This window comes from Sorex fumeus, unplaced genomic scaffold (assembly GCF_029834395.1).
Source record: "Sorex fumeus unplaced genomic scaffold, SorFum_2.1 ptg000015l, whole genome shotgun sequence".
In the NCBI taxonomy this organism is placed as follows: domain Eukaryota; kingdom Metazoa; phylum Chordata; class Mammalia; order Eulipotyphla; family Soricidae; genus Sorex; species Sorex fumeus.
Window position 1 is genome coordinate 24,701,569 of NW_026606072.1, and position 72,089 is coordinate 24,773,657.

Genomic DNA, 72,089 nt, shown 5'->3' on the forward strand with positions numbered 1-72,089 from the left:
TTACTCCTTTACTTTGTTATTAAGCAGATTGGCGACCGTGTTTTATATTATTTCTGCCAAAATGATCTATTTGTATCACTTTTATTCTAGCCTGTAGAAGAAACTCTCCAGCCATTTGTTGAGGCAGGAAAAGCTTTAATTTAAAAACTGTACATATTTTAAATGACCTAACTGAAACCTGTACTATAGGAGGGACCATAATAGAGCACCGAGTAAATTCTGCCACTGTACAATGTATTAATATGGTTTAGAAATTATAGAAATGTTTTAGGCTTATTGTCCACATTTTTGTAGCAGAATGATGACCAAGGAACCAAGGTTAAGAATCTGCCGTCATCATTACTGCAGCTTTTTCTCAATAAAAGCAATAACTAGACATGGAAATCTACTACAGGAAACAAATATAGTTTTCTCCACCCCATCAGTTACAGCAGGAAATAGCCAGTGGTAGAAGGAACATGATGTTTGCTCATTTCTAAATTTTAAATTTCACATAGGGCATTTTAATCAGCAGAACATTTTTATATCTAGAATGCTAATGACAAGGAAATGAAATGTGGAGCTTTCCAAGACATTTAACACAAAGAAGGTGACTAAAAAAAAGGTTTAAAAATAGATACCAGATGCCTTTTGATTATATTTAATGCAAATGTCACTTTAAACTTAAATTTTATTTCACATTTTTTCTTGAGGAAACATTGGTTTAAAAGACTGTACACATTTACATGTTTTAAAAGTACTGTGTCATTCTGATCAAAATGACCAAAACCTTAGACAGAGACAAAATTCTGAAAGCAGCAAGATCGAAGAAAGAAATCTCTTACAAAGGAGCACCCTTAAAATTCACAGCTGATTTTTCTGATGAAACCCTCATGGCCCGAAAACAGTGGTGGGACATAGTAAAAAAACTCAATGAAATAAATGCCTCCCCCAAAATACTTTTCCCAGCAAGACTCTCATTCATAATAGAAGGAACAACACACAGTTTCACAGACAAACAACAGCTCAGGAACTTCATAGACTCAAAACCATGGTTACAAGAACAACTAAATGGGCTACTTTAAGGCAAGAAAGGCCCCTCAAATACACCAAATTTTAACAGAACAATGGGACAAAATCCCATAACAATAATCTCTCTCAATGTCAATGGGCTAAATGCACCAATTAAAAGACATAGAGTGGCAGGATGGATTAGAAAATTGAACCCAACATTCTGCTGCCTACAGGAAACGCATCTCAATAGTCAAAGCAAACACAGACTCAGAGTCAAAGGCTGGAAAACAATCCTACAGGCAAACAGCTCCCATAAAAAAGCTGGGGTAGCCATCCTTATATCTGACCACATCGATTTCAGAGTGAGAAAGGTCATAAGAGACAGTGAAGGCCATTTCTTATTGATCAAAGGATCTGTACAACAGGAAGAACTTACAATAATAAGTGTATATGCACCTAATGAGAGACCAGCAAAGTACTTAAAACAACTACTCATAGATTTGGAAAAAGACATCAATAGCAACACAATACTAGTGGGAGACTTCAACACTGCTTTGTCACCTCTTGATAGATCAACCAGACTCAAGCTTAGCAAGGACATACTTCATTTGAGGGAAACAATGGAAGAACGGGACTTAGTAGATATATACAGGACACTTCATCCACAAAAAGCTGAATACACATTCTTCTCAAGCGTTCATGGAACATTCTCCAAGATAGACCACATGCTGAGCCACAAAACATGCCTCCATAAAATTAAGAAGGTAGAGATTGTATCAACAATCTTCTCAGACCATAAGGCGCTGAAATTAGAAGTAAATCACACACAAAAACAGAAAACTAAATCAAACACCTGAAAATTAAACAGTGCACTATTGAACAACGAGTGGATTAGACAGGAAATCAAAGAGGAAATCAAAAGATTCCTAGAAACGAATGAAAATGAGAACACGAGTTACCAAAACTTATGGGACACAGCAAAGGCTGTGTTAAGAGGAAAGTTTATAGCTCTACAAGCATTCCTCAGGAAGGAGGAGCGAGCACACATAAGTAACCTAACCTCACAGCTTAAGAGCTTGGAGAAGGACCAAAAAAAGGAGCACAACCCGAACAGGAGAAAGGAAATAATAAAACTCAGAGCAGAGATTAACGAGATGGAAAACCAAAAAACAATCCGAAAGATCAATGAAACCAAAAGCTGGTTCTTTGAGAAAATTAACAAGATCGATAAGCCTCTAGCGAAACTCACAAAGAAAGGGAGAGAGAAAACCCTAATAAACCGAATCAGAAATGAAAAGGGGGTCATTACAACAGAAACCACAGAAATTCAGAGGATCCTCAGGGAGTACTTTGAGGAGCTTTATGCCACGGAACATCAAAACCTCGAGGAAATGGATAAATTCCTAGACTCCTACAGACTCCCAAGGCTGAACCAAGAAGACCTGGAATACCTGAACAGACCTATCACCATCAAGGAAATTGAAATGGTAATAAAAAGTCTCCCCAAGCACAAAAGTCCTGGCCCGGATGGATTCACTAGTGAATTCTTCCAAATCTTTAAAGAGGACATACTCCCAATGCTCTTTAAGCTTTTCCACGAAATTGAAATATCAAAAACACTTCCGAACAGTTTGTAAGAAGCAAATATCACACTGATACCAAAAGCAGACAGAGATACCACAAAGAAAGAGAATTACAGGCCGATATCCCTGATGAACACAGATGCAAAGATCCTCAACAAACTACTAGCAAATAGAATCCAACTACTCATCAAAAAGATCATACACCATGACCAAGTAGGATTCATCCCAGGGATGCAAGGATGGTTTAACATTCGGAAATCAATCAACATAATCCACCATATCAACAAAAGAAAAGATAAAAAGCATATGATCATATCAATAGATGCAGAGAAAGCATTTGATAAGATCCAGCACCCCTTTATGATGAAAACCCTAGCCAAAATGGGTATAGAGGGGACCTTCCTCAACATAATTAAAGCCATCTACCACAAGCCTACAGCAAGCATCATCCTCAATGGGGGAAAACTGAGAGCCTTCCCTCTAAGATCAGGGACGAGACAGGGATGCCCACTCTCTCCACTGCTGTTCAATATAGTACTGGAAGTACTTGCAATAGCGATTAGGCAGGAAAAAGATATTAAGGGCATTCAGGTAGGAAAGGAAGAAATCAAGCTCTCACTATTCGCAGATGATATGATACTCTACTTAGAGAACCCAATAACTTCCACCAAAAAACTCCTAGAAACAATGGACTCGTATAGTAAAGTTGCAGGTTATAAAATCAATACCCAGAAGTCCATGGCTTTCCTATACGCAAACAGTGAGAGAGAAGAAAGCAACATGAAAAAAACAATCCCGTTCACAATTGTGCCCCAGAAAATCAAGTACCTAGGAATCAGCTTAACTAAGGAAGTAAAGGACCTGTACAAAGAAAACTACAAAACGCTACTTCAGGAAATAAAAGAGGACATGAGGAAATGGAAAGATATCCCCTGCTCATGGGTCGGGAGACTTAACATTGTCAAAATGGCAATACTACCGAAAGCATTGTATAAATTCAATGCAATCCCTATAAGGATACCCATGACATTCTTCAAAGAAATGGAGCAAACACTCCTGAAACTTATATGGAACAATAAGCCCCCACGAAAAGCTAAAGCAATTCTTGGGAAAAAGAAAATGGGAGGAATCAACCTCCCGAACTTCAAACTGTACTGCAAAGCAGTAATAATTAAAACAGCATGGTACTGGAACAAAGGCAGAACTGCAGACCAATGGAACAGGGTTGAATACACTGACATCTCCCCTCAATCATATGCTCATCTAATCTTTGATAAAGGTGCAAGTAATGTGAAGTGGAGTAAGGAAAGCCTCTTCAATAAATTGTGTTGGCATCACTGGACGGCTACATGCAAAAAAATAGGCTCAGAACTCTGCCTAACACCATGTACAAAAGTAAGATCAAAATGGATTAAAGACCTCAACATCAGACCAGAAACCATAAGGTATATTGAAGATAAAGTTGGCAAAACCCTCCATGACATTGAAGCTAATGGTATCTTCAAAGATGCCACGCCACTGGCCGAGCAAGTGAAAACAGAGATAGATAAATGGGACTATCTTAAACTAAGAAGCTTCTGCACCTCCAAAGAAACAGTGACCAAAATACAAAGACAGTCTACAGAATGGGAAAGGATATTCGCCGAATACACATCTGATAAGGGGTTGATATCCAGGATATACAAAATACTGGTTAAACTCCACAAGAAGAAAACATCCAACCCCATCCAAAAATGGGGCAATGAAATGAACAGAAACTTTCTCAAAGAAGAAATCCGAATGGCAAAAAAGCACATGAGAAAATGCTCTACATCATTAATCATCAGGGAGATGCAGATCAAAACCACAATGAGATACCATCTCACACCTCAGAGACTGGCCCACATTCAAAAGAACAAAAGCAACCGATGCTGGCGTGGATGTGGCGAGAAAGGGACACTCCTTCACTGTTGGTGGGAATGTCCACTGGTTCAGCCCTTCTGGAAAACAGTATCGATGATTCTTAAAAAATTAGAAATTGTGCTCCCATTTGACCCAGCAATACCACTCCTGGGAATATATCCCAGAGAGGCAAAAATGTATAGTCGAAGTGACATCTGCACTTGTTTGTTCATTGCAGCACTCTTTACAATAGCCAGAAACTGGAAGAAACCTGAATGCCCAAGAACAGATGACTGGTTAAAGAAACTTTGGTACATCTACACAATGGAGTACTATGTAGCTGTTAGAAAAGATGAAGTCATGAAATTTACATACAAGTGGTACAATATGGAAAGTATCATGCTAAGCGAAATGAGTCAGAAAGAGAGGGATAGACATAGAAAGATTGCATTCATCTGGGGGATATAAAGTAACAAAGTATGAGATTAATACCCAAGAATAGCTGAGATCAGCACCAGGAGGATTACTCCATAACTTAGAGGCCAGCCGGGTATCCTAGAGGAAAGGGCAGTTCAGATAGAGAAGGGAGCACCAAATACAGGATGTTTGGAGGATCCTCCCAGGAGGGGAGATGCATGTCGAAAGTAGACTATGGACTGAACATGTTTGCCACTCAATGCCTCTTTTGCAGACCACAACACCCAAAAGGAGAGAGAGAACACAGGGGATTGCCCTGCCACAGAGACAGGGGGGATGGGGGGATGGTGGTGGGAGGGATATTATCCATGGTGGTGGAAAATGGACACTGGTGGAGGGATGGGTATCTGATCATTGTATAATTGAAACCAAAGCACAAAAAATTGTAAATCTACAACTGTAAAAAAAAATTAAAATAAAATAAAGGGGAAAAAAAAAAGTACTGTGTCATCATCACCTAGCACCAAAGTACCAATACCTCTTCACAAGAGTTTACCATAACCTTTCCATTCTTCCAGTCCAACCTTGGTAAGCTCAGTTCTGTTGTCAGAATCTGAGGGTTTGTTTTCATTGGACTTTTTATGCTCACTTGCTTTGTTCCTTTGCATATGTGAGTGAGATCATCATCTTTTCCTTATGACTAATTTCAATTAGTCTGAAATAATTTCTTTAGTTCTACTGATGTGGCAGAAAAGTCAATTTTTAATCTTCTCTAATAGCTGAGCTGCTTTCCACTGTGTATATCTTCCATAACTGCTTTATCTACTCATCTGTCATTGGGCACTGGGTCATTTCCAAATTCTTCCTAATGCATCTAACATTGCCATGAACATAGGAATTAATGTCTGTACCTCTTAATATTAGTTTTTACCAAGGTTTCATTTCAAATATTTATTATATTTTTAAATTTCCAAGATTTTTTCCATTAAATTATTTAATGTGATAAGATGTCCTATTCAAGTATATGTGAAACAAAAATCAATTATTAAAAACAGTCACAGTTTTGAAAGTCTATTAACCAGCTTTTTAAAATTTTACTAACAGTAATAAGTGATTTTCATTTTGATGATCCTACACACAGTACAGCTTCTAACATAGTGAACAATCTATAAACCAATATGAAAAGCACATGCTTTTATATACCCAAGGTTTTTCATTATTAATCTTATTTTAAATCAATGACCTTAGAATAATAGAGAAGTTACTTTAAAATGTAAAAATTTATAAATATCCATTCTTTTGGATCGTGCATGCTATATTCATACTTGATTTAGCTTCTCCAAAAATTTACATCTTTCCCTCAGCCTTCCTCCAGGGGCTGTTGCCTGTAGAGTGCCCTGGCAATGCCTGAGGGTACAGGAAAAGCACACTTCCCTCCCCAGGAAGACTGTTTCCATTGGAACCTACAAGGTGAGCTGATAGGAAAAAAAAACCTTATATTTGAACTCCAAAATATTTTAAAGTTAATATGGTAAATGAAGCCATAGACCCATTAAAAACAAGTTTGTATTGGCTTTAAAAAAACCTGATCATAAAGTTTTTAGTAAAAGGCAGAAGCCCCATAATGACTAGAACAATAATGTCACAGAATAAAATATAATAATTATATTATCTGTATCAGGGCTTACTAGTACTTACAGTAATAAAGATTGGTTTACATAGAGAAAAATAGATTAATAGAACAGAATAGCTAAACAGACAAACACAAATATTCTCAACTGATTTTAGATAAAAGCATAAAAATAACATAAAGGGCGGTGCACAGTATTTTCAGCCGAAAGGACAGAAGGAACTGGTCATACATCAGCAAAATAAAAAATCTTCAGCTAAACCTCACACCTTGTTCAAAATGTATTATACGAAAACACAAATTTTCACACTCTTAAAACCATGTAACTTAAACTACAATTTAAAAAATTTAAGCATCTCTTTGCAGGGTCCCTCCTCCTTACATCACTTTTCTTTAAGTGAAAAAAAAAACCAAAATGTTTCAGATACTGAAAGATAAAATGTTAACCTATAAAACTTTTAGAAAACAAATGTTGGGGGATATTTTTAAGATAAAGAACAAGGCAGATTTAGGAAAACTATATGGGCATTCCTCAAAAAGCTAAAAATTGAGCTTCTATCTGACCCAGCAATACCACTTCTGGGAATATACCCTGGGGGCCCAAAAACACACAGCAGAAACACCATCTGCACTCCTGTGTTCTTTGCAGCACTATTCACAATAGCCAGAATCTGTAAACAACCCAAGCGCCTGAGAACAAATGACTGGTTAAAGAAACTGTGATACATCTACAAAATGAAATACTATGCAGCTGTTAGGAAAAATTAAGTTATGAAATTTGCTTATAAATGGATGAACATGGAAAATATCATGCTGAGTGAAATGAGTCATAAAGAGAGGGATAGATAAAGAGGAATTGGGCTCATTTGTTGGGTATAAAAAAGAAAACCATAATATGAGACCAATTGGCATAGAGAAGGGATCACCATGACAAAGATAGTTGGAAATGATCACTCTGGATAGGAATTGCTTGCTGAAACTGGTAAAGGAACAAACAGGATGAAATCTCAGTGTCTGTATTGCAAACCACAATGCCCCAAAGGGAGGAAGACAGAGACAGAGACAGACAGGCAGGCAGACAGACAGAGAGACAGACAGACAGAGAGACAGAGAAGAAAAGTGCCTGCCATAGAGATAAGTGTGGGGAAGGGTGGTAGGAAGGAAACTGGGAGACAATGGTGGTGGGAAATGTAACTAGTGGAGTGATGGTGTTGAAACACTGCATGACTGAAACTGACCACAATCAGCTTTGTAACTCTGTATCTCATGGTGACTCAATTAAAAAAATAAAAAAAAAAACTCAGAAAAACATGAATAAAAGAGAACAAGGCAGAAGTTTTACACTTGACACCAAAATGGAGACAGTACTTACAAATGTAATAGGACTACAGTGATTGGCAAGAAAAATTGTATATTTACAAAATATTGATAGTGTTTATAGCATAGTTTATAGTATATATAGACTAGTATTCAATGAGTATGTATACATCATATACATATGTAGATCCATCATATATACTTCAGCAATATTTATACACACATATATATACATATAAATATACAAACTATTGACATCTAATTAAGTTAAAATTTTTTTAAATCTTTTTTTTTTGTTTCTCTTGTAACCAACCTATAAATTGTACTTTCTAAGATGGTCTTCTGTGTTCTCAAGTCCCTCATATTACATAGAACATAACAGGAAATCAACTTTTTTAATTTATAAGAAATACAAACTTGGGTCAAAATAGGTGCCTTCAGATACTGCCCCTATCCTAAAGAGCTGTACATCTGGGAAAGTTGTCTTTTTTAAAATAAACTATTTTTATTTATTTTACTATTTTGGGCGGGAGGCTTGTTTGGGGGCCACACTGGTGATGCTCAGGAGTTACTCCTGGCTTTGTACTCAGGACTCACTATTGTTAGTGCTCAGAGGAACAAATGGAATGCCTGGGAGGGAACCTGGGTCAGCCACATGCAAGGCAAGTGCCCCACTCTCTATACTATTGCCTGGGCCCCCACATGAAAATTAACTTTTACCTTTCCCAAACTTAATGTCCCTCTTAATCAAAATATTTTTTGTTTTTTATTTTGTGGCCACACCCAGTTATGTTTCTCAGGGTTTTACTTCTGGCTCTGAATACAGAAATCAGTCCTGATGGTGCTCAGGGAGTCAAATGTGGTGCTGGGAATTGAGCCTGGAGTAGGTGTTTGCAAGGCAGGCTCCCTATCTGCTGCGCTGTTTCATTGGCTCCAGTGTCCCCAATTGTATGACAATGTAATATCACCTTAATTAAGTAGTTTGAAAGTTTAATAAGTTGATAGTAAAAATCAGCCCCTTCTTCAGCACATAGTCCTCAACAAATATCAGTCACTTTGACGTTACTATACTATTTAAATTTTCTTCCAAAAGATTCGCTTCCACTTCTGCACCCCCAAAGAAACAGTGACCAAAATACAAAGACAGTCTACAGAATGGGAAAGGATATTCGCCGAATACACATCTGACAAGGGGTTGATATCCAGGATATACAAAATACTGGTTAAACTCCACAAGAAGAAAACATCCAACCCCATCCAAAAATGGGGCAATGAAATGAACAGAAACTTTCTCAAAGAAGAAATCCGAATGGCAAAAAAGCACATGAGAAAATGCTCTACATCATTAATCATCAGGGAGATGCAGATCAAAACCACAATGAGATACCATCTCACACCTCAGAGACTGGCCCACATTCAAAAGAACAAAAGCAACCGATGCTGGCGTGGATGTGGCGAGAAAGGGACACTCCTTCACTGTTGGTGGGAATGTCCACTGGTTCAGCCCTTCTGGAAAACAGTATGGACGATTCTCAAAAAATTAGAAATTGAGCTCCCATTTGACCCAGCAATACCACTCCTGGGAATATATCCCAGAAAGGCAAAAATGTATAGTCGAAGTGACATCTGCACTTGTTTGTTCATTGCAGCACTCTTTACAATAGCCAGAAACTGGAAGAAACCTGAATGCCCAAGAACAGATGACTGGTTAAAGAAACTTTGGTACATCTACACAATGGAGTACTATGTAGCTGTTAGAAAAGATGAAGTCATGAAATTTACATACAAGTGGTACAATATGGAAAGTATCATGCTAAGCGAAATGAGTCAGAAAGAGAGGGATAGACATAGAAAGATTGCATTCATCTGGGGGATATAAAGTAACAAAGTATGAGATTAATACCCAAGAATAGCTGAGATCAGCACCAGGATGATTACTCCATAACTTAGAGGCCAGCCGGGTATCCTAGAGGAAAGGGCAGTTCAGATAGAAAAGGGAGCACCAAATAAAGGATGTTTGGAGGATCCTCCCAGGAGGGGAAATGCATGTCGAAAGTAGACTATGGACTGAACATGTTTGCCACTCAATGCCTCTTTTGCAGACCACAACATCCAAAAGGAGAGAGAGAACACAGGGGATTGCCCTGCCACAGAGACAGGGGGGATGGGGGGATGGGGGTGGGAGGGATATTATCCATGGTGGTGGAAAATGGGCACTGGTGGAGGGATGGGTATCTGATCATTGTATAATTGAAACCAAAGCACAAAAAATTATATATTTACAACTGTAAAAAAATAAAATAAAATAAAGGGGGAAAAAAAAGATTCGCTTCCATAGTTGTAACTTTATAATAATAACTAGTTATCAAGGATGACATCACCATTTTCTAGTCTACCTTAAATGACACAGGTTAAAGGTGCCAGATATTCCTCCTCCCATGCTTCCTTACAGTGACCAATGACTAAGCACTGACTAGTGAATTGAAAGAAAACTGCAAGAGAAATTTGTGGGAAATTATCTGCCTGACAAATGCAAGGAACAATATTTTCTTCCTCCTTTTCAACAATGCTTAGTAAGATGGTCACTTGATGGTCGCTAGAATCGGCATCATCGACACACTTAGAATGGCAAGAGAAGATAGACACCCAAGTGTTCTTTGAAACCTATACTTTGCTGGGCCAATCCTTCTTATTCCTTTTAGCTTAGTAAAAGACATATTTTGGGGCCAAGGCAGTGGACCACAACTGGCAGTGCTCAGGATTTACTTCTATCTTTGTGCTTAGGAGTAAAATAAATACTTTTATGTTTTTTAAAGTCACTATGGTATTATAATCTTTTCAACAAAAAAAGCTCCAGTTTCCTAGGTAGTTTAAAATTGATGTTTCCCAAACACATAAAAGCCTAAGGCAGATGGTATATAATAAAATCCGTTGGTTAGGGACCAATGTCTGTTATGCAGTAGTATAACTACTCCAGATGAGGGACTAGAGAAAGCAACATAGACAGCTAATCTGCAGAAGTTCCTTTTTTTTCTGTCTTGCAAAGATGTGGAATAAAGACGATGGAAACATGTGGGAGCAGCACTGCTAATGACCAAGCTTGTCTGAGTAGAGAAATAAGAATGCTTCTAGGGAAAAACTAGTTGCAAGAGCCATTTCTCTATGCTAAGGAAGAGTTAGATTTTTTTAAAGCTATAAAAGTGGATATACAAAAAACTTAATAAAATTACTATAAGAGAGGTAAATTTCTTACATTTGAAATTCTGAAATTGGAAAGTCTGAAATTCTCTAACTCACAGCTTTCTTAAAAAAGGTAAAGGTAAAGGCCCTCCCGTTGATCATCGATTTGCTCAAGTGGGCACAGTAACGTCTCCATTGGAGACTTTGTTGTTACTGTGTTTGGCATATCGAATACATCACGGGGAGCTTGCCAGGCTCTGCCCTGCGGGCGAGATACTCTCAGTAGCTTGCCGGGCTCTCCGAGAGGGGCGGAGGAATTGAACTCGGGTTGGCCATGTTGGCTGCGTGCAAGGCAAGCGCCCTACCGCTGTGCTATCGCTCCAGCCCTTCAGCACTCAGCTTTTTTATTTCTCACTAAAATAATTATTTGTGTCATATCCTGAAATAACATAATTTTGGGTAATTTTTTTTGGTAGTTTAAGGATGGAACTCAAAGCCTCAGACTTTCAAGACTGGTTTTCCACTTAGCCGTACTGACCCCTGCCACTACTCCAGGAATAGCATATTTTTAAATGAGAAAGATTACTTCCAACTAATTTTTAGAACCATAGAGAACTTGAAACAAAGAGATCTTGAATCACATGGGAATTTTTATTTACAGAAATCAAAGAAAAAATTTGAAAGTTATAGAGTCTATGTTATCCAAGAGTAAGAGAGGTAATACAGTGGGCAAAGCACTTTCTTTTACAGCTAACTAGATTCCACCCTGGGAACCCTATATGGTCCCCAAAGTCTCATCAAGTCTGAGTAATCTTTGAGCGCAGAGTCAAGAGTATGCTGACTAGTTCAGCCCTTTTGGAAAACAGTATGTACGTTTCTCAAAAAATTATAAATTGAGCTCCCATTTGACTCAGCAATACCACTCCTGGGAATATATCCCAGAGAGGTAAAAATGTATAATCGAAGTGACATCTGCACTTGTTTGTTCACTGCAACACTCTTTACAATAGCCAGAAACTGGAAGAAACCTGAATGCCCAAGAACAGATGACTGGTTAAAGAAACTTTGGTACATCTACACAATGGAGTACTATGTAGCTGTTAGAAAAGATGAAGTCATGAAATTTACATACAAGTGGTACAACATGGAAAGTATCATGCTAAGCGAAATGAGTCAGAAAGAGAGGGATAGACATAGAAAGATTGCATTCATCTGGGGGATATAAAGTAACAAAGTATGAGATTAATACCCAAGAATAGCTGAGATCAGCACCAGGACAATTACTCCATAACTTAGAGGCCAGCCGGGTATCCTAGAGGAAAGGGCAGTTCAGATAGAGAAGGGAGCACCAAATAAAGGATGTTTGGAGGATCTTCCCAGGAGGGGAGATGCATGTCGAAAGTAGACTATGGACTGAACATGTTTGCCACTCAATGCCTCTTTTGCAGACCACAACACCCAAAAGGAGAGAGAGAACACAGGGGATTGCCCTGCCACAGAGACGGGGGGATGGGGGGATGGGGGTGGGAGGGATATTATCCATGGTGGTGGAAAATGGGCACTGGTGGAGGGGTGGGTATCTGATCATTGTATAATTGAAACCAAAGCACAAAAATTTGTAAATCTACAACTGTACCTCATGGTGTTTCACTAATAAAAATAAAAAATAAAAAAAAATTAAAAAAGAGTAAGCACTCAGCACCACAGGGTATGGCTTTCTTCCCCCTACTCCTGAATAGTGTTAGTCATTTGTATTTACTGTTTCTACTCTAAATCAGGAAAGGTTTATATTCATGTTTGATTTTTTAAAATTTTATCAGGCCCTCTCGAATTAGATAGAATTTTCCTTTTATTCTGTGACTGGTAAATGGAGACACAAACTTTTAGAAATTAAATAATATAGCACTATAGCACTGTCTCCCGTTGTTCATTGATTTGCTCGAGTGGGCCCAGTAACACTGTGAGACTTGTTGTTACTGTGTTTGGCATATTGAATACATCACGGGTAGCTTGCCAGACTTTCCTGTGCGGGTGAGATACTCTTGGTAGCTTGCCAAGCTCTTTGAGAGGGGCAGAGGAATCGAACTCAGGTAAATCATTTGTTTAAATTATTTTTTAAAAATAATATTTTTCTTCTTATTATGAATTTGTTTATATACAAGTCCCCAGACTGAGAAAATATCTATGACCCAATAAGCAAGAACGCTTCAGTCATAACCATAATTATGACTGGTTATAATTATTAAGGTTACTGAATTTTATATATCAGTATAATTTTATACACCACTTTCATGTTGGTTAAAACTAATAAGGCAGACCTCCTTTTACTGAACAGAGATAGAGCCACCACATTTAAATGGCATTTCTAAATTTATGTCATCAACAAGTTGCAGAAACAGTTCGAATCTAGGAAGACTTTCTAACCTCAATTACTTTTTCTTCTTTAAAGAAGGAGAAACATAAAATGCATACTCCTACGTGAAAAAGAAAATAAAAAAGAAGAAACTTGAAGTGGTCTTTGAACTAAGAACCTGTGTCTGTCTTTCTTGTCTTCTCTTTTTAATGATGACAATAATGAAGATTGTGTCAATGATTGTGAGGATGACAATGATGATGGAGATAGTGATGGTGGGAACATGCATTGAACACTAGGCATTCCTTTAAGTGTCAAACTGGTTATTAATTAGTGTGAACTCTAAGGATTTCCTCGTTCTAAGAAACATGTTATTCATCAATCCTTTTTGAATATTTGGCTCTTTCTTTTGTTATTTCTAAAGAATAAGACCAACATTTTGTTCAAATAGTCATGACAATTAGTGATACTGTATCTTTTCTAGATCAAGGCATCTTTTCCTGATAAAACTGAAAGAGAGATATTAGTACTTTTTGTTGTATTCATTTATTTGGAAAATTTAGGCTGCTTTTTATCTAACTTGCAGAACTGGAAAATAATTCAAATGTCAATTATTTTAATGTAATAAGTTCTATGACCTTTTAACTTTTTCTGATGTGTTTCAGAGAAAGTTATTTCCAGTTCCTTATACTTGACTGCTAATGAGTTTATTCCTCTGTAAAAATGAACTACTCTTATGAAGCTGTGAAATTTTTGAAAACCAATGCTACCCAATGATTTTGGAACTTAGAAAAGTATTGCTCTGCTAAAACATTATAGTTCTTAAAATCTGTGAAGCCTGAAATAATAGTTCTAAGAAAATCTGGAACCATCACAATAATACCATTGTGAAGCAACAATTTAAAGCGAATGAGACCAATTAAGTATACCACTCCAAATGGCCTGAGGTTCCAAAAGAAGGAGAGTTTTCAGTAAAAATTCCATGAAATTTGGAAATAGTTTGCCTGAAGGAAGTCTATTAGTACTAATTGTTTTTGAAATACAAAAGTCTCTAGATTTAATTTTTTGTTGGTTTCTTTAGTTTCCTACATGCTTTCTCAATTCAAGTAAATACAGGTTTATATATGCATTCCTTCTATAAAAGAAGTCATGACCTTGTCTCCAGTTGTTAATATTAATCTCAAAAGCAGTGAAGTTGGACTATTAGCATTTGTCAGTTATCACTACAGAAAATTTTAGGTCATATGTCACAGTTCTGAAAGTAAATTAAAATTTAAGCATAAAAATAAATCAGAATGCTACTAAGTGATTATTACATATCCATTTTATTGCCTGTAGAAATAGCTAATCAAAATGTTCCCGTATTCTTAGCTATGAGCCTGAAAATTCTAAAACTTGTTCTCAGTATGTGGTAAAGAGTTGCATGTTGCTAAAACGATTGCCACAGGCTTTGAACTCAATTTCAGCAAGATATAAAACCCTGAGCCCAAGATATCATTAAATTTGCAATGAAGTAGCTATCTACAGGATATATATCTTTCTCTACGATTTTCATATTCTCTATATGTGGTGATTTTCACATCAAAGTAGGAATAAATCAATGAGACTAAGACATTTCCAATCTTATAAACTTGAATGCATTTTAAATATCCTGTTGCTAGTCATTCACATAAATTAATTTATCATTTAAATTTGTTAGTTATGACTGACACTGCAATTAGCAAGATTTTAGGTGTTTCCTAAGCAGGATCTTGGTTTTGTGTTGGCATTGGAAAGACACATGCATGAAAAGTACAATTAAAATTATTGCATATTCAGTACCTCAATAAAAATAGTTTTTAAAGAAAAATTTTAGGCACGTCCATGTTACTGGTAGAATCTTGACAGTAATTCTGTTAATGTTCAGTTGCATTTTTTGAATTTCTGACCACCTAGATTTCTTAAATACAAATAAGCTAATACACAATGGTTATAATATTGTCGACAGGGAAAATCATTTAAAACTGTATCTTAGTTTTAATCAAATGAGACTGAGTAACAAGATATAGGTTCCAAGCTGGTATACTACCTTCTGGTTTCTTCCCTTTCACTTTGATGCATGTTGCTATTGTGAAGTGGGGAGGAGAGAGGTTCGCCTACTGCTTCCCTCTCTACCCACCTCAGTCACTTGGTGCTGTGCATGGGGAAATCAAGAACTAATGAAAGTCTACTCTAAGCGCAGGAAAGATGCGCTCAGGTCTCCCTGCACCTGGAGGCAGTTGTCAAATCACACCTGGGCTTCACTTGTTCTACCAGTTGGGAAGTCATCCCTGCCATCCTATTAGCAGGAGTCATGGAACCTAGGCTAAAGCAAGGAATTACTCTTTCCAGGAAAGTCAGTCCCAAACTTTTATTCAGGCTTTCTCGGTCTGTCACCTTCCCCAGCAGATGTAAATGTCAGGAGGAGACAAGTAGTGGAGCAAAAAATAAAAAAGTATTTTATATATATATATACATATGTATGAATACATATATAATATTTAGAGTTTAGAGAGTGGAGGTGGAGGAAGGAGAGAGAGAAAGAGAGAGAGAAATGCATTAAAGAGAGAACAAGGGCTTCTCCAGAACTAAATGCTAAGAGTGCACACCTCAAGTAGAGATGTCGGCTACATCTCCCCTAGGAAGGAGAAGCACCTTTGCAGAGTAAGTTTTACAGGTTTTCTCCCAAACTGCTCTGTTGATGAGTCTGTTACTGTGATGTTGTCAAGAAGAAGAGTGAGCTTGGACTTTTGCTGGTACATCTTTATGTCCTTTTCCAACCCTTTGTTATGATCCTTCCTCCCTCAGCAGCAGCTTCTTTGTGTGCAGGGCGGCAGGGAGGTCAATCCACCAGTCCACCTTCTCTGAGCCTGTGTGGGCACCAGTTAATCTTTAAATAGGCTTAAGTTCCTGTATCAACAAAATGAATGTAACTATAATGCTTTTTGCTACTAAGGGACTAGTGACAGAATAACTTATTTAAGTCTTAGTGCTTCTGATAATGGCAGAGCCTGACAAGCTCTCTGTGGAGTATTCGATGTGCCAAAAACAGTAACAAGTCTCACAGTGGAGACATTACTGGTGCCCGCTCGAGCAAATCGATGAACAACGGAAGACAGTGCTATAGTGCTGCAGTGCAACTTCTGATGACTCATTGCTACCTCGCCTCCTTCATGGACCTGCCTACTTCAACCCATTGAATGGTTCTGGGAATATTGCTCGGATAATGCTAACAGAGCAATGTTAAGCAGACATTTTAGATTTCAAGTAGTCATGCAGTGACTACTTTTAAAGTGAGGATAATGGATTTAGCAAGAGAATTGCTGAGATCATTATATCTGGGATCTGAATGTTAAGTGTGTAGGTAGAGCAAATTTCAAGTATAATTATCTTTACTTCCACCACAATTTGCCTAGACAGGATATTTAGCATATAAACAATTAATACTCTTGTACATATCTCCATTTAAAAATGACTCTAAATTATGCTATTTTCTTTTATTTATTTTTAGATGTTAATTTTATCTGATATTGACATTTGTGGCACTTCCTATCATTAACAATGTCTATTTTTTTGAAAAATGAATTTTTAAAAAGTTAAGTAGCTTACTGGGGTATGGTGTCTCCAGCAGGTCAATCAGTACCTGTGAGGTAAGTGCATCAGCAGCCTGATGGTGCCTTCAGATTTCTAGATACCCTAAAATTGCTGTTGTGCCTTTGGCCAGACCCCAACAACTTGGAGCCAAGTTTACCAAGAAAGTAAATAGCCAAAAGTTAGGCATGTGGGAGACACACCCACAAAACACCTCTGGCTCAGCTATATAATTGGAGGCAAGGCCTCTCTGGTTCCTCATCAAATTGCTTACCAACCATGATCCCAGGGACTAAGAAACAAATCTCAGAACCCAGCGGCATTTGGCAGAAATGCATCCGGTCCCACAATAGAATAACGGCGCCTGGCCACCCCGCATGGGGGAAGGGTGCTGTCCCTCCACCTGCTCTCCCCGGCGGCTTGGTGGCAGCCATCCTTCAGTGGCCATTGGACAGTCAGGTTTGGGCCCGCAGTAATGAGACATGCAGGGTCTCATGGGATGGGGGTGGAGCTGGCCCTTTCCTTCCCACCCCAACGAGACCCCGAATCACTGCCCACAATTGGCGTCTGTGGCTCCTGATCAAGGAGACTCAGGAACAAATATCAGAACCCAGCAGGTTTTGGTAGAAATCCCTCCAGATTTAATTGCTAAAATTTTGGAATTTCAAAATTGCACAGCCACTACTGTGGCTGCACGACATCATATGTGGTTCATAACCAGCAATAGAAAACAAATTGTCTATGGTTGCCTTTTCAGCAGATCTGAGTGTTGGGGTAAAATCCCAAAAAATAATGGTGGGTCTGGTGTCGAAATATTGAATGTAATCAAAGTAGATAGAGAGTAATATGGAAATCATCTGCCCCACAGGTAGGGGGGGGTTGTGGGATGGGGGGTACACTGGGATTTTTGGTGGTGGAAAATGGGCACCCGTGAAGGAACAGGTGTTTCATCATTGTATGACTGAGACTTAAATTCGAAAGCTTTGTAACTTCTCTCACGGTGATTCAATAAATAAATTTATAAACAAAAAAAATTAAGTAGCTTATACTTCTTAGTCTGACTTATAATCCATTGGGGAAAAAGTTAGCTGTAAATTGCTTGCAAATTAGTTATGATATTCTCCAAAGGTATTTTAGACGGAAAAGATATTCTTTTTCTAAAAATTCAAAAATGTTGATTTTCTAATTTTGAGAAAAATTTTTGTTTATTGTTACTATATTATACATAATATAGATGTTATTCAAACTACAATGTGTAATTCAACAGACTTGGCACTATATGGTGCATAAAATACTGGTACTATATGATATATAAAAATAATGTTCATTTGGATATTGAATATGAAATAACACATCTGAATATTGTTATTATTTGACAGATAGTAACTAGATACATTTAGAATGTTTGAATCAAAAGAAAGGGAACAATTCTGTTTCATACATTCATTAATGAATTATTGAATATGATACTTAAAGGGATAGATGTTTCAAAATAAGACTTCAGAATAATATAACCAAAATTAAAATTTGGCAAATAATTAATGAAGTATACTTAACCAGATAACTTTGGTGACTTTCTATAATTCACTTCTAGTAGCATTTTGGGTCAGTTATTAGCCGTTTTAATTTCTTTATATTTGTTGTTTATTTATGTTGAAACCACTTTGATTAGTTATGGTATAGGTGGTAAAAACATGTTTTGATTACATTTCCAATACCTACCTGTCAGCGGGCAGGGCGTTTGCCTTACAAGCGGCCAACATGGCCTACCCGAGTTCGGTTCCTCCGCCCCTCTTGGAGAGCCCGGCAAGCTACCGAGAGTATCTCGCCCGCAGGGCAGAGCCTGGCAAGCTCCCCGTGACGTATTCGATATGCCAGACACAGTAACAACAAAGTCTCCAATGGAGACGTTACTGCGCCCGCTCGAGCAAATCGACGATCAACGGGAGGGCCTTTACCTTTTACCTTTACCTGTCAGCATAAAGTGAAGTCACCCCTAATTGTAGCACAAGTTAGAAACCCTTCATTTTTTTTACACACACACACACACACACACACACACACACACACACACACATATGGACCTGTACTTTTCTACTAAAATAGTATTTTTACTTTTTCATTTATTTCTCTATTCATACATGATTACTGAATGGTTTGTTACTTAACCTAGATTTTATAAAAACCTATATACGAAATATGAGTGATGAGCAAACTAGTACATAACAAGGGAATAGAATATGTGTCCATAACAAAGCATCACTCACTCTCAGCTTCCAAGTACTTGTAGTCATGAGCCCATATAAGACTGTCATTCTTTCTCTTCTTCCTCTCCTTCTCCTTTCTCTTCTTCATTACCCTTATCCAGAAGTTCAAATTTTATGTCTAAAAACCTCATTTTAAAAATGACCTATGCAAAGAGAATAATAAATAAAACATACAATAGTAGATATTGACAGAAAGACACCAGTCCAATTTATCATCACATTACAATGAGAAAAATGAACCTTCATAAAATTACTGCACACGTTGCAGCAATGCAGGAGTTCAAACTGAATTTCCAATATTTACTAAGGTCACGCTGCAGTTTTCTAAATCTTTATCTCTATTATTTTAGTTGCCACACATGTGAGTGTATCACATTTCTCATTAATATAAAGTAATTTGAAATAATCTAGTAGTTTTCTCTTTAAATCAATATCTGATATTCATGTACTATATCTTACAATGTAATTAAATCAACATCTTTTTCAATCTAGATAACCTATCCACTAGGAAAAAGCAGCTTCTTATTGAATAAGCATTAAGCCAGAATTTTTTTTTTTTACATCACAAGAAATCTACTCAAAGACTACAAGGGAAAAAAAAATTCTTACCCATTTATAAAACCAAGTAGATAAGACCCATTATATGTATATTCTCAAAATAACCATCTTCATATAAAAGAGCTGGGTAACATCATTTGTACACTGATGCTAAATCTACCTGATAATAAGGACTATCTGTAGTATTTAATTGGCTTTACTCAAGGAAACTAAACTTTTTGTGGAAAGATCATTTTATTACCACCAAAGTTAGACTCCAATCTCTCACAGAAACTAAAATGTTATGTTCCTTGATCACTGAATTTCAAAGAGATGGTCCTTAAGAAACACATTTCTGTATCAGAGCTAGGAAGAAGCATATTTAGATTTTTAAGTGATTTGCATAATTTTCAGAGATTGAATATGAATTTACAAGTTTTATGAAGTAAATGCTCTAAGCAAAGGGAGAAGAGGATTTTTTTTCTTACTTTCAATGAGGATAATAAAGCCAATTTTAATTTGTATCTGCCCTTGCAAACTGCATAAAATGGTGTTACAATTTCAGGTTTAATTGAATCACTCTGCCATCTGTAGTGATTTAATTCTTTAAATATATATATATGTAGATAATTTTCAGTTTTATTTTTATAACTGGAAAAATTTAATTCTTTCACCAGAGGTGGATGTATATCTTTACTTCCACATCAAAGCTAGAAACTCAAGTACTAAAAATATCTCATTTTAATGTAAATTAAATATCGGGCAGCATTGTGCTTTTGAAATAATGTTACTCTCCTCAATAAGAAGATATTCTCCTCATGATCTAAATACTTATTTTGTACAGTATCACCAGATTTTTCTCATTCAGTGGTTTTAGCTCTTATTTAATCTGTTTGTCTCCTTTGCAAATCTAAGCATTTTCCAATGGTACATTTCTCTTAAATTATTACTTGATTGAGAGGTCTAGACATAATTCATGTCTCTTCTATATAAAGTGTCAAACACAAAACTTTTTGTTGTTGATATGTGCAAGTTCTACTTTGTTGATCTCTTTATACAAGTACAAAGAAGTGGCTTGAAAGAAATATAATTTTCAATACTATATTCTCATTTTAACTCCTTTTTAATTCCCTCTATTTTTTATTGAGTCACTGTGAGATAAAGAGTTACAAAGTTGACCATGGTCAGTTTCAGTAATGCAGCGTTCCAACACCCATCCCTCACCAGTCCACATTTCCCACCACCACTGTCCCCCGTTTCCCTCTTTATGGCAGACGTTTTCCTTCTATCTCTCTCTATTTCTCTTTCTCTCTCTATCTCTGTGTCACTGTCTCCATCTCTCTGTCTCTCTGTCTCTGTCTCTGTGTCTCTCTGTGTCTCTCTGTGTCTCTGTGTCTCTCTCTCTTTCTCTCTCTCGCCCCTTTCCACCTTTGGGACATTATAGCTTGCAAAAATAAACAACTAACTAAAACGTTGTGGTATATTGTTGGCTAACTGGCTGTCAACAGTGACTCTCATCTCTATACATTATAGCTACTTATTCCTTTAAGAGTTGAATACTGGTTCCTTTCTTTCGAATTTGGACTTGCTCTATCACCTGCTTTCACCCATTGGATACAGGAAATGATTCTGTGACTGTTCTGTACCTAAATATTAACATATCTGTTAGCTTCTTCTTATATTCTATTGAATTCCAGCTGCTATGAAAAGTTGGCTACTAAGATTTAACATAAGCCTGAGAAGTGAGAGACTGTGTCATTTGAGATCACAAAAACATGGGTAAAAACTGATACTACATCAGCTGGGTCCAAGAGATGCGATTGAAACAGACAGATCAAGCTGCCATGAATTACAAAACATTGCCATTAGATACACCTACAATGAGATTGTAAACATAATAGAGGCCATCTTAAACTATATATTTACACCATGTTAAATATATAGGAGCCCTGGTTCAATTCCTGGTCCGAAGATTTTTAAGTAGCAAAATAGTTTCATATTTTCTCAATAGGGTCCTCCCCAGGAGCTATGACACTGGAGTTACAAAAATTATTTATGAAATGTATGCAGTTTGTCATGCTGGAAAAAAATGTTTTATAGTGAATTGCAAATTAGCCATTTGTATTTCTGACATCCTTATTTGAATCTACAATTATATCAAACAACATTTGAATATTGTATCTTGTCTCTGACCAAGAGAGAAATAAAAGGGAATTTGACAAAGCAGATGGCCAAAGGGAATATTACTTCAAGTATGATGAGAAATTTAAAATAATTTTAATGATACTGACCTATTCTGTCAATTTATTTATGAAAGGGTTTGAATTTACTCTTTTGTCTATTAATATTTTCCTTTGCTGTGATCCTGAAATTTATTTTCCTTTAAAAAATCTAATACTATCAACAATCAAAAATTTCAGCTTTTCTTAAAATTTCACATTTCCTTATTCTTCCAAATGCAATATAAGTTTACATTTTCCCCTTCTGGTTTAGTTCTGATATAATATCTTCTATTCACCATCATCCTGTTGTTTGTCGATTGCCGCGAGCAGGCACCAGTAACGTCTCCTTCACCCTAGCCCTGAGATTTTAAAAAATGCCATATTCAAGGCTCTTTCAGGGTTAGGAGAATGTGACCCATCATTGTTACTGGTATTTGGCATATTAGGTACACCACAGAGAGTTTGCCAGACTCTGTCGTGTGGGCAAGTTACATTTGGTAGCCTGCCATGTTGTCCAAAGTAAGAATGAGATAATAAGATGTTGCACCCCCGCATTCACTTTGGGGAGCTGCGTTTTATAGTCTCTGGGTCTTGGCCATTGATGGTTGTGACCCCTGCCTACCGGAAGATGAAGGATCTGGGTGGAGGATGCTCAGCCCCGATCTGAGCAGGCTTGGAGATCTCAGCCCCAGGACCCGCATGCCTTTGTTCCTCTGTCGGTACCTTCATGCATGTGGAGAGGAGTCTCAGCTTGGTTATGACTGGTTCTGGAGGTCTTCAGCTGCCGGGGATCTGCTCGAGGCAGGGAGGGGAACTCAACCTGCACCGCTCCAAGGGACCCTGGCGAGGACAGCCAGAAGCGGGAGCCAGAGACTTGGCGCTGTTTTCTTTTGGGAGCTGGGTTTTATAGTCTCTGGGTCTTGGCCATTGATGGGATTACAGGGCCCTGGGGGGCAGTTATTAACCTTCAGTATTCCTAGGGTGCTTCTTTAATCTAGGTTATGACCTGAAGAAAAGAGTTTCAGGTTTCGAATTCTAATATACTGCAGAGAAAAAGGGAATAGAGAGGAATATGTAAATATAAGAGGCATCTATTTTAAGGAAGAAACCAATGACATTATGGTTTAACTAAAGAATTTTAAAATGAAAACACTGCCAAACTTACAATGGCCAAATAGCTCTAGCGAATGACAAAAGGTTGAGTATGTTCACTTAAGAAGAAAAATTAAAGGCTGATTTCCTGCGTGCCATTTTAGGAGAGGTGCACTGGTAGGTTTGAAATTTCCAGTCCAATCTGCAAAAAAAGATTAAAAAAATGGCCAGAGCAATAGTACAAATTGGTTCAGAGCTTGTTTTGCACCCCGCTGATCCATGTCCCTGCCACCGTGCCATATACAGTTCCCTGAGCCTCACCAGGAGTAATATCAGGGTTCAAAGCCAGGAATGTGTGCAACCCAAATCCCACCCCTTAAAAAAATATTTAGCAAACAAAATTTATTCCTCATATCTGACCCCTGATTGTTTCTCTCATTGAATAACTGAATAACAACTCTATCATAACTTGGTAGAGAATATTATGAGAAGTCAGTAGCAACCCTCTTTTTCTACAGTATTTTATTCACTTAATGGTTCTAACCATTCTTAAAGACTGGACTATGGGGCTGGAGCAATAGCACAGTGGGTAGGGTGTTTGCCTTGCAAGTGGCCAACCCAGGTTTGATTTCCAGCATCCCACATGGTCCCCCGAGCACCGCCAGGAGTAATTCCTGAGTGCATGAGCCAGGACTAATCCCTGTGCATTGTTGGGTGTGACCCAAAAAGAAAAAAAAACTACATTCTTCTTTCATTTAAAGATCTATACCTTTAGTTTTCCTTCTGCTATCATTGCCATGGGCATTAACACCCTCTGCCTGGCATCTATACCTTGTACCCTTCTGTATCTAGCACTGATTAATTAGAAAATAATTTCTAAAACTATGAATCAAGACTGGACAAACTGGGAAAATGACTCAAGCATTGCAGTATAAGCAAAATCCTGATTTCATTATCTTATCCTTGATACCCACAAGCACCACAGGATGTTGCCCTGGTGAACCAAAAACAAACTGAGCAGAGCACCAAACAATTGAGAAACGGTACTGGGTCTTGAAACCAAACATCAGCTTGTACCAGGAGTATACCCTGGCCCTCCACTTTCAGCATTATTGCATGCATCCCCTATATTAAAAAATTTAAAACTACATATGAGTAACATCTCCAATGAAAATCCCAATGAAGATATTTCACAGCACGAAATGGCACTGTCAGTTTTGCCATTCTCCCGTAACTAGCATTTTAGGATAAGAATGTTTCTTGTTTATCAAGTTAAAGTGAAAATAATAGTTCTTTGAACTACTACTCCCTCCATCCACAGCATAAAAATAAAAATAAAAGCAGGCCATATTGCTACATCATCTTGCTTTTATGGCAATGACTTATAGTAGATGAACAGATTATTAATGCTTTTGGGTCACATCTCTATTTTTCATTATAAGAACTTTTGATTGTGTAAGATATACATAGACTTACTACTTCTTACATCTCTTTTGTAACTTATCACTATATTCCATTTTATTAGTCAACCAAAGCATGCAGTTCTAACCATTCTTAAAGACTGGACTAGGGGGCTGTAGAGATAGTACATTGGGTAAGGCAGTTGCCTTGCACATTGTCAAGTGGTGATTCCCTAGTACATGATGTGGTCCCTCAATCCCTACCAGGAGTGATCCCTGTATGCAGAGACAGTAGTAAGCCCTGAGCGAAGCTGACTGTGCACTTCCTCCCCCAAAAAATAAAAAATAAAGAAAAACCGTTATTATGGAAAATAAGATGTCTAAAGGCCATGTTAAATATAAGGATATAGTCTAGTTTCATGAGTTCTTCCATTGGGTAATATATATGTATGTATATATGTTTATATATATATATACACACACACACACACACATGCACGCACACATGAATGGCAGTAACAAAAGACTCTGAAGAAATCTTGCGGCTAGAGAAATAGTAAGCAGAGTATCCTGCCCCTGCACCTGGCTGTCCTCACCAGGACCCCTTAGAGGGGAATGGGTTGAGTTTCCCTTTCTGCCCCAGCAGAGCCCTGGCAGCTGAAGACCTCCGGAACCCAGCCACAGCCATGCTCAGACCACTCTCCACACACTAGGACGAGTCTCATGCATGAAGGAACTGGCAGAGGAACCCAGGTGTGCCGACCCAGGGCTGAGATCTCCAAGCCTGCTCCAATCAGGACTGGACTTCCTCCACCCAGATCCCCCATCTTCCAGTAGCTAGGCAGTTATACCCACCAACTGCCCCCGCATATGCAGCTGACCCAGGTTGGATATTCTACACCACGTATGATCTCATCAGCACTGCCATGAGTGACCCTGATCTTAGAGTCAGGAATAAGCTCTGACACCACCTCATGTGGCCCAGAAAGTAAAGGGGGGGAGTGAAATTGAAACCAATTATAATAGGTGTCAGTAATTCTAAATCATTCTACGATTTTAGACTATTTTGCAGAAATGGAGAAGCATGTTTCAAAGCGTCCCTTCAAGCTTTCTGCGCTGCCCAGCAAGGGATTCATACGGCATTGTTCACAATTCCTATTGTAACTTAAAGGGAAATTCCACAATGTCCAGAGCCCTCAATGTCCTGCAGATGAAGGAAGAAGGATGGCCTCAAATTCCTTGTAGCAGGCACCCACTTAGGTGGCACCAACCTGGACTTCCAGATGGAGCAGTACATCTACAAAAGGAAAAGTGATGGCATCTACATCATAAATTTGAAGAGAATCTGGGAGAAGCTTCAGCTGGCAGCTCATGCCATTGTTGCCATTGAAAACCCAGCTGATGTCAGTGTGATCTCATCCAGGAACACTGTGCTGTGCTGAAGTTCGCTGCTGCCAGGGGTGCCACTCCAACCGCTGGCCGCTTCACTCATGGAACTTTCACCAACCAAATCCAGGCGGTTTTCTGGGAGCTGAGACTTCTGGTCCCAGGGCTGACCACCAGGCCCTCACAGAGGTGTCTTACGTTGAACCTGCCTACCATTGCTCTGTGTAACACAGACTCTCTTCTGATCTATGTGGACATTATCATCCCTTGCAACAACAAGGGAGCTTCACTTTGTGGGTCTCATGTGGTGGATGCTAGCCCAGGAGGTTCTGTGCATGTGAGGCACCATCTCCCGGGAAGACCCATGGGAGGTCATGCCTGATATCTACTTCTACAGAGATCCTGAGGAGATTGAAAAGGAAGAACAGGCTGCTGCTGAGAAGGCCGTGACTAAGGAGGAATTCCAGGGTGAATGGACTGCCTCAGTTCCAGAGTTTCCCACGACTCAGCCTGAGGTTGCAGACTGGTCTGAAGGGGTGCAAGGTGCCCTCTGTGCTCATTCAGCAGTTCTCTACTGAAGTTTGGAGTGCTCAGCCTGCCACAGAAGACTGGTCTGCAACTCTCACTGCTCAGGCCACTGAATGGGTTGGAACCACCGCCAAGTGGTCTTAAGCTGTTCTTCTAGACTCAAATGGAAAATGAGAAAAAAAAGGATGATGGAAAATAAATGAGTTTCTAAAGTGAAACAAAGAAACAAACACACAAAAAAGTGTCCCTTCAAAATATTCTTGGGGTGGCATAAAAACAAAAAACATACATTATGTTTTTTTCTGCTACATAATTTTTAAAAATTATAGAAGGATTATTTATAATGTAAAAAAGACAACTTTTAATTAGAACTGCCTGGAACTAATTTTCATGTGTTCTAAAAGATAAAAGACAGAAATTTTAAAATGCAGCTAGGTGAATTGTCTGAAACATTATGTGATGACTTCTGTAAAGTTTTTGTGTAAAAAATTAATTCCTGGAAAAATTAACCTAATTGAGAATATGGTGTTTCTCAAGTACACTGTCACTGTCACTGTCCTCCCATTGTTCATTGATTTGCTCAAGCGGGCCCAGTAACATTGTGAGACTTATTGTTACTGTGTTTGGCATAGCAAATACATCAGGGGAAGCTTGCCAGGCTTTACTGTGCAGGAGAGACACTCTCGGTAGGTTTCTGCACTCTCCGAGAGGGGCAGAGGAATCAAAGGCAGAGGAAGGCAAATGGCCTACCAGCTGTGCTATCGCTCCAACCCTCTCATGAACAATAAAATTTATATGAATGATATAGTGTTTGCTCGAGCGGGCCCAGTAATGTCTCCATTGGAGACTTTGTTGTTACTGTGTCTGGCATATCGAATACTCTCGGTAGCTTGCTGGGCTCTCCCAGAGGGGCAGAGGAATCGAACTCGGGTTGGCCATGTTGGCTGCGTGCAAGGCAGACGCCCTACCGAGAGTATTCGATATGCCAAACACAGTAACAACAAAGTCTCCAATGGAGACGTTACTGGGCCCGCTCGAGCAAATTGATGATCAACGGGAGGGGGGGGATATAGTGTTGTTTTACTCTTAACCACTACAAATATGTCACTCAACTTGAGTAAATACATAGAATTCTGGAATCTATTTACTACTATCAGCTATTTCTCTGATTATTACTTTACTTATATTTTCACAAACATATGATTATAATTTATTCTATATACATTTGATTTTGTGAAAAATTCTATGCGACCGCACTTTCATTCAAAGATGAGTGAGGGAATGAGAAAAAAAGAAAAATTAAAAGGGGAAAAAAATAAAAAATTCAGGGGAAAATTTGTGGATATTAACTAAAGATAATAAGTTAATTAAATAATTGAGCATTGGGGCAATTACAATATTTCAACATCACATATAATAAAGCCACTACAATTTTTTTTAAGTTTCTAGCGGCTTCTGTCATACTGTTCATCAAGATATTCAGTAACTTTCAAATTCACATACAAAAAGTAGTCAAAATTAAACAGGTAGCAATCACATTTTTCTCATATGTTTTTAGCATTAAGCAGGAAAATATTAATATAATAGCACTGCAGCACTGTCCATAAATATAATATCAAATATTATTCTAGACATAGTAACTGCATTTTTAATATCAAGCAATGAAAATCATTGGTTGTACAACATCTTCAAAGATTTCTTTGATATTTCTCCTTTATGAAACACCATTGTGATGGAATTTTAAGGATACTCCCAGGAGAGGAGATGCAGGCTGAAAGTAGACTATGGACTGAACATGTTTGCCACTCAATGCCTCTTTTGCTGACCACGACACCCAAAAAAAGAGAGAGAACAGGGGGGAATGCCCTGCCACAGTGGCAGGGTGGGATGGGGGGAATGGGGGGAATATTATCCATGGTGGTGGGAAATGGGCACTGGTGGAGGGGTGGGTATTTGATCAGTGTATAAACGAAACCCAAGCACAAAAATTTGTAAATCTACAACTGTACCTCATGGTGTTTCACTAATAAAAAAAAAAGTGAAAAAAAATTCCATATATTCCAACGATAAAATAATTAATTTATTGATTATTTGTTTATAATTTATTTTATTTATTATTTAAATAAGTTATTTATTATTTATTTATTAAGAAATTAATTTTAGGTTCTATTTATCCCCAGTAATCTGTAAAAATATATCTATCCCTCTAATTAAATATAATTGTGGAGAGAGAAATAGAAATCAGAACATGTCTTCTCAAATCAACCAAGTAATTTAAGTATGGAATAAAAGATGCAGCCAATACAACAATGAATGTAAATTATTAATACTGTGAGTATATACTTTCATAAAGAAACTTTCTGGAAGTTACTCAAGACATATAATGGTACTGTACAAGGCATAGATTATTTTAAGCATGGTACTTTAAGAAGAAAATTATTTCTTTACCCAATAAGTGTAATAAACTTTCTAGTAATTGGAACAACTAAATAGTAAAACAAAATTTCTATCTTAACCATTATACTAAACCACCTTTTGTGATATATATTATTATACTATATATTTAATCTAATTTATAAAGTCTATTAATTCATACACATATCAAATCAAATCATTCATTTAGGTAACAAGTTTATACCTAATATTTACTGAACATCATAGTAAATTTTAATGTAGAGCCATGATTAGGAGAGAGAGGATTTCAGTAATTGTTTCCAGAATCCGTTAGTCTATAGTTTGTCATATATAAATATTTTTAGTAAAATGTTTAAAATACACGGGAGGCAAGAAGTAGTACAGTGAGTAGAGCATTTGCCTTGCATGCAGTTGACTGTGGTTCAATCCCTGGCAGTCATGTGACCCGCTGAGCACCACTAGGAGTGATCCTTTTACACAGTCAGAAATAAGCCCTGAGCACAGCCAGATGTTTCCCAAATCCAAGCCCCAAATGTATGAATATATAGTCTGTGTAATTTTATAAAAACAGTATTTTAAGTCTATTTTAAAACATTTTTTTCATAAAGCACATTGAAAAATCACCTCCAATGTTGCTGTATATAGATACCTAAGATGAGTCTATTCTACATGTCTATAATGATTAAGAATTGGTGACCTGAATTGGAAATTCAGTAAATAATGACAAGGCTTTTTTTCCTTTTAGAAAATACTGCAGCACCATAATTTACAAAACCGTTTATTATAGAGTTGTTTCAAACTTATAGTGTTCCAACACCAATCCCACCACCAATGTCCCCTCTTCTTCACCAATATCCCCAGATTCCCTCCTATTCTCTTGGCAGACATATAACCAATTTAATTCATATTACTTGGTTCAATAAAACTTAAAGGAAATGGCAAATAATATTATTAGAAAATAAATTAATAAAAGAGAATTTGTGATGATTAATTTTTATTGGAGACTTTGTTGTTACTGTGTCTGGCATATCGAATACTCTCGGTAGCTCGCCGGGCTCTTCGAGAGGGGCTGAGGAATCGAACTCGGGTCGGCCATGTTGGCTGCTTGTAAGGCGAACGCCCTACTCGCTGTGCTATCGCTCCTTTTATGTTTTTAATTTTTCTTAGTCTCTTAGAGAACAACCAATGCACCATTAGTGAATGCCATACTCAATGCCACTTGATGGGAAGTTTTTCGTGTCTGTTCAAGGAGCTCTTTTAATGCTTCTTGCAAAAATGATTTTTAGCCTATGAATTCCCTAAGCTGTTGCCTATCCATAGTGTATAGTATCTTCAAAATCTGAATAATAATGTAGCTGGAAAGAGTATTTTTAGTGAGTTGTTCACTTCATTGAGTTTTTGTATAATATTCTTCCATATTCTTCCAGTGTATAGTCTCATTTGATAGATCTGCTTTCTTCTCCTTTTTTATCGTGCCACATTCAATATTCTGTCTCTATCTTTGGATTTTTGTTATTTGGGATATAATGTGTCTTCGAGTTTGTCTAATTTGGTCTATTTTCACTGTGATCCTTCAGGCCTCTTGGATCTCGGTGCCTGTAATCCTCAACTCTGTGAAAGTCTTATGATAATTTCTTTAACTCTTGTTTCTTCATTACATTTGCCTTCCTGTTCTTCAGGGACTCCAATGATTCGTATATTGTTTCTCTTGAGTTCATTTTATAGTTCTCTGGTATTCTGTTCATTTCATTTCAGACTTTCTCCCACCTTCTGCTGTTTCCTACGAATTTCCTCCTTATCATCTTGTAGCTTCTTGATCTTTTTCTCAACTTCTGTTGTTTTGCTGTTCAGAGCTTCTGTAGACATTTTCATGTCACCTACTATGTTCTTCATTTCTGTTATTTCTGACTGTAGTTAGTTTTTTTTATTTCTACTCTCATGGGTCTTGTACTTTGCTGACTACCTGCGCTACTCTTTCTTTGGACTCATGAACATCCTCCTTATAGTGTCACTAAAGACACTGTCTGAGGATTTACTAGTATTGTGCCTTTAGGGATACAAGTTCATGTTCACTGAGCTTGGTAGGATTCTATGTGTTTCCCCCATTGGTTTTCTAGTGTTCTTGCTATACTGGGGAGTGAACCTTTTTAGTTACCTTCCCTTAAAGATTCTGAGGATTAAGCTGGAGATTGTTCTCTTTCTCCTCAGAGAATGACAGGAAGAATAACTGTGAGAAGCATGTCATTTGAGTGCATATGTTGCTTTAAGAGTAGTGATAGGGCTCTTAAAAAGGTGCAGGTCAGTTTGGAGGCTGCTGGGACCTACCTGGCAGGGAGAGGCTCTGCCTCCCACTCTGGAATAGGCCCAGTGATGTCAGCCAGAGAAGCCTCATCTGGGATGGTAGAGCAGCAAGCAGAAGATCAGGCATAGTAATCATTGTTTTGTATGTGGTAACTATATCATAACTAAAGCATTCTTGATATAAATTTCACAAAATATAAAAATTAATCTATGATCCTATTATAAATATTAAACAACTGTAACATTAGTCACATGTGTAAGCTCACCAATAAAGAGATTGAGAATATCAAACACCCTTTATTAGAAAAAAGAATTTTAAATAAATCATTCATATTATATAATAATTTTAGCAATATATATCAAAATTTAAGGTTATTTATTAGTTTTTGTAATATTTCTTTAAAGGATCAGGGAACACAGATGGGAATACCAACATTTATTAACATTATTTTATCTAGGCACTTTGCAGTGCTTTATAACTCATTTTTATGGAATTTTTAATTCCATTTTTTTATCCTCATCATGGTAGCCTGTGCCACTGTGGAGCAGAAAGAAGAGTAATTAACCTTTTCAAAGTGAAAGAAATGTCCAAACAAATGGCACAGTTCAAGATATAGGTCGGAAGGACCCTTCATAGCTCTTTCTTTATTGTTGTATCTTTCTCCCTTCTTGAAAAAAAAGCCTTTATTCATAATAAAATTCTATCTTTTCTAGCTAATCATTCTAGCTAAGGCAACTGCATAGCATAGAAATGCCAAAGGGTAGCAAGTATGCAAAGCTTCAAAAGTATTTTATCAAAGGTGCAAAAAGAATTGTCTTATATTGCTTGTTTGCTAGGGCCACCATAAGCAACTTCCACAAACTGAGGCGTCTAAACAACAAAAGTTTGTTTTCTCACAGCTTGGAGTCTGTCAGTCTAAGATCCGATTCTCAGCATTATTAGTTTCTGAGGCCTCTTTCTTTGACCTGTAAATGACTTTTTTTTTCTATAAATCTCCTAAAGGTTTTCCTCTGTACTTGTATTGTGTAAAGTTATGTTCCTTATAAGGGCGCTCTGCCATTCTTGATTAGAACTAACACAAATAATCTTTGAACTTAATTGCCACTTTAAAGGCTGTGCCCAACTGTAGTCATGTTCTAAAATACCGGAGGGTTAAAACTTCAACTGAAAAATTGGGTGGGAGAAATCAGCCTCAATTCCCAGCAAAAGAAAAAACATCTGAGAATTTGGACAAAGAATTTCTGTTGCTATTTCTTCATTTTACCTCTAGCTTTCCTATGAAAATCAATTGGACAGATGTATTTAAGAAAGTTGTCTAAAGCACAGTCAAACTCATTAAGGTCATTCATATCACACAAAAAAATTCAACAAAACTATCCAGTTTTTTGAGAGAGCTCACCAGTTCCATGATAAACTATTCATAGTAACATATACAAGGATTTGTTTTTGTTTTGTTGCTATCTTGAGTTGTTTGTTTGAATTTGCCTTTCTTCCCCACACCAAATTTAATCTTTCATAGGGTCATTTTCTTCATGTGATTGAAAAGAGAGAGTTGGTGTACCTATTTTCTTGGGATCTCTAAAATTAATGTTTAAGAATTAAATTCTAAGAGCAATCATTATGTTTCCTAGGCATTTAGTTTTTCTTCCTTTCTGGATAATGAAACTCACTAAAATTCAATTAAAATAGTAGGTGAGCAAAATAAGTGACAAGAAAATACCCACGGAAGTATGCTATTGAGTAACAATTGACTTACTCTTTATACCTCAAAAGTAATCAGCCCACAAGTAATGTTCTATGGGAATAGAACAATTAGACCATTCTTCTTATAAAATTTTTAATAAATTACTGATTATTTTTAAAATGTGTCCCAAGATTTAAACTTTGAATAAGACTTCCTGTGAGATTTGAAAATATAAAATAATTCAAAATTATGCTAAATTATGACATTTGTTATTCAAAAAATAATTTTCCCAAATTATATTACTGCTCAGTTACAAAACTAAGCTATTATATATAATTTGTAACTTTTCAAGATACATCATTAAAGAAATTAGAGACAATTATAGCTGTAGCATGTCAAAACTATTAAAGCACGTATGACTATCTTCAGATATTTTTTAAGTAAAAGAAGAAAAATATTACTACGGCTGAGATTTAAGGGGCAAATGGATTTCATTATTCATTATTTTGTAGCCTTATTACATGTTAAAATATTATTTCGACACTTGCTATGTGGCCTATCCATAAATGTGCCTCCAGGAATTAAGTAGTTTTTGCACAATTTAGTTTGATTAATGACATATGGTTAGATACTTAAAAGAGATATTTAATTAAAACAGGAGTGAGCCATAATAGATACTTTGCTTAAAAGACTGAAATCAAACTTCTATTATACAGTATTTCTTCCTCAGTCCTTTGATTTCCTGAGTAATATACTCTCAATTCCTGAATAGTTTCAAGTAGTCTCACTTTAATAAACTATGGGAACAGCATATATGAAAGAACTTGCCTTTTATAATAATTTATGCAAATATTCAGCCTTCTTTAGCATTAACCTGTAGTTAACTACATCTTATGTGATATAAAAGATTTATATGTTATGTTTTTCTTATTCATTTATGTTAAATTATGTTAAATTCAGAGATTAGAATTTAAGCAAAATTTTTCAAAACCCAAACCTTTTGATTTTTATTGCATTTTTAATTCCTGCAGTACACAAAACTATCATTATCATTATTTTCATTAAGACTATTTTTATTTAAATACATGCATTTAGAAATGAGTGGGTATCAGGTTAAAATGACTAACACATAAGGCAAAAAGAAAACATTATTTTTAAATAAATGTATAGTGAAATAATGGTTTCATAACATGATGAGTTTATGTTATACAAAATTATAGTTTGAAACCTGTAATACAACAACATGATCATCAAAAGGTAGTTTTTGTCATCTTACAATTGGTCTCTTCACCTACCTTACCCACCTTCCATCTTCACCATTCTCTGATCTAATAATTTAATTTTGCTGAAAATATCATTAGATATAAACCACATGCCTTTGTTCAGGCTAACGCTGAAATCTGTTCACCTCTAGTTATTAAATAATCATCAACTATTAGAGAATTGTGAAGTATCTCATAGCACCGCAGTTAGACTCATGCCTTACCAAATAAACTAGGTCCTCCCTTATATTTGTCATTTGATGTTAACATTGTATGTATATGTGCATATGTGCATACTACATAATTTATCTTTCCAGTCAATATTCATGTCTGTCCCATGATTTAGAAATTCTGTTCCTCAGAATCTTCTTAGTTCCAAGATAATAAAAATTTCAAATCCATAAAGCAATTTTTCAAGGTTAGAGTCAGGTGTTTAGATGCCAGAAGCATCTTAAAAGCATCACATGATATCTTTGAAATTAAAAAATTATCATTATCTTTGGTTGTAGAACAAAGAACACATTTTGAGAGTTGTTCTTTCTCTCAACTGCTAATACTTCTTTAGATTTTGTGAAATACAGGGCTGTTTCCTTATCTGTCCTCCCGTTTTTCATCTATTTTCTTGAGCTAGCCCAGGAACGTCTCTGTTGTGAGCCTTGTTGTTACTGTGTTTGGCGTGTCGAATACGTCACGGGTAGCTTGGCAGGCTTTGCCATGTGGGCGAGATACTCTCAGTAGCTTGCCAGGCTCTCCGAGAGAGACAGAGGAATCGAACTCAGGTCGGCCAAGTTGGCTGGGTGCAAGGCAAATGCCCTACCGCTGTGCTATCGCTCCAGCCCTCAAATATCTAAATTTAGGAATAACTAGTAGAAGTCAAATAATATTGAATGAGTAGATTTGAATGCTCCAGAACCCCTAACCATGCTTTCATTTCTCTCAACCACAAATCTTCATGAATAAAATGTATGACAACTTGGTTCTAATATTGGAGTTAAACTTTTCTCTGAATAGAGAATTGATTAGGTAATTTTTATTTCTCAATTCCAGATGGAGTTCAAATTTTTATCTCCAAGTAAAATTACTATGTAGCACTGTAGCACTGTTGCACTGTCCTCCCATTGTTCATCGATTTCCTTATCATAGTGTCAAAAACCATGACCCAGCACCATTAAGTCATGGTCTTACTTAACTAATACCCTAAGTTAATAGTGGCTAATTCGAGAATATCAGGTTAAAAATATTTTTTTATCATTCATTAGTTGTTGAAACCTGAAAATTTAAAATGAGAAATCTAACAATACTGACCTCAAATAATTGCTTTTGATGGAAAATGACTCAAAGTACACAGATTCTACATCCCAAGACAAGTGAGATAGTATAATCCTTTTCCAATTAAACTGCTCACATATTGCTTGAGGTCCTTCCCTAGAAATAAGTAGATTGCCAGAAAATTTTAGAATATAATCATTACTCTTAGAAGCATACAGCATTTATCTGCACAGAGAGTTTTACCCTAGCAATGGTAAAACACAAATTGGTCTCCATTATCTTGATTTTTGTGATATGGACTTTTTGAAGTAATTAGAGAAGATTAGAAATGTACCATAAGATTGGAGTATAAGAAAAAAATATTGCACATCTTAGAAAAATCAGAATGTATCTAAGAATAAACAATTAGTATGGTGATTCATTTCTCTTATACATCAAAAAATTTATATTAGGATACTCATATTTTTTAACCAATAGACTTGGTGACATGATGAGCTATATGATGAGTCAGAAATTCAAACCAGATGAACTCTGTTCTTCTAAGCCTTTGTAATTAAACAGGCACCATTTTATTCAGTGGGAATTTCATGTGAGAATTTGCTTATACAAGAGAACAAATTGTTATATATGAATTTTAGAGCTTTAATGATCTATAAAATAAATTTTCTTTTTTGTTTTTGCCACACCTGGTGGCACTGAGGGTCTACTCCCAGCTCTGTGCTTGGGGGATCACTCCCAGTGGTGTTTGGAAAACCACATGGTGATGGGGATTAAACATAGGCCTTCTTCATACAGAGCACACACTCCAGTCATTAAATTAGCTATTTGGCCTTATAAGGTTGCTTTCACATTAACAGCATATTCTTTCTGAAAGGGTCAAATTGTCTTAAAATTATAACTAAAAACATTTGAATGTTAAGTCACTTAAACATCTTTAATTATCTTCATAGAGACTCACTGTGACTTTTTTTTTCATTTTGTGGTGCCAGGGTTTGAATCCAGGAGCTCACACAAGCATGACAAGTTCTCTACCAGTAAGTTACAAACCTTGTCCTCAAAAGTCACTGTAAATTTTGAAGATATTTTCAAATTTAAAAAAAGATATTTAAATGTATTATTATTCAATAGAGTTAAATTTGATAGCCACTAAATTTCCAGAGTCATCCCTCATATCCATTTCTCCTTTCCCACCAGTAATCACTATGGTTTTTACCGATTTTTTTGTTTTTGCAAGTTCATTTGTTTGCTTAACTATATTTTATATTTGAGTGGAACCATCTATTGATCTTTTACTTCCATACTTATTTTACTTGAAAAATCATCTCATCTAATCTATTCTGTTACAAAACTTGCAATTTTATCTTGCTAAATTACAGAGACATATTTCATTAATTTATTCACCAGGACTATCCACTCATCTGTTGACAGGCATTTAGGTTGAGTCCTTATTTTGGCTATTCTGAGTAATGCTGTAGGAACATAGATTTGCAAGCATCTTTTCAAATTAGGATGTTTATTTCCTCTATATTTTATTTCCTTTAGCTTAGGAATTATATTACTATACCATATGGCATCATTTAACCTTATGAACCATTTAATTTTTTAATCAGTATCCATATGATATCCATCCACTTTGGAGAAAAAGCTATGCTAATTTACATTTCAACCAATAGTATAGCAGAGCTTCTTTCTGTTCATATCCTTACCAAATTTGTCCTAATCTTTTGGTATAGGCTATTGTCACTGATGGGAATTGATATCTTATTGTGATCTTGATGTGCATTTTCCTAATAATGAGTCATGCTGGCCTTCCCCCACCACACACACACACACACACACACACACACACACACACACACACACCACACACACACAATCTGTAGTCCATCCGTACGTCTTTGAAGAAGAGTCTATTCAGGCTGACTTGACTTTAAACCAAGCAGGTGATAAAATTTAAAACTGTCAATTTTATCACTAGCAAGTGTTATAAACTTTCCCTTCAAACTTTCTATTTCAGTGGATTTCATAAGGATGTAAAGTATATCCATATATTAAATAGGATGGGAAATAATATACTCAGCATTACAAATAAGATTAATTGTCCTCCCGTTGTTCATCGATTTGCTCGAGTGGGACCAGTAACGTCTCCATTGGAAACTTTGTTGTTACTGTGTTTGGCATATCGAATACGTCATGGGTAGCGTGCCAGGCCCTGCCGTGCGGGCGAGATACTCTCGGTAGCTTGCCGGGCTCTCCAAGAGGGGCGGAGGAAGCGAACTCGGGTCAGCCATGTTGGCTATTTGCAAGATTAATATATCCCAAAATCATCTTAAATGTCTTTCACTTTTAACTTCTATACCTTATTTATGATAAAGCCAAATAAATACAAATTTTCATAGAGAGATGTTTTTTACCTATCTTTCAAGATCATTTCTCTAAGAAGAATCTCTGAACATTTTTCTTTTATAAACAGTTCTTCCTTGAAGTGTTAATATGACAGATATATAGTAAATAAATTAATCTACTATATGTGAGTATAAATTTTACATAAAATAGTACCTTTTGCCCACCATGTTAGAATAATATTTTATCCTGTTGGAGGCATTATTATCCACATATTAGGGATGGATGTTACATGGTGACAAATAAATATTTATGTCAGACACAAGTCAACAGAGCTTCCTAACATGAGGTCCACAGAAACCTCAGAGAATCTTGTGTGGGCCAACCAAAATTTTGTGGAAAAATTTCATTCAGCAAGAGTTATTATGAGAGAAAGATTCATGACTTCCACTATATTCTTAAGTTGTTTCTTAAATAAATAATTAAAAACAGTGGTTTTAAACTAATTAGAACATAGTCATTCTTTTGTACAGAATACTTTGATTAATAGTTATTTTCATCAGGAGTGTATATTTTTTAAGTAATTTGAATTAATTATCTATATAATATCCCCCATTTTCTTTTGCTCAAGTAACCAAACTAAATTTAAATCATCAAACATTTGCTGAGCATCATATTTATAATAATGACTATTTTGTTGAAAGAATATAGAACTCTTAGTTTTAGTCAAAGAAGCTTTTGTAAAGTGATCTTCAATATTAATTTATTTTTTAATTAGAATAGTTTCATACTTCAAATAAGTTTTCATGAATAAAAATTGCATAATGTAGGCAAAGTAATTTGCCCAGTACCTGGCACATTTGAGATACCTCAAAGAAGTTAGTTACTATGAGCAACAATGATAACAGATCTTATAAAATTGATTTGAATCTAAATTGAAAAGCTTGCTTACTCTTTATGATAAGTATCTCTACATATTTCACTTAGTTTTCAGCAATCACATTGTAATTTATGTTTCATTCTACATTTGGGGGATAGATTAGGGGGGTCACGCCTTACTGTGCTCAGGGGTAACTCTGGCTTGGCTCAGGTGATGATGGATGATGCACAGAGCTAGGACTAAGAAACCCACACACAGCCTAAATACCTTTGTCCCTGGGATATCTACTCCTTAACACACATTTTATTCAACATGCTAAAAATGATCTGCTTCTGAAAAGTGAACAGACTATGCGTTAATCCACGCCATCATGTCTGCCCGGAGGGGAAAGGGTGTTGCTCCCTTCCGCCCTCCCCCCTTCTGGAAAGAAAGATGGTGGCCACATGGGAGCCTTGTGGAGAGCAGGTATGAGCCGGGGGTGTTGGGGCAACTAAAACCTCATGGGAAGGGGGGTGTTCCGGCCCGTCCTTCACGCCCTACCGAGGTCACCAGTTGCCCCCCACAAGCGGCTCTCCAGCACGGCCACGACTCCAGAGCACAGAAACCAATCTCTTAATTATCTGACTCTCAATAGAAATACTTCCAGGGTTAATAAGTAAAATAGCAGGCCGCGCAACATCATTTGATTCTTGAACCCAGTGTAGAAAGCAAATCATTTCACAATGCCTTTTCAGCATGTCTGATTGGAGGGGGGGGGGTAAACTCTAAATAATAATGGTGCATCTTTTATCAAAACAATGAATCTAGTCAAAGAAGATAAAGTGTTAACTAGAATTCATCTACCTCACAGGCATTGGGAGGGGTGGGGGTGGGGGTTTATTGGGGTTCTTCGTGGTGAAAAATAAGTATTGGTAAAGGGAAATGTGTTTGATATTTGCATGACCGAGACCTAAATATGAAAGCTTTGTAACTTTTCCCACAGTGATTCAATAAAATAAATAAATTATATAAAAAATATGATCTGCTTCTGGCTAATGCAGGAAATCTTAGGAGAAGCTACCTAATCTTTCTTCTAAGGTCTGCCCACATCTTACATTAATGAGGTTACCCTGACCCACACCTGGTGTTTTTCCTCCAATCATCTCCATCACTAGACATACCTCTCTGTGTTGTTTTAAGAGTGAACATTGCAACACTCTTTACAATAGCCAGAATCTGGAAAAACACTGAGTGTCCGAGAACAGATGACTGGTTAAAGAAACGTTGGCACATTTTCACAATGGAGTACTATGTAGCTGTTAGAAAAGATGGTAAAGGTAAAGGTAAAGGCCCTCCTGTTGATAGTCGATTTGCTCGAGCGGGCCCAGTAACGTCTCCATTGGAGACTTTGTTGTTACTGTGTTTGGCATATCGAATACTCTCGGTAGCTTGCCGGGCTCTCCGAGAGGGGCGGAGGAATCGAACTCGGGTCGGCCATGTTGGCCGCTTGTAAGGCGAACGCCCTACCCGCTGTGCTATCGCTCCATGGAAAGTATCATGTTAAGCGAAATGACTCAGAAAGAAAGGGATAGACATATAAAGATTGCATTCATCTGGGTAACATAAAGCAACAAAATAGGAGACTAACACCCAAGAGTGGCCAAGATTAGTACCAAGAATTCTGCTCCATGGCTTGGAGGCCAGCCACACATGCTAGGGGAAAAGGGAGCTCAGATAGAGAAGGGAACACCAAATAAAGGTATTGGGAGGAACCTCCCAGGATGGGAGAAGCATGCTGAAAGTAGACTATAGACCAAACAGGGTTGTGACCCATTGCCTCTTTTGCAACCACAACACCCAATAAGAGAGAGAGAACAAAAGGGAATGCCCTGCCACAGAGCCAGGATAGGATGGGGGGGATGGGGAGTGGGAGGGATACTGGGATCCGTGGTGGTGGGAAATGGGCACTGGTGGCGGGATGGGTATTTGATCATTGTATAATTGAAACCCAAGCACAAAAATTTGTAAGTCTACAACTGTACCTCATGATGTCTCACTAATGAAAAGAAAAAAAAAGAAAACATGATAACTAGCCTTTCAAATAACCTTGACTCCCCTCATGATTACCTCTCCTTCCATCCCCTTGAAATCTTAAATTGAATCCATGAGTTGTTCCTGTTTAATTATATTGCTATTTGTTAATATACTGGTTGAGAGTTTCAAAGTCAACCAGGGCAAGCTAGTTTACAAGTAGCTGAGATGTAGACAGATTAAGGCTATCTTGTTTGTAATATTTGTTGATTTGTGTAATGCCAATGCTTTCAAAGATCACTATGGTCGTTTGAAGTGATGTAAGTGATTTGACTGAGAAGAGTTGGGAATATATGCACACAGTCTGTTCTGAGAGCCAGTATCAGTCAGTTCTAGCAAATCCCAGTGTTCATTGAAATAGAAGTCCATATATTGAAGGCAAAAACTAATTTAGGTCTGGCTCTCTTACTGTCATTCCTCCTGCTTTCCCCTTCCTCATTCTGCCTCCTTTATCTACATTCTCTTCTTATTTCTCAATGAACAGTTTTTTTTCCTACCAAGTTACTTGAGTTTTGTAACCTCTGTGAATGTCCCTTTTTTCAGTGCTCTGCATGGATACTGCAAAATTCTCTATAAAATAAAGTACCTTTGTTAATTCCTTTAATACTTGAGTCTTCATTTGAGTGTCACATCATTGGGAACATAATGCTTAATTTTCTTCCTTTTTATTCAAGAATGTACATTCTTATAATAGATCATCCAATTCACCAACTTAAAAAAAAAACCTGGTGTGAAAGTAGTCCTCATTAGAGATTAATGAAACAGAGGAAACATATGATCTAACTTTTAAAAATGCTAAAACTCTGAAAACATATGGTTGGCAAAATTGTCCATGATAATTCAACTGTTTCTCCAGAGACAAATGCCAGAGCCAGAGTTCTGTTAGGAATACTCTATAGAACTGAGTTTATTTTGCCTCTTTCCCCACCTCCTCTCAGGAACTTCCTCTCCCCCAGAACAGAGAACACTGTCAGAAAAATCTCAACTGTATTTCTTCCAGTGGAAAAAAAGCATTTATTTTCTTGTTTGATGTTTAAGGACTTTTTATTTTAAGTAAGATACATTTCATTTGTGAATTTATACCCAAAAATCTAAATAAACTTTTTTATGGTACTGACTGAATGAAGGATTCATCTTAACTGCTGTGGTGAAAGGAAAATCTGTCTTTGCTTGTCTTAATTTTCTCGAATCTTCACAAGCATCAATCTATAGTCTTTAGTTCTGTTGCCAACATAACAGATTAGTCAGGACACTTCTATTTTTAAATCTAGGTCCCACACCAGCCTACACTCACTAAGATCGGTCCTATCTATTTGACATCACTCTCTGTAGAAAGAAAACTACAGCTTTTCTAAGTGGTGTTCAAAAGCACACAAGTTTGCTGTCAGTATGGTAGATATTATACAGCATTTAAAACCCTTTCTAATTTTGAAATAGCTTTGAAATGTTTTGAATATCCTGCCTTACCACAATATGAAGCAAGAGAACAGAGACTGGTCACCGCCTAGTTTTTGTCACTCATGCTAGGGGGAGCAATACACCTAGAATACGTGCTGCTAAGCTCTTAAGGACTATCGATCCTCTCGTTGTTCATCGATTTGCTAGAGCAAGCCCAGTACCATCTCCATTGTGAGACTTGTTATGACTGCGTTTAGCATATTGAATATGCCACAGGTAGCTTGCCAGGCTTTGCCGGTCTCGGTAGTTTGCTGGGCTCTCTGAGAGGAACAGGAATTGAACCTAGGTTGGCCAAGTCGGCCGTGTGCAAGGCAAATGCCCTACCGCTGTGCTATTGCTCCAACCCTATCCATTCCTTGGAAATGTGAACAAAATGAGTGATAACCTCCACCACCGCCATTCTTAAGGCTATATTGTGTTCTAATCCTCTTCGATCTATAGTTACCCTTTTCTGGGTGCTGGCATGTTTCTTAACAGTTGTACAAGTGTCTGGTGACCCCTCCCAATGGGGCCAAGTGATTCAATGCAAGGGTCAACAATGCAGTGCTACTCGGACCTTGTGGTACCAGGGATTACCTCTGCCACCCTGGCAGTACCTCGAACCATCCAGATCTTCAGAGGGTGGGAGGGCAAGGTAACATGAGGTGTTAACAAAACTAGAGTCAACAATATGCAAGATATGTGTCTTAACCCCTGCACTATTTGTATACTCTCTCTAGTAAGTAAGTAAAGTAAATGCCCTCCCGTTGATCATCGATTTGCTCGAGCAGGCCCAGTAACGTCTCCATTGGAGATTTTGTTGTTACTGTGTTTGGCATATCGCATACATCACAGGGAGCTTGCCAGGCTCTGCCGTGCGGGCGAGATACTCTCGGTAGCTTGCTGGGCTCTCCGAGAGGGGCGGAGGAATCAAACTCGGGTCAGCCATGTTGGCTGCGTGCAAGGCAAACGCCCTACCACTGTGCTATACAGCGGTAGGGCGTTTGCCTTGCACGCAGCCAACATACTCTCTCTAATTACTATTAAAGAAGGATCTCAGGAAATGTTTAAGAACATTAATTTATAAATGTTTTAATTTCCCTAAAACATATATATACACAGGAAATTCAATATTACCTTGACAATAAAATTAAAACTTTACTTACTCCAGCAAAAATTTTTGACATCTAATATTTTTATGTGTATATGGAGTTAATGACCACTTAGTTAATTTTCAGTAAAAATATTTAAGTCAGTACGGTTAATTTTTCCATTTTACATAATTCTCTTTTAAAACGTTTAGCAATAGAAGCATAGATAACACAATGATTAGAGTCTTGCACATGGCTGACCTGGGATCCATCCCTGGAATCCCATATGGTCCCCCAAGTCTGCCAGAAGTGATTCCTGAGCTCAGAGTCAGGAGTAAGCCCTGAGCACTGCATGTTTCAGGAGGTTTATTACAAGTGACAAAGCATAAGTTCTGCTTAAAAAACAGTCACTTAAAATTTCACCCTGCTTTGTTGTAATGTGGGGAAGAACATTTGCCTTCAGTTTCCAAGCAAGGTTTATGTATTTCAAGTTCACTGGGGATTAATAAACCAGTTTCATATCTGTTACTCAGAGTTCTTCTGGTTATGTCTAGACATGAATGTCAATTCAATGCAATTAGACCAGACAGAAAATAAATACCAGGGACAGACCTTCTCCTCATCAGAGTGATCTATCTTCTGATAATTCGAAAATGGATCCTTAAGTCATCTCTATTTTGGTCTGCCATTCATAATATGTCTTCCAATTTTCTTTTATCTGCACGTTCATCTATTCTTCCATTAACATTTTAATTCAGCAAATACCTCTTGAGAAACTTTAGTGAGCCATGCCCAACGCCACATGACAGGGTCTCAGAATTGGGCAAAGATTTCATTCCTTTCTTGAATGTTATGCCCAAGGACACCAATTTTCCAGAACTGTGTGAATTTCTATATTCAAGTTTATTCAACCTTAGTTTTACAATATCAACTTCATATGATTGCATAAACAGAATGATAATAATAGCAATTCTTCAGGTTTTGATGATATAGGATCAAAAAATGCACTATCTTTATTTCAAAGAGTTCCAATCAGCTCTAGATGGCAGATAGATTGAGGAAATGTTCTCTTTTGGTAATATATCATATGAAAAGAATTTAGAAAATAGTACATTTAGTTGATTAATGTTTCTCTGGATAAAAAATATGCTGCAAAGCATTTTTTCAAACACATCTGAAAAAATGCTTCAAAACAGACAGGATGAAAGAAAATTACCTCTAGTCAAGAGGAAGAAAAGATATTTATATTTTTGATGATCCTACAGAAAACTGAAACAATTGGATTATTTGAAAACAAACAAAAAATCAAATATAAAGCAGTAGCTACTTAAGCAGGTAGTGAAACTAATATTTTTTGTTATTTTGTATGTGTTATGTTTTTCAAATATGCAATATTTGAAATTAAATATGTTCTTCAAGGCTTTATACTTTATGCTATCAAATATTGCTCTAAAATTACCTTCCCAGTGCCACCTGCAGAAACATTGTGTAGCTCATAAGAAAAATCAATTTGGGCACTTTAGAGAAAGTATTGGGCAAGGCAGTTGACATTCATGCTCCAATTTGCACTACTCCAATTTGATTGCAATTCTGCTTATGGTCTCTCAAGCACAGAACCAGGAGTAAGTCCTATACACAACCCCCTGGGTATACCCTCTCAAATTAAAAATAAATTAATTAATTAATTAATTAATTAAAAGATAGGAGAGGAGAGAAGAAAAGGGAAGAGAAACAAAAAAGGAAGGAACGGGAAAGAAAGGAAAGGGAAGGAGAGGAGAGGAGGAGAGGGGAGGGGAGGGGAGAGGAGGGGAGGGGAGCGAAGAGGAGAGGAGAGGAAAGGAGAGGAGGGGAGGGGAGGGGAGAGGAGAGGAAAGGAGAGGAGAGGGGAGGGGAGGGGAGGGAAGGGGAGCGAAGAGGAGAGGAGAGGAAAGGAGAGGAGGGGAGGGGAGGGGAGAGGAGAGGAAAGGAGAGGGGAGGGGAGGGGAGGGGAGGGGAGGGGAGGGGAGGGGAGGAGAGGAGAGGAGAGGAGAGGAGAGGAGAGGAGAGGAGAGGAGAGGAGAGGAGAGGAGAGGAGAGGAGAGGAGAGGAGAGGAGAGGAGAGGAGAGGAGAGATTGAACCCGGATCGGCCACATGCAAGGCAAACGCCCTACCCGCTGTGCTATCATTCCAGATAGCAAAACATATGATTGAAAGATTATATAATTGAAACTCTCAAATTTAAAAAGTATTCTTTTCCAAATTTCATCTAAAGTGTATTCCTCTACCAAGGCTAAACATTCAGTCCTAAATAGATGTCATCTCTCCCTACTTTCTCTGACTTTTGCTCTGCTTTTGGAATAACCTTTATTAGTTTTTTTTACCCATACTGGCATGGAATTCTCAGATCACTATTAAAGTGTTTAAAGAAAGAAACTGTACGAATTATTCAATTTAATTGTAAAGACACATTCTGTGTGATTTTTTTCTACCTACTTGGTGATAACTTATTGAAATGCACAGTTTTTCATAATCCTAAACCATGGTTCCCCAGTCAAAGTTATTCCACACAACCATCATCAATTTTCTACCCCCAGACTCCTTCAAAATTCAACAACTCTTTAGAACTCCTTGTTCTCCTCTCTTCATGCCACTGCTATCTGGAAAATGTGAGAACATGAGTCACTTTCTCCAGGCATCACCGAAAGCACAGGAAATCCCATGGCGCTGTAGAACCCATTTCTGTCCTTGATACTTCAATCAATTACCGTCTTTGAACTTCTGAACCATGAAGACCTAGAGAACTCTCAGGGTTACAGATAGGAAACAGAGAGCAATTTCCATTGACTTCAAAAATCACTACATTTTTCTGAGGTATCCTGTTGTCACTGAATGCCTCCTTCCCACCATTAAGCCTGATCAGAGAAGCCAGTCTCTTTGAAACCCTTCTCTCATTCTTCTCCCATCTCTGACTCACATCATTTTTCTGAAGAAGGGAAATGAAATTGTAGTCTTGCCACTTTGGGGGATTTTGAATTTAAGTTGAAAAGGTTAAGTATTGGTTCATTGCTTCCAAATTCTCTTAAAGGCCGACGGTCTGAATAGTGTGTGACCAGTATGCAAAATAAAACTGTGGGCACAAATGATCAATAAATGCTCAAAAATAGCTTAACACTGATACCTGATCTCTTTTTTAACTATCAGAAATTTGCTATTTAAAATATTTATAAAGTTCATACTGATGATGGACTGGTGTTGGAAGATTGAATGTTTGAACTCAATTATGAATAACTTTGCAAATCACAGTAGTTCAATAAGAATTTTTTTCTTTTTGGGTCACACCTGGTGATGCTCAGTAGTTACTCCTGGCTCATGCACTCAGAAATTTCTCCTGGCAGTGCTCAGGGGACCATATGGAATGCTGGGAATCGAACCCGGGTCAGCCACATGCAAGACAAATGCCCTACCCGCTGTGCTATTGCTCCAGCCCCAAGAAAATTTTTAAATAAAAATAAAATATCTCCTCCAAAATCATTTCAGTGTTTATGGCTACTTCTTATTATCTATAAGCTTATTATTCTTTATTATTCTTTATTGTTAAACACATTTATTTGTGCTGATCAAATGATATTGTAGCACTGTAGCACTGTCCTCCCGTTGTTCATTGATTTGCTCAAGCAAGCCCAGTAAAGTCTCCATTGTGAGACTTCTTGTTACTGTGCTTGGCATATTGAATATGTCACGGGGAGCTTGCCAGGCTCTGCCCTACAGTCGATATACTCTCGGTAGTTTGCTGGGCTCTCCGAGAGGGGCAGAGGAATTGAACCTGGGTCAGCCGTGTGCAAGGCAGGGGCGCTACTGCTGTGCTATTGCTCAGCCCAATCAAATGATATTAAATGAGAAAATTAGCTTTAGCTGCCATAAGTCACAAATAAGAATATCATAAGACATCTTATTTTTTTCACATAAAAAAATCTAGATATAGGCAGCTTAAGGTAAGAATAGTGGTTCTGTAATTCTCATTTTCCATAGCTATTTCAATGCTAAGGTCAAAGTTTAAGGTAACTACTCCAATGTCACTTAGCAAGAAGGAAGAGGTAGGGAAAAGGCTGACTTGGCTTCTACTTTCAATATGTCTTATCACAAAAACTTAATCACTAAACCCTGAAAAATTGACAATCACAAGCTTTTTGCTTCAAGTTTCAGAAGAATGAATAAAAAACCAACGCATGGTGCCTCATCACTGTAAGAAGCATTTCTGGTGAATATATTTCACTAGGTTAGAGGGAGAAGGTCAATTATTGACCTCTTTTCTCCTCAGTTGAGAGATGGGAGACTAGGAGAGATTTTTCTCAAGCCATTCCTTACCAAATCCTTCTGAATCTCTAGAAACTTAACCAATTTAAATCTTGTATATGATTCATCCATCAGGTTTACAGGCACCTTCTTTGAAATTTCAGCTTGTTAATCTGACTCACACCACATTGTAACTTGGAGTTCAGTCAAAGCTTCCAATTTAACATCCTGTTATACTAGTTGAAAAGGAAAAGTTACTTCTTTTCTAGCAATTCACCTTAATACATTTTCTTTTTAGCTGAATTTCTTGATTTATGTCATCTGAAACCAAAATTTTACTATATGTATTCCACACAGTATCTTATTCCATTATTTAGAGCCATCAAAACAGTATTGAAAATTTACAGTGTTGGCTCTTCAAGCATGTGTTGTCCCTTGAATATTTATCTTGCTTGCTTGTCACTATGTTTCTTAGCTTGTTTATTTCTACTCTAAGAAGCTTGTGTTCTCTCTCAAACATATACTTCTTCCTTTCTCTCCCCTCACATTTTTCTAAAGAAACGTCAATAAAACTTTCTTGCTTCACCAGAAAAAAGTAAGAGAAAAAAGAAAAATTTTGTGACCATCAGCATACTTGGCATTGTCAGAATTTTTGTGGAAATATTTTCAATATTTCATTATACATATTTACAGTTGATTTCTTAATTTATTCTTTAAGAATTTGTTCAGATTTTGGTGGGGCAGCCTTCCAGGAAGTGCTTGGGAGACCCAGGAGCCCACAGGCAATCCTGACCAGTTGAAGACTGTTGACTACAAAAGCCAGGGCAACATATGTTGCCCGCATCTCCCCTCTTGAGATGTGTACTTTCATGCTTTCACTCTAGTTGATAAGATGCTTTCTTGACCTATGGGAACTGGGAATGTCTTCCTAACTGGGAATGTTTGTTTTCTTGATAATTTGCTTTTGTATGCCTTTGTTCACTTTGGACTTTATAAGTTACTTTTGCCTTTGGAATTGTTTTTTGTCGAGCTCTGTCCTGAGCCAGGATGTCTCAGCCCCAGCTAGCTGGTAAAATAAAATCTCGATGTGTGGTTTGCATTCCTGCTGGATTCTTTGTCTCTCTGAATACTGAGGGGTGGTCTTGGTCCTAACAGGGCCGTTTTTCTGTAACTGACATATATAATTTTTTTCTTTAAAAAATTGCACAGCTACTTGTTACTCTCCTCAAACCACTACACTAGCCACCTTTCCTTTCAACAGAACTCAAATTATTCTTTTATTAATCTCTGAGAGTCTCTGTTTTTGACTTTATTTAGTTACTTTTTCTTTGATCTTGTAGAATTTTTTTAAAGTTATATCCTAGTTACTGGGTAGATCAAGCTCTTTGAAACAATAGCTAACACAAAATTCTGGCATAGAATATATGTTCAGTAAGCTTCAATGAATTTTAGGGCACCGCTTTATGAACTTGACAATGTTATCTAAGATTTAATTTCAATTATTCAAGGATATTTTATTATCACCTTAATTTTTATATGGCTATGAGTTATTCTGTCATGATTTATTAAGGGGACTGTCCACGTTGATTTCTGGGCTTCCTATTTTGTTTCACTTTGTATTTTGAACTGTTTATCTTTTTTTATGCTAGCTTTGATTGCTATAACTTTGTAATATAATTTGGAAGAAAAGGTAATGCTTCCAACTTTATTGTTCTTGTTCAAAGTTCCTTTGCCATCTCTCGGAGAGCCTGGCAAACTACCGAGAGTATCTCGCCTGCACGGCAGAGCCTGGCAAACTACCCGTGATGTATTCAATATGCCAAATACAGTAACAACAAAGTCTCCAATGGAGACGTTACTGGTCCCACTCGAGCAAATCGATGAAATCTTTTGTGATTTCATGAAAATTTTAGCTTTTTTTTTGTTAGAAATATTGTTGATGTTTTGAAGTGATTGCATTGTTTGTACAGACTTTTTATATTATTTCTTTCAACTATGTATAGGGTATACCCTTTCATATGTTTGTTCCTTCAAATTCTTTTATCAATATTTTAAGTTTTAGTATACAGATATTGTTTGTTCTTGGTTAAATTTATTTTTGACTATTTTATTCATCTTTATTTATTGCAAGAGATGTTCAGATAGTTATTGTTAGTATAATTAAAAACACCAATTTTTGTATGCTAGTTATGCATCTGCGGCTTTACTAAATTTATTTTTTTTTTAGTTATGATATTTCTTACTTCTGAAATGCTCATGATTTGGTGGGGAGGGTTGATGGGGCAGGCAACACCCAGTACTGCTAGGGCTTACTCCTGGCTGTCTGCTCAGGAATCACTCCTTGGTGCCAGAGGATTGTATGTGTTTTTAGGGATGGAACATAGAGTTGCTACATGCAAGACAAGCTTAGTAACCCGCTGTTCTACTTTTCTGGCCCTATAACTTTAAATATAAAATTTAAGTCACCTGCAAACAGAGACAAATAAAAGCCCAAGAAAAGAACTTCAACAATAAATCCTATCAAGCATTTAAGGAATTCATTCCTCTCAAGCTTTTCAAAATATTAAGATGAGGGAAGACTTCAACTTCATTTTATTACACAGAATCCAAATAAAATACATAAGAAAATCAAATATAGACCAATATTCCTGATATACATAATGTGAAAAACCCTTAACAAAATATTATTTATTTGAATTCAACTACGCATGAAAATTACCAGGTACACTATCAAATGTATTTTTATTTGAGATATGAGAGGTTTAACATAACAATCAATATAAAATGCAATGTAGGATTAAAATTATATTATCATCATAGTAATGATAAAAAAAGTTTTTAAAAATTCAATATATTGGCCAATAATGCACTAATCTATTGGCAAACATATTGGTTCAATGTGAAAGCTTGAGGGTGTAGTCCCCAGGCAAAGCATCTGCCTTACCCCCTTTATTATCTCTTCAGCCCTCAAATATCTTCCTTTTCTTTAAAATATTTATAATTTTAGCATAGCTGTTTCTCTTATAATCTGAAATATTTTTCTTTAATATTGCAGAGCCTGGCAAACTTCCCGTGGTGTATTCGTTATGCCAAAAGCAGTAACAATAATGGGTCTCATTCCCCTGACCCTGAAAGAGTTTCCAAGATGGCAACTTTGGGAAAGACAAGTAAGGAGAGGTTGCTAAAATCTCAGGGCTGGGATGAATGGAGATGATACTGGTGCCCGCTTGAGTAAATTGATGAACATCGGAATGAGAGTGACACAGTGATACAGTGATTTCTTAGAGTAGTATCTCTTCCCAATTCTGTCTCATTTGATTTTGAATGTCATGAAAGATGGACAATATAGTATAAATTCCTTTCTTCTGAGTCATTTTCTCAAATGTTGTTTGTTTGTATTCCTTGCGTGTAGGTACACACCACTTCAGGGTTTTCTTTCTTTCTTTCTTTCTTTCTTTCTTTCTTTCTTTCTTTCTTTCTTTCTTTCTTTTTTCTTTTTTTTGTCTTGCACAGTTCTCTTTTTAAAGAATTAAAAGTTTTTAGACCTAGGGCTGGAGCAATAGCACAGCAGGTAGGATGTTTGCCTTGCATGTAGCCGACCCGGGTTTGGTTCCCAACATCCCACATGGTTCCCCAAGCACCACCAGGACTACTTCCTGAGTCCAGAGCCAGGAGTGACCCCTGTGAATCGCCGGGTATGACCCAAAAAGCAAAAATAAATCAATAAATAAATAAAAATTTTTAGGCCTATGACCCTGACAGCAATTAATGCTCACTGACATTTAAATATCAACGGTTTCTTAAGAATTAATGCTATACACTGTATCAGTGGGGTGGAACAATTTTTACACAGCACACTTATTCAGCTATCAGAACTTTTGACATTTTTTAACCACTTGGTACTTTTGAATTTAATTTTTGTAATGTTTCTGTATTATACTCAGCTTTCTATGTGTCTCATAGGTAAATCAATGGGAGCATATTTTGATGTTTTTGTCAGCTAAGTTTTACAAAAGTTTTCCCAGATAGGCGTCACAAAAATTTTCCCTATGTATGTTTTTAAGATATTTGTTCTACTTTTATTAGTTCTCTATATTTTATCATAAGGACATGCAATCATTGGTGTGATTGTACAGCTACATGATTCTTAATCTAAGTATAATAACAGGGAAAATAGGCAAAGAACCACTTCTCTGAGGACAACATAAAACAGATGAAACTTGCATTCTGATCTTAAAGAAAAAATTGACCTATCAAACTTAGTAAAAAATTATCTGGGTCAGAAACCATAAGATACATTGAAGACAAAGTTGGCAAAACCCTCCATGACATTGAGGCTAATGGTATGTTCAAAGATGACACGCCACTGGCTGAGCAAGTGAAAACAGAGATAGATAAATGGGACTATCTTAAACTAAGAAGCTTCTGTACCTCCAAAGAAACAGTGACCAAAATACAAAGACAGCCTACAGAATGGGAAAGAATATTCGCCGAATACACATCTGACAAGGGGTTGATATCAAGGATATACAAAATACTGGTAGAACTCCACAAGAAGAAAACATCCAACCCCATCAAAAAATGGGGCAATGAAATGAACAGAAACTTTCTCAAAGAAGAAATCCGAATGGCAAAAAAGCACATGAGAAAATGCTCTACATCATTAATCATCAGGGAGATGCAGATCAAAACCACAATGAGACATCATCTCACACCTCAGAGACTGGCCCACATTCAAAAGAACAAAAGCAACCATTGCTGGCGCGGATGTGGCGAGAAAGGGACACTCCTTCACTGTTGGTGGGAATGTCCACTGGTTCAGCCCTTCTGGAAAACAGTATGGACGTTCCTCAAAAAATTAGAAATTGAGCTCCCATTTGACCCAGCGATACCACTCCTGGGAATATATCCCAGAGAGGCAAAAACGTGTAGCCGAAGGGACATCTGCACTTGTTTGTTCATTGCAGCACTCTTTACAGTAGCCAGAAACTGGAAGAGACCTGAGTGCCCAAGAACAGATGACTGGTTAAAGAAACTTTGGTACATCTACACAATGGAGTACTATGTGGCTCTTAGAAGAGATGAAATCACGAACTTTACATACAAGTGGTACAATATGGAAAGTATCATGCTAAGCGAAATGAGTCAGAAAGAGAGGGATAGACATAGAAAGATAGCATTCATCTGGGGGATATAAAATAATAAAATATGAGATTAATACCCACAACACCAGGAGAATTACTCCATAACTTAGAGGCCAGCTGGGTATTCTAGGGGAAAGGACAATTCAGATGGAGAGGGGAACGCCAAGTGGAGGGTGTTTGGAGGATCCTCCCAGGAGGGGAGATGCAGGTTGAAAGTAGACTGGACTGAACATGTTCGCCACTCAATGCCTCTTTGGCTGATCACAGCGCCCAGGAGGAGAGAGAGAACAGGGGGGAATGCCCTGCCACAGTGGCAGGGGGGGATGGGGGGATGGGAGGATGGGGGGGAGGGATATTATCCTGGTGGTGGAAAATGGGCACTGGTGGAGGGATGGGTATTTGATCGTGGTATGACCGAGATCCAAGCACAAAATTTGTAAATCTACAACTGTACCTCATGTTGTTTCACTAATAAAAAAGAAAAAAAAAAGAAATCATCAAAGCATCTATAAGATCCCAATTTTCTCATTCTCTTCAATAGTAAATTTTAATAAATAAAAAAGTAAATTAAAAAAAAATTATCTGGGTCAATGTCTAATAGTTAGCAAGACAATAATTATTTTGAGTTTTTTGTCTTTATGTAATGTCTCACTTAATGGTTCTTTTCTTATCTAAAATTCATACATATATAAATTTTCACTTATCAGGGTCATTTTGCTTGACTCAGAAATAGAAGATAGTGTGATTAATCAAACTTTGTTTGCTTAAGCAAACAAATCATAAAGAAAAAATTTTATAGAGTAAAATATTGCTGAAACTCTGAATTAATGAACTATGCTCTTTAGTGAAGTTTATGTAAAGTATAAAATTTCTCATTTGACAAACCTTGCTGTTTAAGAAAGAATTCTAAACATTTTTAGTCAAACAATTGCTCAGCACTATGAGTACATCTGTCAATTATTAATTGACTAAAATAGGAGTACATAACTATGCCATCTGTCACTAACACTCATTCCGAATACTAGTTGATCCCCTTGTGTTAAATGTAAATTGACCTATTCATTCAAGTGGTAAATTTCATGTGTTTGATTCAATTATGCGACTTTGCCATTCTTTTCTACTCATCACATATCTAAATTTCTTTCTGCCATAACAGTTTTGCATCAGTAAACATTAAAATTTCCATCTATCAACTACCATTCTCCTCTTCATTTAAAATAGTTTCAAAATAGACACATTTTATGCTCAGAATTAAGACTGATTTTATTATATTACCAAAAATAGCTTTTTTTAAAAAATCATTTTTGTCCCAGATTAATAGGATTATTTTTATAACACCCAACTTTGGACTCAAATAAGTGAAAAATAGTAATGAAACAACAAAAATTTGAAGATATCCAATGCCATCTTGATAAATTTTCTAAAAATAAAATAACAGTAATTATTAACAGTTGAAAAGTGTTGTTCAACTCTTAATTTGTAAAAATGCTTTTATACTCTTAATGCTTTTTAACTCTTAATTTGTAAAAATGCTTTTATATCTTTATTAACTCATGGATTATGTATAAATTAGTCTCAATAAAACACATGATATTATTAATTATATCTTCTCTAGGGTCTCAGTGGGAATTAGAAACTAACATTTATAAAGTTTACTAATGGTAAAGACAACCATGATATAGAATGAAAGACAACCATGGTATAGAATGATTTGGATGTTACCAACCACTTCAACCCATTATTTACTTAAGTGCTCTTAATGTTCAGAACTATTAATAATACAGAAGTTAATCATCACTTACAATTGGCCTTGTTAGAACTGTACTAAAAGATAAGCATCTCATTATGATATGCTGCTCAAAACTCCTTAGGACTGACTCACTTACACCCTCTTGTTTCTGAGAGCATTGATGGTTAACCTTTCTTAGATTAGTCTTTCTTAAACTAATTAGCCTGATCCTAAGAGAAGAGATTTTTTTAAGGTTAAAGCCCACACCAAGTAGAATTTCATTCAATTAGTGGAGTGTAAAAGTCAAGATCTTAACCTCAAGACTCAAAATCTCTGAGAAACCATCTCATAGAGGATTGCCTATAGGATTGTTTAAAGTCAAAGTTTAAATTGCATCATAGCTCACCTTCTTCTCCTGTTAGATATTATGACTACCAATAAACACCGGGAGGACAGTGCTATAGTTCAGTGCTACCACTCTTAATATCACAATATTATAAGAGCATCAGTAAATTTCATGTTTGTTAATCTCAGAGTCTCAGGATATTTGGGGAAAGGAACTTGCTTGGGGCTTTGATTTATTTGATGTTACAGCAAAAGCAATGCAATATCTCATATTCTGTGTGAAGAGATTGGGAAAATAGAAGTAACTAGAAAGAGAGAACTGAGTGTCTTAACTTCTCTAATGAAGTAAATTTGGGACAGTTGGAAATATATTTCAATTATTATCAGGAATCTCTTAAAAACCATTCACAGAAACTTAGGTCTTTTGAAACACAGAGTATAGAGTTTCTACTAGAGGAAGAAAAACTTCAGATTACTGGAAATGAAAATAGTGCATTTTATTTACGTATTTTAACTTAGTCTTTTATTTTATTTTTGGGGCCACATCTGACAACATTCGGGGGTTACTCCTGCACTCTTCGGGGGACCATATAGGATTGCCAGGTTTCGAACCTGGGGCAGCCACATGCAAGGCAAATGCCCTACCCATTATGCTATCGCTCTAGCCCCAATAATGCATTTTATAATAGCATTTAACTATGCCACATACATATCTCCTAAATAAAATAGATGATTTGCCTAAGAAATACTTCATCAACAAAAAAGAAAAAAGAAAACTAATGTATATAGCATATTAATCAAAATTTGTTGGATATTTCTAGCCTAGCTATATGAAATCCACAAATGTATAACATCTTGGGTTCTGGCAGTAATGCAGAGTAAAAAGATATACAGTTAAACTAAGTATAAGACCATTACACATAATATGGTCTTTAATACAGCACCATGCAATCACATCAATGACTGATGTTGGAATACAAGATCTTAGGTTTACCAGGTTGCACCCATCACAGTGCTCCCGAGTCATTCCCATTACTTTGTCTGTCACTACTTCTTTGTGCTCTCTTCCCCAACCAATTTGTAAAGTCGGATCCTTCTAGGACACTGAACTTGTATTGTAAGTTAATATTGACTTTCTCCTCTCCTTATGTCTTTTGAATAGTTTACTTAATGCAATGTTCTTTTTGTATAGATACAGGAAGACAATTAATTTTATGCTTTATAACTTAGGATTTAATTGGCTTTGAATATTATTCACTCCCGGGCATCTGCTTTCTCAACTTAAGCCTCAGTTGCCCTCACTTTCTAGCACCCTAAGGACAGGGTCCTGGCGTGGGACTGGATGGAACCAAGGCAAGCCGGTAAGTTATGTGCTACCCTGGCATCGAGAGGGGCCAGGCCAAGGTGCCACAATTCTTAACCATAGGTTAAGAGTTTGATCATAGGCAAATGCTGTCATGATCCAAAAGTAACAATGAGACTAGGACCCTGCTAAGAATAGGAAAGATATCTGGCCTAAGCACTGCAGTCTGAGATCAAGATGGCCCTAGGAGAGCAATTCTATAAGCTTAAAGTATTTCTTACTGTGTCCATACAAAATGATTTATATTATGTATGCTTGCTCATATGTTGGTCGGACAAGGAGAGGAGAAACACACCTAGGGAATTATGTTCTAGTGTGGGTTGATCTGCTATATGAGAATCTGTCCTAGAAGCAACTTTCCCGTGTGTCCTGACTAGCTTGGATGAGACTGAACATTTCTCCCCTTCAAACTGCCTTCAGTAAATAATTTCAGTATATTGTAAGAGGCAGTTTCCCTTTTCTCTCAGTAATCTCAGGTGCTAGCCAGGCCTGATCTTTGGGATGTAGATTTCAGGCTCTAGGCAGGCTAGTCTTTGGGATGCAAAGCTCAGATACTTGTCTTTGGGATGTAGATTCCAAGCTCTAGTAGACTGGTCTTTGGGATGCAAATCCAAGTGCTTATAGCTTGTGAAAAAAGGTTTCAGTTTGGGTTTTGTATCTTCCTTCTGGAGACCAAAATTACTGGTCTACAGATGTAAAGAAACAATGTATGTTTTGCTGCCTCAATGTTCTTTCTGTAACTCCTTTTGATGACATCACTGCATTGTGCCCTTTAGAGGTACCATGATCTATATAAGGGAGATTTCAGGTACTCTCTGGGGAACACGTGCCTGAGAGAACGGTGATGTGCTAAGAGAACTGAAGAGAGAGGTCTGAGAGTATGGGGAGAGAAGCGGAGAAAACGGGGAGCATGTGCTTGAGAGATCCTGGGGCCTCCATGACATACATCTCCTCCATGTAATAAACTGCTGCTAAGACCAACCAGCCTGACCCCCGTTTCCTTCCTTCGCCTGACCATCGCTATGGACCTCCCTGGAGTGGGGAAATGGCCTGAGACTGCCAAACGCGGGCAGTGGGAGAGATAGGCCGCTGCCATCCCTTTGCCCATTTTTGTGTGTGTGTTTACACAACCAAGATCCAGAGACTATAAAACAAAGCTCCCGGAAGCACGCAGCCTCAACCTCTTATAGTCTAGTTCTTCCTCTCGGAGAACCCGGCAAGCTGCTGAGAATATCCTGCCTGCATGGTAGAGCCTGGCAAGCTCCCCGTGGCATATTCAATATGCCAAAAAGAGTAACAATAATGGGTCTCATGCCCCTGACCCTGAAAGGGCCTCCAATGCAGCAACGTTGGGAAGGACGCGTGAAGAGAGGCTGCTAAAATCTCAGGGCTAGGACGAATACAGATGTTACTGGCACCCGCTCGAGCAAATTTATGAACAACGGAATGACAGTGACAGTGATACAGTGAATATGGCTGCTAAAATTGTAGATCACTGTGTACCTGCTGAAACAGCTTATAAAAAATAACAAATATATTAAAAATAATATATAAAGAATCCTGGATTCTGAGACATTTCATTTTATTTTATTTTTGACTATTGGACCACTACCAGCAGTGCTCAGGACTTACACTTGGCTCTGTACTGACCAATCACAACTGGTGGTCTAGGGAGACCTTAGGGGGTGCCAAATTGGGTCAGTCACTTACAAGGCAAGTGACCTGTACTATTTCTCCAATCCAATCTAAGACATTTTAGCACCTGCTTCCCACACATTGTGGGAATCTCTAAGGAATGAGTTCATCAACGCACCTAAGCATTGAGTCAGTCATAGATTATGTACTATAATTTATTACATAAACAAGATCCCTTAAATCTAAAATATTCCATTTAGATGTTCCATTGATTTTACACTCTGAGAGAAGAAAAACTCTCATTGATGAATTGGAAACTTGTAGAATAATGTTGGTTTGCCCTTCCTCCCTGGCCACTGGGAACTTGTGTTTGTTTATTGTTCCTTAACCTGTCAATTACCTTTGTCTCCTGATCAGTTTCTGACTTGTAAATATTGACTTTCTCTTCTTCTTAAAGTCCTTTGCATGGTTAGTTATTTCAGAGCAATTGATTCTTGTATGGATACAGGAAGACAGTTAAAAAGACAAGTCTGTGGCTTGGGAGTTGATTTCCAGATAATATACCTCCTGGACATCTGTTCTCTAGGCTAAAGCCTCAGTTTCCCTTACTTCTTAGATCCCCCAAAGTACGATCCCGACGAGGGAGGGACTGGATGGACCCAGGGCAAGCGGTGAGCTACGAGCTACCCTGTTATCGAAATGGGCCTAATGCTTAACTACAAATTAAGAGCTTGGTCATGGACAAATTCTGTCTTGATCCAAAAGTAATAACTAGATTTGGACCCTGTGGGTTTAACAATGATTGATCCAGCCTGAGCACTGTAGTCTGAGTCTGTAGCAAGATGTCCCCAGGAGAGTCACCCTATAAGCCTAAAAGTGTCTTACTGTGTCCATACATAATGGGAAATATTAGTAAGTAGAATTAAAGATGTTAATTAAGTTGCTAGTCTGAAAAAAGGAGAAACACACCTTTAGGGCTGTTTTGCCCTCATGGAGTGCAGGTGGTCAGGAAGACTGGGAAAAACATGTTGATCACGCTTCCCTGTGGGGTGTCGTGGTTGGGGAGGCGTGGTGAGAGAAGAAAAGAGCAGCTGCTAGGAGGAGAAGGAAGGTTGCTCAGGGGTTGAGAGAGGAAAGAGAGAGACAGACGGTCACAGAGAGACAGAGACAGAAGAGGACAGGAGATTGCGAGAGACACTGAGTTAAAGAGAAGGCTGAGAGTAAGAGTGGCTGGGAGATGGGGAGGAGTCACAGAGAGAGTTGTAGAGCGAGTTAGAGAGAGGAAGGGCGCTGGAAGAGATGAGAGACTGAATAAATGGCAACTAATCAGCAACCAGCTTGACCCTCGTTCTTCCTTCATCCATCCATGGCAACAGCCATCCCAGGTGGAGAAGCGGTCGAGAGCACTGAACAGGGGCTGCAAAGGAAAGCCTCTCGGAGCGCCCGTGAACATCCTTTATTGTGGAATCCCCACGAGAGAGGAGTTTGCATAGCCCGAGAGTTGGGAATCATACAGAAACTGATAAATTACCATTACACACATCCAAATCAGATTCCATACACTCAAAAGCTTCACTTTTTAAGGAGTACTGAGTAAACCCACCAGCCATTACAAGTCATGATTAATCGCAAACAGCTGTGTGTTATATGACTGTATGTGAATTCAAAGGTATCATCTCTAGGAGTTCAGTGAGTGAACTCCTAAGCAGTGCTCAGGGGATCTGTGGGAACCACTCTTGGCTAATGTGAAGCACAACTATGAGGACCTGTCAGTTTAATTCCTGGCCTAGTGAACCAGTGCGTCAAGTTCAGCAGTATTGGGTACCAGCACAGCTATCCTGGTGGGGCTTAGAGGGGCAAGTGATCTCAGGTCTGAATTCAAAGCCTAAATTATGCAAGACATGTGCTCCCTGGCCCTCTGTTTTCTCAAACCGATTTCAGTATCATATTAATCATATTGGGATTGTGCTGATAATGCATTTGTGCTAATAAAAATATGTTCGATTATTATTCTATAGAATTTTTTGGATTTATTTTTATTATTAGTAGTAGTGAAGAGAAAAACCAACTTTAAAAAAGCATTTGTATGTGAATTGCATTCGATAAGTGACACTTTGTATATTTTGTGTTTATACAAACATTCAGTGTTTGCATGTAGTATTATACTAAAACCTGGATATACCAAGAGAGTGATGCAAAGTCCTGGAGCTTATGTCAGTGATTTATTTTTTAAATAAAATTATAAAGAACTCCAATAAGTTGAAGCTTCCTCACTTGGTGTGTATATATATTGATGAGTGCTACATCTTCTTGGTGTATACTTTCTTTGATTATTATACAATGGCCATTATTATATTTTATTAGTTTGAAGTCAATGGCCAAGACCCAGAGACTATAAAAGCAAGCTCTCAGATCTCTTATTTTCTAGTTCTCACTCTCGGAGAGCCCGGCAGGCTGCCAAGGGTATCCTGTTCGTATGGCAGAGTCTGGAAAGCTCCAAGAGGCATATTCAATATGCCAAAACCCAGTAACAATGATGGGCCCCATTCCCCTGACCCTGAAAGAGCCTCCAATGTGGCACTTGCTAAAATCTCAGGGCTAGGATGAATGGAGATGTTACCGGTGCCTGCTCAAGGAAATTGATGAACAATGGGAAGACAGTGATACAGTGATACAGTGATTAATTAAACATAGCATATGTCTGCATGCCTAGTCTGCAATGTTCTGTAGGTCTATTTTGAATATTTTATTGCATTTTGTGATGGAATTCACTCTCCCTCATAGATCCCAACTATAAAACTCATACCAACATATGAAAATAAGTATGGTTGTAGAAGCCGCTTGAACTCTGCAAAGGGACTGTATAACAGTTTTCCAGTTTTTCGAATCTGTATCTTGAATCCGGATTTATTACATTTGTTCAAATGTACATAGCATTTAATTTTCTGATCTATCTAGCTATTGTCTTTTGATTGGTGAATTCGGATCACTAATATTTAATTAAATTATTGAAATAGTTATTTACTACCAAAAAATAGAGGGATGATAAGAGGATTATTCTTGAGTTGGCACATCTAAATGAATGCTGCTACCCATAATGACAAATAGGCAAGAAATTACGAGGGAGGAATATTAATCTTTCTTTATTATTAAAAGAACATAAAACACAAACCCACAAGAAATAAAATATAAATTCAATTCTGTGATTGGTTAAAATTTAACTGTTGAAAAATGATAGCACATTTTATGATAGTTATTTAATCATATAGTCTCACTTATACTACCAATTTTCAGACTTAATTTGGGGGTTTTTTTGAGCATTGTTTGTTTTTTTTTAAACTGTTTTTTGTAAGTAAACTATTTAAAGTATTTTTGTTGCCTCCATCATTAAGGAAATACTAGGAGATTAAATCAAAGCCTTGCCTGCCTACAGGAGCTTCCCTATACGGAAGAAGAATGATAACTAAAGCATTCATGCTAATAAAGTATTATTATATAGGCACAGATTGCTATTTTAACAAAGGCAAGTGGAAAATTATGGCAAGGAAAAGGGAAGGCATTACTGTCCATATAATCAAGATGTAGAAAGGCTGCCAGATAAAGATTGAGGAATTAGATCAAGGACTCATAAAATATACCACAAATTCTAGAATGATACAGAGAAAAGTAGTTAAAAGATGACATTATACTGGTAGACAGAAGCCAAAATTGCTCCTACATGAAATACCATTTTTCATGGTTTTCTAATTGAAAATATAATTTCAAATAATAAATAATTATGGCTACAAATCAACTTGGTAACTAAATCCAAAAAATAAACTGATTCAATCCACTTCATAATTGCTTGCTCTCTGAGTGTCTTGTTATTACATGATATGGTATAACCCTAAATTCTAATAAATTGAGAATTATGGGGTATGGGCTTCTCCCCATTAATAAATCTTTTTGCAGTGCTCAAAGTCATCTTTAACTTAAAAGTAAAATGCTGGTTTGAGATTCAAGTTTGCCTTAAGGTGTCTTTATAGCTCCAAGTGTTTGATTTCTGTTGAACTTAGTTTCAACCTTTAAAGAAAATCTATTGAAAAAAAAAGTTCCTGGGGTCGGAGAGATGGTACAGTTCTTAGGGCATTTTCCTTGAACATGGCCCACCAGGGTTCAATCACCAGCATCATATGTTCATTCAAGCACCATATGTTCTCTTGAGCAGCACTAGGAGTAAATCCTGAGTGCAAAGCCGGGAGTAATTCCTGAGTATTGCCATGTTTGGCCCAAAAACCCAAAAACATTTATTTTTTTTTGAAAAATTGCTTTTTAAAAAAATTTTTTTAAAGCCTGTTAAGTGAAAACATAACAGACAAGGGTAATCATATGGAGAAAACACTGAACGACAGTTGAAAATGCTGTGATTATTATAAAGTTAAAATTTTCAATTAAATGTCAAGCCTGGATCCTTCCCGAGTAATCTGCATATAGAAAATGCCTTGAAGATAAAGTGATGGGTATTGGCAAATTTCCATTTTAATCTATAGTTTCTGTTTTGGGAGGTTTTGATTAGCAAGGTCGCTAAGTTGATAATTCACTTTTACAAAAAGTAGTAAAGTAAGGCATTAACTTTGGAATGAGACTCATCTTCTTTTTAACTTACTTCTATAATTTTTAAGCAGCAAGTTCTTGGGATAATACCACAACTTCTAAGTATGAATTTGTAATATTCATCAATAAAAATGTTGAAGCCACATCTCTTCATTAAAGTAAAAATATAAGGGAAACTCTCTGTACTGGAGCACAGCAGGCAGAGGTGAGCACTCTACAAATGGTCATTCCTAAGCGTTTCATAATGATGGCTGTATAATCTTTTCTCATGATGCTAATTTCAAGGTAAATTAGTGGCAAGCCTCCTCTTAGATGAGGCCTAATTTGGGTTTTTTTTTTCTTGCTTTTTGGGTCACACCCGGCGGTGCACAGGTGTGCTCCTGGCTCTGCACTCAGGAATTACTCCTGACAGTGCTGGGGGACCATATGGGATGCTGGGAATTGAACCCAGGTCGGCCACGTGCAAGGCAAATGCCCTACCCACTGTGCTATTGCTCCAGTCCCATTAATTTGGGTTCATCAAAAATAATTTTAAAAGTCTAAATTTCAAAATGCAGGTTTAGAGGCAAAAACCATAAAGATTTATTTGGTTTTTTTTCTCAAAAGAATGGCATATAAATACATTGATTTCAAGTCTCTAAAAGTACATCAACTGGATGATCCTCTACCATTGTTATGTGCTAAAGGATTTTTCTCATATATGAATGTTTGTTTCAAAGAAGAAATATATTCCAACACCTCACACACACATTCTCTCTCTCTCACACTCACCAGTTCTCTCTCTTCTTCCAGTTTTTGAGGCATATCCAGCTGTGCTCAGAACTTATTACTAAATTACTTCCAGCAGTACCAGGAAACCATATGTGTGCCTGGGATCAGACCTGGGCCTATAACATGCAAGGATAAGACCTTACCTTCTGTACTATCTTTCTGGCCCCCATCTCTCTTTTCTTAAAATGAGTAAATATTGGACTCTAGAGTAATAATGGTCTAGCATGTTTCCATTAAAATTATAGACGAAGGCTTGATTGCTTTTAGGTTTTATAGTACATGAGAAATTTCATACGGTGAATCTAATTCACAAATAATCATTATTCAGAAGAGTTATTCCTCTAGATTCATCTGTTGTAGCAATTAATCAACTCAATTATCTAAACCATCATTAAAGAGAAAAATATGTGTTATCTTAATCTTAAAAGGTGATTGTCCAAACTATAATGCTTGAGTATTTAAACCCGGGACTTGGCTTTCTCTGTGCATGCATCCCAGGTGTCCTCTAGGACCCTGGGATGCCCAGCATCCCTGAGCCTCTTCCTGTTCATTCCCAATGCTGTGCTGGTCTTCTTCCCCTCCCAGGTCAGTTAACTTACCACTATTCAAACCCGGGACTTGGCTTTCTCCGAGCATGTGCCCCAGGTATCCCCTAGAACCCTGGGATGCCCAGCATCCCTGAGCCTCTTCCTATTTGTCCGCAATGCTGTGCCAGTCTTCTTCCCCTCCGAGCTGATACCCCCTCACACAAACCAGGGACCGGTGGGGACGTGGCCTCTCCAGAAGTGGATGCAATTTCTGTAAAAGTGGGCATGGACTGATTCCAGACCAACCAACACTCACGTGGCCGCAGGTAGTTTACTCATACCAAGAAATCTAGTGTAACATCTCAGTCACCAAACCACCATACCACATGAGGAAACAATGCAAATCCCCACCACGTTGGCAGGATGATGAAAAGAGTCCAGAAGCCTCATTAAGTGCTACTCACCTAAAGGACCTCTCTGAGAAAGAATTCAGATATTAAGTAATGAAGATGTTCAATGAACTCAATGAAACAGTGAGAGAGATATCCAGTAACATGAGAGAAACAATCGAGAAATTATGGGAAGAAATGAGAGCAGAAATAGGAGAGCTACGCACAGAAATATCACGATTAAAAGATTCGATAGATGAAATTAAAAAAACTCAGTCTGTGCCCTCAACAGTAGAATGAGCGCAGTTAAAGACAGAATCAATGAGCTGGAAGATCAGCTGCACAAAGCACAGGCAACAACAAACAATGGTAAGAGACCTCAAAATAGCTGTAGAGAGAATCAGAGTCCTAGAAGATGATTCCAAGAGGAACAACGTTAGAATCACTGGAGTACCAAAAGTTCAGGGAAACAATCACAATGAAAAAGCCACAGTTAAACAAATCATTGCTAAAAAATTCCCAGAGCTGGATAATGCAGACATTTAGATTCAAGGAGCCCGAAGGGTGCCAGCTAAAAGAAACCCTAACAAAAACACTCCAAGATAAATAATAATTAGAATGATGGATGCCGCAGATAGAGACACAATACTGCAAGCAGCAAGGACAAAGAAGGAAATCACATACAAAGGAGCACCCCATAGATTCACAGCAGACCTATCAGAGGAAACCCTCCAAGCCCGAAGGCAGTGGCGAGATATAGTGAAAAAACTCACTGAAATGAATGCTTTAACAATAATACTCTATCAGGATAAACTCTCACTCAAAATCGGAAGAACGGTACACTATTTTCTAGATAAACAGCAGCTCGGGAACTTCATAGACTCAAAACCAAACTGAAACGAGGGATAAAGGGGATACTAGGAGACGAGAAAACTCTACAAGCACAACAGACCCATACAGAAAGATGACACAAACCCTAAAACAATAATCTCTCTCAAGGTCAAAGGTCTAAATTCACCAATTAAGAGACACAGAGAGGCAAAATGGATTCAGAGACAGAACCCAACATTGTGCTGCCTACGAGAAACTCATCTGAACAGTCAGAGCAAACAAGGACTCAAAGTTAAAGGATGGAAAATAATCCTGCAAGCAAACAGTTCCCTCAAAAAAGCTGGGGTGGCCATACTAGTATCCAACAACATAAAGTTCAGGTTGAAAAAGATTAGAAGGGACAGCAAAAGAAATTTTCTATTCATCAAGGGATACTTACAAGAGGAAGAAATCACATTCTTAAATGTATACACACCTAATGAGAGAACAGCTAAATATTGAAAACAACTGCTAACAGATTTTAAGGAGGACATTGCTAGCAGCACAATAGTAGCCAGAGACCTCAACATAGCCTTATCACCTCTGAATCGATCAACAAGAGCAAAACTCAGCAAGGAAACAATGGCTTCAAAAGAAGAAATAGAAGAGAGAGGGCTTATAGACCTGTACAAAGCTTTACATCCAAAAAGTAAAAATACACATTTTTCTCCATTACACACAGAACATTTTTCAAAATATACAATGTGCTAGGCCACAAAAAATACTTTAATAGAATCAGGAAGATAGAAATAGTATCAACAATCTTTTCAAACCAGAATGGACTAAGAATAGAAGTGAATCACACACAGACACAAAGAACCACATCAAACACCTGGAAATCAAACAACTCAATGTTGAACAACGAATGGGTCAGGAAGGAAGTCAAGGACAAAATCAAAAGATACCTGGAAACAAATGAGAATGAAGACACGAGCTACCAGAACCTATGGGATGCAGCTAAAGCCGTGTTAAGGGGAAAATTTATAGCTCTGCGAGCATTTCTCAGGAAGGATGAGAGGGCCCATATAAACAACTTGACTTCACAGCTCAAGATCTTAGAAAAGGATCAACAAAAGGAGTCCAAATAATGCAGAAGGAAAGAGATCATACACTTAGAGCAGAAATCAACAATATGGAAACCAAAAAAACAATCCGAAAGATAAATGAAACCAAGAGCTGGTTCTTTGAGAAAATAAACAAGATAAATAAACCACTAGCAAGATGCACAAAGAAAGAGACAGAACCCTAATAAAGCAAATCAGAAATGAGAAGGGAGATATCACAACAAAAACTAAAGAAATTCAAAAGATCATCAAAGACTACTTTGAAAGTCTGTATGCCATGAAACAAGAGAACCTAGAATAAATGGAAAAATTCCTGGATTCCTATAATCTCCCAAGGCTAAAACAAGAGGATATAGAGTACCTGAATAGACCTATAAACATCAAAAACTTGAAACTGTAATCAAAATCTTCCCCAAAACAAAAGCCCAGGTCCAGATGGATTCACTAGCAAATTTTTCCATACATTTAAAGAGGACGTATTGCCAGTCCTTCTCCAGCTTTTCCAGGACATTGAAGAAACAAAAACTCTCCCAAACAGTTTTTATGAAGTCCATATCTCTATAATACCAAAAGGAAACAAAGATACCACAAGAAAAGAAAACTAAAGGCCGATATCCCTGATGAACATGGATGAGAAGATTCTCATCAAAATACTAGCAAATAGATTTCAACAACTCATCAAAAAGATCATACACCATGACCAAGTGGGATTCATCCCGAGGATGCAAGGATGGTTTAACATTTGGAAATCAATCAACACAATCCATCATATCAACAAAAGGAAAGATAAAAATCATATAAATAGATGCAGAGAAAGCATTTGACAAGATCCAGCACCCATTTATGATGAAAACATCGCCAAAATGGGGATAGAGGGGACTTACTTCCTCAATATAGTTAAATCTATCTACCACAAGCCTACAGCAAGCATCATCCTCAATTGGGAAAAAATGAGAGCCTTACCTCTAAGATCAGGGACGAGAAAAGGATGCCCAATCTCTCCACTGCTGTTCAATATAGTACTGGAAGTACTTGCAATAGCGATTAGGCAAGAAAAAGATATTAAGGGCATCCAGGTAGGAAAGGAAGAAATCAAGCTCTCACTATTTGCAGATGATATGATACTATACTTAGAAAACCCTAAAATCTCTACCAAGAAACTCCTAGAAACAATAGACTTGTATAGTAAAGTGGCAGGCTATAAAATCAATACCCAAAAGTCCATGTCTTTCCTAAACACAAACAGTGAGAGAGAAGAAAGCTACATAAAAAAAACAATCCCGTTCATAATTGTACCCCAGATAACCAATACCTAGGAATCAGCTTAACTAAGAAAGTAAAGGACCTGTACAATTAAAACTACAAAACACTGCTTCAGGAAATTAAAGAGGACATGAGGAAATAGAAAGATATGCCCTGTTCATGGATCGGGAGAATTAACATTGTCAAAATGGTAATATTTCCCAAAGCATTGTACAAATTCAATGCAATCCATATTAGGATACCCATGACATTCTTCAAAGAAATGGAGCAAACACTCCTGAAATTTATATGGAACAATAAGCCTACAGAATAGCTAAATCAATCTTGGGAAAAAGAAAATGGGAGGAATCATCCTCCCTAACTTCAGTCTGTACTACAAAGCAGTAATAATTAAAAAAGTATGGTACTGGAACAAAGGCAAAACTGCAGACCAAAGGAACAGGGTTGAATATACTGAAATCTCTCCCCAAACATATGATCACTTAATCTTTGATAAGGGAGCAAGAAATGTGAAGTGAAGCAAGGAAAGCCCCTTTAACAAATTTTTCTGGCAAAACTGGACAGTTACATGCAAAAAGATGGGCTCAGATCTCTGCCTAACACCATGTACAAAAGTAATATCAAAATGGATTAAAGACCTCAACATCAGAACGGAATCCATAAGTTACTTTGAAGACAAAGTTGGCAAAACCCTCCATGACATTCAAGCTGATGGTATCTTCAAAGATGCCACGCCACCAGCCAAGCAAGTGAAAATAGAGATAGAAAAATAGGACTATCTTAAACTAACATGCTTCTGCACCTCCAAAGAAACAGTGACCAAAATACAAAGACAGTATACAGAATGGGAAAGGATATTTGCCCAAAACCCATCAGGCAAGGGGTTGATATCATGGATAAACAAAGTACTGGTTGAACTCCACAAGAAGAAAGCATCCAACCCCATCAAAAATGGGGCGAGGAAATGAAAAGAAACTTTCACAAAGAAGAAATCTGAATTGCAAAAAGGCACATGAGAAAATGCTCTACATCATTAATCATCAGGGAGATGCAGATCAAAACCACAACGAGATATCATCTCACACCACAGAGACTGTCCCACATCCAAAAGAACAAAAACAACTGGTGTTGGTGCAGATGTGGTGAGATAGGGACCCTCTTTCACTGCTGGTGGGAATGCCGACTGGTTCAACCCTTTTGGAAAACAGTATGGACTGTTCTCAAAAAATTAAAAATTGTGCTCCTATTTGACCCAGCAATACCACTCCTGGGGATATATCCCAGAGAAGCTCAAAAGTATAGTCGAAGTGACATCTGCACATGTTTGTTCATTGCAGCACTCTTTACAATAGCCAGAATCTGGAAAAAACCTGAGTGCCCGAGAACAGATGACTGGTTAAAGAAACTTTGGTACATCTACACAATGGAGTACTATGTAGCTGTTAGAAAAGAAGAAGTCTTGAAATTTACATACAAGTGGTACTACATGGAAAGCATCATGCTAATTAAATGAGTCAGAAAGAGAGGGACAGACACAGAAAGATTGTATTCATCTGGGGAACATAAAGTAACAAAATAGGAGAGAAACACCCAAGAATAGCCAAGATAAGTAACAGGAGGTTTACTCCAGGGCTTGGAGGCCAGTGGCACATGCTGGGGAAAAGGCAGCTCAGATAGAGAAAGTAGCACCAAATAATGGGTGTTGGGAAGATCATCCTAGGATGGGAGATTCATGCTGAAAGTAGACTATAGACCGAACATGATTGCCACTCAATGCATCTTTTGCAAACCCATCATCCAAAAGGAGAGAGAAACAAAAGGGAATGTCCTGCCACCACGGCAGGGTGGAATTGGGAAGATGTGGGGTAGGAGGGATACTGTGATCAGTGGTGGTGAAGAATGGGCAGTGGTGGAGGGATGGGTACTCGATCATTGTATAAATGAAACCCAAGCACAAAAATTTTTAAGTCTACAACTGTACCTCATGGTGTTTCACTAATAAATTTTTAAAAATATATATCATGCTTTATATAAGAATATCTTTTCAGTCATTTGTGTGTTCTACCTATTACGAAGGGAGCATAAAATCAAAAAGACTCAGTTACTTGCCCCAGTGTGTATTGTCCAATAGGACAAATGAGACATTTCCAAAGGGCAATGCAAGATTGTAACAGAAATCAAGTGAGTGGAACTGGTAATAAATAACATGACCAAAGAAAGAGATCCTATCAAACTACATGATCAAAAACTCACAGGGCCAGAGAAAGAGCTTAATTATCTGAGTAAAATCAGAGCATAAACGGCATGCAGTATGTCCTGGCTTGATACAGCACCATGTGGTCCCCTGAGCATCACCAGGAACAATTTCCAGACACAGAGCCTCATGTATCATGAGTGCTCTCAATACGCCTACCAACAAAATAAAACAAAATGTTTACATTAATTTAGTAGGATTTGACCTTGATCTAAACAATGGGTAGGTTTTGGGCATGTATGTTAATGAGAGGGAAATGGAAGCAAGGCAGGTAAACAGGACAGCAGAATCTGCAGCATGACTCCATAAAGAATATTGAATTATGGCATAAATTTTTATCTAAAACCAGGGCAACTAATTAATTAAGCATTCTAGAATTTTTAGCATAAAAAATCTAAGGGAACTTGGAACAGAGTCAAGAATTTTTAGGGATTCAAACACACTCATATATAATCTGCTCATTTTGCACATAGGAATCAGAAAACTCAAGAAAATACTTTTTGTCGGGCTCTAAAATATCATATCCTAGTTATTATACTCAGACTTAAAGGGGGATATGTTATCATTATTATGGAAAGAGCAAAATCATGAGATCATCTAAAAATATATAAAGTATGTGTTAAAATCTTTTCATAAATTAGATATTAATGAAAATGAACAGATAACCATGTTCTTTTCAGCCAAAATACAATACCTTCCCATTACAAAATCAAAGCACATAATATTTTGAAATATTCTCATTGTTTTTCTTTATTCCCTGTTTTTTTTCTTAATCTCCATTCTTTAATCAGGTATTAATAAGAAGTATTCTAACTAGAGAATTCTCAAAAGAGTGTGATTTCTTTCCATCAATCTTAAAAAGGGGGTTTACTTTATCAGTAAATGTGTTCTTCAAAGAAACTTTCAGAAGTCTTCTCTTAAATAACAGAGTATTTTTCTTTTTAACTTTGTCAGGTTGACATCAAAAGCAAAGAATTTTTGAATTGCTTTTCCTGTTTGAAGCAACTTAGCTGGCTGTCCATTAAATAGTTTGTTTCAAAGTTATGAGACAAATGAAAGAGATCTATTTAGGCTAATTTCCTTCCAAGGACAATCTGAGGGAGTTTTGCCTGGAAACAATGGGCAGTGTCCACATAAAACAATGTCCACTAACTTGAGGGCAAGAAAATGAGAGTGCCCATGCTGAAATAACCCATCTGTAACCTGCTGTTTTAATTACTGGGAACTGCAGTACAAATGACACAAATAACATAACGTTATAGCTTAAGGAGAAGGGAATTGTCTTAATTGACCTTGCGAGAATCTCTGTCCTAAAACAGGTAGAAGCCTCTGTCCTGAAATAAGTGAAGCATATCATTTTTCCCAGGTAGTGTTAACTCTATTCTAATTAGCACTTTCCTGATGAACTGGTCATAAGCAATGTCATAATAATAAAGCTTATAAACAACTAACAGACAAGAACAATTAATTATTCATAATAGAATTATTAGTGTTTCTGCTCATTATCTTTCTTACTGCTTCTATTGTGACCAATTTCACACTTATTTTTTTATTTTTTTTCACACTTATTTTTTCTATACTTATATTCTAATCTTCTTATTCAATACACAATTTAGATTTCTATCTCCATTTTAACATACGTTTTGAAGTACATATAGGGCTGGTTACAGCATTATCCAAAAAGAGTGAGAAAAGTGACTTTACATAGGACAGTAAGTTGTACTAATTAGCATCACTTGTAATCAAGGACAGAGACCTTTTTCTGAACATAGATGATAAGTGTTTTAATGGTATTAGTCTCACAGTCTCTTTGCTACTAGTTGACTCTGCTGCAGCACAAATGTAATCACTGACAATAAATGGGAGTGGCTATGTTCTAATAAAATTTACAACGAAAACAGGGAACCAACTGCATTTGGTAGTACCAGTAATGCCGGCTGATTCCAGACACCGATAATTAAAAATCAGCTTATAGATATAAAGATCCTTAGAAATTAAATCAACTATGAACAGAAAGGAGAGAAGTGAAAACTGAAGGTTTTATTCAGTAAAAGTCCAATGTAAAACTGGCTCACTGTTGACAGTGCTTTCTGGTATATATTTTTCTTGTGAGTAAGACAATCTTACCAAACTGTCACTGCTTTTGCAAAATTTATTAACTTGTCCTCACCAAACTATCAGTCTCTTTATTCAACATTAACATTCTGAGGGCAGAAAGTTTCCATACGAGATTCTTCATAAATACTAGTTAAAAAGTAAAGTAATCATAAAAAAAAGCAAATCTATTTCAAAGCCCTCAGAAGTAAAATTAAACCTCACAGAGTCCTATTTTTACCTATCTGTTGAATGTTCAGTTCATGTAGTCCTCATTGCCATAACCCAAGGAACAAAGTAGATAAGGTTGACTTCCTCAAAAAAAGGCACTGATAGATGAGATCAAGTGTGTTCAATCTGTATTTGTATTTTTGTGACTTGAGGCTTATCAGAGAAAATGACTCTTTTCCTCAGCTTTCCATCTCAAACATTAACAACTCAAGAGCCTGAGGAGATAACCATTACTCTCTTTCAACAGGTACTTAACTTAGTAATAAATAACCTGCATTTTTCCTTTTGGGGTTGAGAGGTGGGGGGAAGTTTTAAGTGAAAGTATAAAGATGAAATCAGTTGTCCTCAATAATGTCTAGTGAAGATTTTATTTAAACAACATACCAGACAATTCTG

At 37.2% G+C, this 72,089-nt stretch overlaps 2 non-coding genes and 1 pseudogene across 2 annotated transcripts; all 3 read left to right on the forward strand.

Moving 5' to 3' along the window:
- Window positions 1-6,229: 6,229 nt before the first annotated feature.
- Window positions 6,230-6,357, forward strand: LOC130021487 (small nucleolar RNA SNORA49). The gene has a single exon (XR_008792184.1). It is a non-coding gene; the product is annotated as a small nucleolar RNA SNORA49 (small nucleolar RNA).
- A 19,307-nt stretch (window positions 6,358-25,664) lies between these two features.
- On the forward strand, window positions 25,665-26,539 carry LOC130021427 (40S ribosomal protein SA-like; annotated as a pseudogene).
- A 15,864-nt stretch (window positions 26,540-42,403) lies between these two features.
- LOC130021480 (small nucleolar RNA SNORD116) lies at window positions 42,404-42,495 on the forward strand. Its single transcript, XR_008792179.1, has one exon. It is a non-coding gene; the product is annotated as a small nucleolar RNA SNORD116 (small nucleolar RNA).
- The last annotated feature ends 29,594 nt before the right edge of the window (window positions 42,496-72,089 follow it).